General features: G+C 35.1%; 3 protein-coding genes across 13 annotated transcripts; all 3 read left to right on the top strand.

The window, feature by feature from the left end:
- Positions 1-18,493: 18,493 nt before the first annotated feature.
- Positions 18,494-19,030, top strand: LOC130050691 (sarcoplasmic calcium-binding protein-like). Its single transcript, XM_056150916.1, has one exon. It carries the CDS (start codon positions 18,494-18,496, stop codon positions 19,028-19,030), a length of 537 nt encoding a protein of 178 aa, XP_056006891.1.
- Positions 19,031-33,492: 14,462 nt separating this feature from the next.
- On the top strand, positions 33,493-43,515 carry LOC125665731 (uncharacterized). 9 transcript variants are annotated; one of them, XM_048898530.2, is made up of 9 exons: positions 33,493-33,595; positions 34,310-34,392; positions 37,809-37,991; positions 38,118-38,363; positions 38,816-38,965; positions 39,116-39,513; positions 39,882-39,999; positions 41,998-42,077; positions 42,981-43,515. In XM_048898530.2, exons 1-9 carry the CDS (start codon positions 33,576-33,578, stop codon positions 43,008-43,010), a joined length of 1,308 nt encoding a protein of 435 aa, XP_048754487.1. In that variant the 5' UTR covers positions 33,493-33,575; the 3' UTR covers positions 43,011-43,515. The 9 variants fall into 9 exon arrangements, with proteins under 9 accessions (XP_048754487.1, XP_056008406.1, XP_056008410.1 ...); XM_048898532.2 differs by lacking the exon at positions 33,493-33,595 and adding an exon at positions 33,910-34,000; XM_056152436.1 differs by lacking the exon at positions 33,493-33,595 and adding an exon at positions 33,981-34,222 and having other exon boundaries at positions 34,290-34,392.
- A 6,328-nt stretch (positions 43,516-49,843) lies between these two features.
- On the top strand, positions 49,844-71,514 carry LOC125665730 (uncharacterized). Of its 3 annotated transcripts, XM_048898527.2 has the most exons (18): positions 49,844-50,023; positions 50,180-50,245; positions 53,286-53,591; positions 54,187-54,252; positions 56,252-56,320; positions 57,430-57,705; positions 58,878-59,183; positions 59,967-60,032; positions 62,155-62,223; positions 63,149-63,370; positions 65,091-65,246; positions 65,447-65,641; positions 66,472-66,705; positions 67,032-67,196; positions 67,789-68,204; positions 70,153-70,270; positions 71,149-71,228; positions 71,343-71,514. In XM_048898527.2, the coding sequence occupies exons 1-18, from the start codon at positions 50,002-50,004 to the stop codon at positions 71,367-71,369; spliced, it is 2,859 nt and encodes a 952-aa protein (XP_048754484.2). In that variant the 5' UTR covers positions 49,844-50,001; the 3' UTR covers positions 71,370-71,514. The 3 variants fall into 3 exon arrangements, with proteins under 3 accessions (XP_048754484.2, XP_048754485.2, XP_048754486.2); XM_048898528.2 differs by lacking the exon at positions 53,286-53,591 and having other exon boundaries at positions 49,875-50,023; XM_048898529.2 differs by lacking the exons at positions 53,286-53,591; positions 54,187-54,252 and having other exon boundaries at positions 49,875-50,023.
- Positions 71,515-72,089: the final 575 nt, after the last annotated feature.

Below are 72,089 nucleotides of genomic sequence, written 5' to 3'. Positions count from 1 at the left end.
GTGGTTTTCTGATTCCGTATCAGTATCCTCTGAAACTGATAACGTCATAATGCATCAACGCAACGTTTTTTGTGGAAAATATTGGCCGCGTCACAAACAAAACTGCGTACACAAAATATAATTTCACTGTATATCTGTATTTTTGATAATTTGGATTACATTTAGTTTCTTATAAATGTAGATTTAAAATGCATAAGAGGGTATATAATAAATTTATCATTACTACAGTAACTTGATCCGAAGAATTGGATTACGTCTCATTGGCAGGCGCGGATCATCAGATCAAACTCGTATGATCTGATGATCCGCGCCTGCCAACTCGACGTGATCCGACTCTTCGGATCAAGTTACTGTAGTAATAATATATATTTATCATTATTAAGTTTGATATTCAGATAAAGGATAGAATATTTCTGTTATGTTTTATTTCTGTCCGGAAAAGAGGGGTGTTTGATGCATTCTAAAAAAAGAGATATTTTAGAGGCGAATTTCAATAATGGATAAAAATTCCCACATTCACTTGAAATACACGAATGCATGCTTGTTCAACATTCCTTAGACTTAGTAGTATCAAATAATGATGAGCCATGTTTGGAAGTCCAGGGGAATAACATGATGCATTTTGTCATGATATGACATTAGAGGTGCATTTTCAATGCAATTTAAAATACATTGTCTTCTGTGTTCAAAGAATTCATCTAGAAAACTGACTGTAATTGATGTTAGACTTTAAATTTTAACAAATTTGATATGATAATTAATGTTGGTTGCCATGGAAAAGAAAATTCTTTTCAAATTCGACTCCCTGCAGAATGAGTAACTTTAGGGAAGAAAACAGTTTTTATTGAAAGATTCAACAAAAGTCAATGTTATAGTGGGAAAATATTGGTACTGATAGATAATTCATAGCACATGATTGCTATGGTAACAAAATATTACAAGACAGCAAACTTGAATATCACATTCCTTTCAAGTAAATTTCGCTGAACACTGTACATTTATCACAAATTACATTATATATCTTAATGTAAAACTTATAGGGTACCAATTTTGATGCACCAGATGCGCATTTCGACAAATAATGTCTCTTCAGTGATGCTCAACCGAAATGTTTGAAATCCGAAATAACTATGAAGTGTTAGAGCTAAATATAGCCAAAAACAGCGTGCCAAAAAAGTGGAGCCAAATTCGTCCAAGGATAAGAGCTATTGCATGAGGGAGAAGAGTTGTATCAAAATTCATAAAGAATACTACCATTCTCAGAATTCTCGAGCGAGACGTTAAGCAAGATACAATCACTCAATCATTCAAACTATCTTGCAATGCACTTTTTTTTTTCACCTTGCCACTCGAATTAAGTGTGGTATTGAAATTGAATCTTTTATCTTAAAAATATTATTCGAGTTAAATAAACTAAATAGGATGCATTAAGTTGATTCATGAGACATTACACTATCTCCCCTCCCGCTACAGTTCAGTATTAGATCTGCTGACTATATATGCCAGTAACTAATATGCCAATACTTTGAAACTTATATTTTGCTTTTTAAACATAAACCAAGAATTCTCAATTCAAATTTCTTTTTCCATCTCTAAAAAGGGTATTGACATCCCAATCTTCATTCTAAGTAACAACCTGAAAGTCGCAGCCTTTCACTGAAGAGGAACTGTACAGTTGGTATGACTCCTGAGGTTAAATCCATATACATTTGTTTAACGATCAAATAAATCCAGATAATACATCCACAAATGGAATCATGGAGTTATGGCACACTGATATGTGTTTCTACCATTTTACTGTATATCGTGCATTGCAAATAACATATATACTTCAGAGAAAAAAGATTGAATAAAATGTGCACTTTTTGAAACTTCTTTGGTCATGGAATACCATGACAAACTTTATACAACAATGTTCCCTGTCACATTTCTAACAAAATTATATGGCATATGCCTACCCCAGATTGGGGTACATACAGATTTAAATGCATTTAAAAAACATACTGTCATTTAGTCTTTAACACCTTCCAAAATGTGCCGGTAGAAAAAGGGTTAAATTGACATTTCTTAATACATGACTTGACAATCTGGTTACTTAAGAGTAAGCATTTCGATCTTGACTTTTGACCTTGGCATTTGACTTCAAAACAATGGAGATCCTCCATTTTCAACAGTATGGACGTCCAAAATAGTTACTATTTCCAGAAAATGTGTTTTACATATATTTAAACATACATGTAGCTATGTGAATTGTATTTCAACACCGTAAATTCTGACTTGTAACTGTAACATGCCAATAATGGTCATATTGAAGTCTTTTGGTATGCTTCATCTTTAATATCTGATGGGTATTTCATAAGTGTATCCTATCATCATAATTATAAATGACATACCCTATTTCAGAATTATATATTATAAAATGGACAACGTTAACCCTTCTAAATCGATGAGCACACACAATCTTTCTCATGTTCTAATTTTGCGCGTACATAGTCATTATCAATTGCATACATAAGATTAAGATATAATGTGATCTGCTGTCCTGATAAAAAACAATCTAACTTGTAAAATAAACAACATCCTTTCATGTCCTTTGCAGCAACATAAGGATCGGATATACAGTAAAGCTTTCAACTTGGCTCACACCAAAATGATAGCATGATACTTCCAGCAAAATCAATAAATAGTATTCATTATAAGATAGATACCAAGATAAATATTATATATATATATATATATATATATATATATATATATATATATATATGCCCCATGTATTACTCTATTGTGACGATTTGTTTTTAAATAATCAAGCTCTCTAAACTAATCTATATCATGATTTCAGAAAATTAAGCTATGGTGTGTAATTTCTATTAAATATTAGGGCCATTATTCTTTGAGACACCACGGAAAATTAAGATTTTTTGGAATTTGTATGGAGTGAGCAGGATCTCAGCGAAATTATCTGATTGATGAAGACTAGACCATTGGAAGAGATGGAAAGAATGCCCATGGGCCAAATACAGTCATCAGCATACTTCATCACCATTTTAAAAATTATAGCATGGGAGAAAAATATGCTGTTCTTCACTGTGATAACTGTCCAGGTATGCAGATTTCATCTTCATTTTTCATTTACACTTAGTTCTATTCATTTTGTTCACATGTATACCCTGTTTCTAATATTCTAATGCTCACTTCATATTTAGGTCAAAACAAAAACCGGTATATGATTGGATATTTGCTATGGTGGGTCATGATTGGGCTACATCGAGCAATTGAACTTCACATTCAGATACCAGGGCATACAAAATGTCAGGTGGATGCAGGCTTTGCTCAGATCAAAAAGAAGTACAGGAGGTGATATTGTGTTAATATCAATTAATATTTAAAAAATAAGATTATATCTAGCATAATCGAGAATTTCTATAATAGTGCATATTTGTACAAAACCTTTACGCGGCGATGCATTTTTTTTTTCAGATCAGATTGTGACACCCTAAAGCATGTTGCTGACGTAGTCTCCAAAAGTAATGAGGCTGTGATAATAGAGGATGGAAATGTGAAATACTATGAATGGAAAGAGTATATAAAAACCACTTTTCAGCCCTTGAAAGGGATACGCACGTTTCATCACTTCACTTTTTCAGCACTGCTGCCTGGAGTTGTATTATGTAGCGTTGATGCAGATGGCGACAAGGTTCCAGTGATCCTCAGCAATCACGACCAAATCAGCGTGAATCTACCATCAGAGATAAGGCCCGGCAGACTCAGTAGAGAACGACAGGAATATTTATACAAACATATCGGACCTCATGTCCGGGAATGTTTCAGGGCCACAACATGTCCAGAATTTCACAAAGAATAAGTGAAATTTTCAATTGTTTCCGAGAACGATTAACGTCATTTTTGTAACGTCATTGAAATATTATCGTAACCTTTGACAGCCTATATCTCAGTAAATATGCTGAATATTTGACCCAAACTTCACATGTGTCTTTTTAATGTTGATTTCTATCATATTCCATTAAAAAGTTAATTTTGATAATTTTTACCATAAGGGACGGGTTGCATGGGACGGCTCATTTAATTTTGAGTAAAAAAGATTGGCTGTTATCGAATTACAAAACCACAAATTTAGGTTATGATTATATTCATTTTTATCAGCTTGACGAATATATCATTGTATTGTATACTAATACATCATATTTGCAAATTACACGTCTTGTCTCTATTTGGTTTCCCCATATGTCATCTGCATCTACAGGAACGACATGTAGCTGCAATATGCATTCCCTAAATTACATGTTTGAATGAAATCTTATTCAAACCCTTTTCCTACAGTAAGTAATGACTTACTTAAAGCAATACAAACTGTAACTGGTGGTATTTTTTTCAACTATACAATTATGCACCAAATACATGTAACACCTATCGGTATAGCTAAATTTAATCCCCAAGATCTGAAGAAAACTTCAGCAAAGTAAGCAAGGGAATATTGTTTGAGAGCATGCCTACAATAAGCGTTTCGTATAAACCGCCATTGCGTCGTATACACGAATATGAGAACGATGACTGCCGAACACAATCGGGTTGCTGAGACAGAGGTCATGTACAAAGACGAAAACTGACCCGCTCCCTTTGTTTTAAAATGTTACCTCGTTTCATGAGTGACACGAAGTACTGTAAGTGTAAGGAAGTATCAATTACGCAAATGTGACTCTAAAATGTAATTTTGATAATGAATTTTCGATAAAATTGGCATGTTGAATTGTTTACAAATTTGACACGTGCTCGTGCAGGGCCTCTCTTTCACTTTTTCCGAATTGCTGACCTCCGAGGTCAATGCACATCGGAGATTACGAACAGGAACTACTGACAGGATGACAATAATTCATAAATCGACATTTTCTGCTGATTTGGCAGGTTTGTTGCTTCAGATTCACTCTGATTCTATAAAGTTATATATAGCCCAGTAGCTAAGTACAATGTACTTCATTACTAGCTTGAAAATACGGATGTATATTTAATTGCTGTGATAAAATTTAGAAATTCGTTTTAAAATTAAGGATTATCTCCCTCATGCATAGCTCTTATCCTTAGACGAATTTGACTCCAGTTTTTTGTTTTTTGTTTTTTTTGTTTTGGCACTCTGTTTCCCCCTAAAATATCTCTTACAAATTTTATTGTTATTTCGGTTGAGCATCACTGAAGAGACATTATTTGTCGAAATGCGCATCTGGTGCATCAAAATTGGTACCGTATAAGTTTTACATAGATTCAATCACAAATATGTTAAATGTACATTCTTTTATTTATCAATTTATTTTCCGTCAGTTACAGCTTGTATTTTTTTAATTAAATATTTGTATTCTGATCTCGGTTCACTTTTATCTAAACTCCAAGGCGTTTATATCACCTGAATTAGTTAGCACATATGTTAATTAGAATATCAAAAATAGTGATAATTGTTTTATGACGTTTTCTCATTTGAGTATGCGATGTTTCTCAATAAGATATAATTTTCATGACATTTAATGTGCAATTCACTTGCATTCTATCGCGTTTCTACAAAAAAGCTTAGCATATTCATTATGAATAAATATCTATGATTTTTATGATTATATGATACTTTATCTTATCGCATAAAAATAATTTTAAAAAAATAATGATAACGAACTTATCTCAATTTCATCCTAGTCATATGATCCCCTATAGAATGAAATGCGCTGCTATAGACCTACTGTAGAATAACGAATAGTGTAATATCGATCAAGACTGATGTGTGACCCGCACAGTCTACATTTTGACGTCATAATACAAGATTGATTGATTGTATCTTGCTTATCTATTGTTATTGATTCGCGGATCAAATAATTTTGACGGTGTAGACCTAAACGTGAATTTGTACCTTTAATAGGTATTAGTCTCTTTATCCGATGAAATGTGATATACACACAAGGATTCAGCCATTTTCTCTACATGTCAAACGATTATATACCGATGCAAAATCATTAATTTCTAGCGACATTCATGACATTTTCAATCCATCTACCAGAAAATGAAAGTAGAACAAAAAACATGGCGGACTACATAACATTAACAAAACCGACTGCAAGCAAATCATAGATATGAGAGAGGTGTGGTTTGCCAGTTTACGAAAGGGTAAACGGCGTAAGAAATGTCGATGTGACAAAGGTTATCTGCAATTTGTGCCCACATAAAATATAATGGGAACACTACGAACAGGAAGACCCCGACAGGTATCATCTGTCCGTTTTGTCGTCCCCTCGTGAGACGACTTGCACTAGTGACACTGACAGTGAAACCCATTCCTCGGTCAGAGCGAGGCACGGTACATCTTTGACTGGGTCTTTTACAAACGATCTTACCTGGCGGTACATGTATCTTTGTCTTATGAATTATTGTCTTATGAAGTTCATTGGTTAAATCAAACTTGTATAAAATCGCATATATAGTTGAATAACCTTTTAGCCAAAACCCAAGGCGGTCTCCTGCACAATATATCAACAATTGAGTTACGACACAATGTAATGAGCTTTTCGTCGTCAACATACGTCTCTCTGACAAAGGAAATGAAGATTGTGGTACGGTACTTCGAAATACTCGCCAGATGACAAAACTTCTCAGATATAAAACATTAAAACTATTGATGTTGAGAGAGATTGATAAGTGTACGAGACTCCAGTCTCTGCTAGACTTTTTATGTGGTAAGGCAGATGGAATCTCTAAAATGCGGTACGGCATCAAAAGTAAGGCATAATGTAACAATGTTTATTCTGAGCTAAGAAAAGAAGAAACATTGGTGCAGGCACCAAATTTATGCGCCGGGAATTTTTGGAAAGTGCAAAAACTAATTAATATTATCAGAAAAGGTGTTCAAAAGAATTCCCTTTGTATAAAAGCGCGAGAAAATTACACCGCGAAGACTGATAAAATTTAGAGAAATTGTGATCAAATCCGGCGATGAACAAATCAAGGGGGGTCGTTAAAGGCGGTATGGACACGATTTGAGATGAAAATATTCAAATTCTATTTTTCCATTTTTATTTTGAATATCAGTTGTTGAGTTACAAGCTAGATAAAATTTAAAACTTCATTTCCAAATCAAGGATTATCTCCCTCATGCATAGCTCTTATCCTTAGACGAATTTGACTCCACTTTTTGGCACTCTGTTTTCCCCTAAAATAGCTCTTACAAGTTTATTGTTATTTCGGATTTCAAACATTTCGGTTGAGCATCACTGAAGAAACATTATTTGTCGAAATGCGCATCTGGTGCATCAAAATTGGTACCGTATAAATTTTACACAGAGCACTCACAATTTTTTTGTTATGTACACAAAACCCCTTCAATGTTTTTGTTTACACATAAATTGCTTGATAGAAAATAGCATGTTTAAAACAAAATAAGATTTGCCAAACACTAGAAACTATTTAATTGTGTAAAGAATTGACTTGAACATTGAAAAAATCTGCTCTAAACGAAACTTTTGCTAGTATATTTAACCTACATGTAAACAAAATCATGGCACGAACCTTGTTTACATAACAATGAATTGTGAGCTCTGTATCACCCATGTACTTCGACAGCTGACATTCAATATTTTGCTGACCATTAGAAATACCTTAGTTAAGCAATCTAAATATTGAAAATGGAAAAATTAAAATCTGAACATTTTCAGCTTCAATCGTGTCAATGCTGCACATTATTCTGCGACAAAAAACAAAAAATAGAAGGAAAATTGCGTCAGTGAGAGAAAGATAAGAGAAAAGAGAGTGTGTGGAACTGCAACAATTTCAAATTAATTATTTTAAAAGCACGGCGTACACGGTGGGTTAATGTAAATTAAAGATAAACTTACAGATGCTGAGGGGTGGTTATATGATGATAACTGTGATACATTCTACAATTTAATTTACATTACGCCGTCGCATGACGTGCTATGTTGAGATTGGGCACGGGATGCATTTTTGAAAGTCATGTCTCTTCAGTGCCCCCTGACACCCACCCACCTCTCTCCAGTACTCTGCCCTGGATGCCCTCAGACCCCTCGCCTGTATGGGCTTAAATTGCACTTCCAAACAGGGCTAGCTACGCGCCTGATTAGTAGCTCAATAAGGCAACTAGTCGTATAAGATTTTAACTTAATTCACAATACCAAAGTCAACAGCAGGCTGCGTTCAAGATCGTAGCGGCTAGTCTAGGGGTTAGGTATGGTGGTTGATTTCTGTCATTAGTAGCGGCTAGTCTAGGGTTGGGTATGGTGGTTGATTTCTGCCATTATAGTAGCGGCTAGTCTAGGGGTTAGGTATGGTGGTTGATTTCTGCCATTAGTAGCCGCTAGTCTAGGGTTGATTTCTGCCATTAGTAGCGACTAGTCTAGGATTAGTCTAGGGGTTTTCATTATTTTCAACTTTCATCTTTAGTTTGAAAGTGGTGGGGCGTTGATAAAAATTATGTGAATTTAGCATTTATTGATCAGACATTGAACTTTTGATGATATCTCTATGTAAATTCGTTTGTAATTTTAAATTCTTTTTAAAGAGTGTGTTTATGTGGTAGCTAACCTATAAAACCTAATAATGCAAACGATACCAAAAAATACACAAAATATATATATCATGATATCAAAAACTTAATCATCAGGTTCAACCCCCCCCCCCCCCCCCCCATTAAAATTTTCTAGATTCGCGCCTGGACAATGTTAATTACATATACATGTATACATGTATATTGAATACGTATCTTATGTAATCTTTCCGTTGAAATCTGCTTTATTATTTGTTTTTCCATGTGTGATTCAATATTTTGAAAACATTTTTTTAAATTTAAATCAACGTTTGATACATTGAACGTCTCCACGTATATATATATTGAGTTACGTAGCATTAGGGGATGGAGGTGGGGAATAGCCCCACACGTTGACGATCTATAGGCTGGTTCGTGAGTTTTTGTTTTGTGGAAATATAATCAAATTAGACGAGGAATTGAAATAAAGGATCAACCCCTCTTACCCCATAAATTTTGGATTTAATTAGAGCTTTGATTTCATTTTTGAATTTTGTGAGATAAGAATTTTCAGATGTGTAAGCTGCCCCTCCCTCTTTCCAGGTGTCTCTTGTTTATTACAGATTACTTCTAAAATTCTCGGGATTCGTATTGTATTACAACTTGGGACAGAAATAAACATTAAATACGGCTGTGCAACCACCACCCTTTCCCCAAACCCTATTCTTGACAAATTTTACCATAATTATGTAATGCTCCAGTTTGATATGCTATAACCGTGTTCAATTGAGACAATCTATAATTAGAAGACAGAAAATCATTTGTGTTTGACAAGCGGTGTGTGCTTTAGACGTCACGCCGCAAAGTTGTACGTACACGGACTGCACGAGAATGTATAGTGCAAAGGTCATGCCATTTAAAAGTTATGGTCGGAAGTTTTATACCACGAATTATTTTTTTCATGGTAAAAAAATTATAATATATAAATCCTTGTTTAAAAATATAATAATAGACACCATTCTTTATTAGAACACTTCCGTAGTAACAGACACCAGTCCCGCAGAAAAATGCAGGCGACTTCTCCAAAATGAGCCGACTCGTGCTGGCCCATAATCAATCTTGATACAAAAGAGCGACCGTCAATACGGTAGTGATTGTACTGGTTTACTGTTCCTTCCTTGCATGTTCTGGGGGGAGGGGGGGTAAACACATGAACTAGAGAGGTCTTCTTGTGTAGAATGTTGGTATATATGAATTTTGGGAAGAAATTCAAAGGCGTAATGAACCCTAGACAGTTGGTTTGAGCACGAGGGACAGTCCTTCGGACGGCGTAAGTATACGTGCTGTTCTCTCTAGCGAGGTTTACACATTCACTGTAAATTGCGTGTTCAGCTGTTGATGTACAGAAACATTTATATCTAAAACTTCATATCCATACGATTATATTTTAAATTGGAAAATAAATTATTCCGTAAATAAGAAAAAACATTCGGATAGAAATGCAGCAAAGTCACATATGATATGGTAATTTGAATGTCTTTTAAAGCGTTTGAAGAAGTTTTTACTTAGCTTTATGAATATATATACCTTCAGAAATTTCCATTAGACGTTTATAGTAAGTTTTTCCTCCTCTGAGACAGCGGCCACCACATGGTATCGAATAGATTATGTGAATAAAAACATTCGAGCTGAAATACAGCAAAGTCACATGTGGTGTGGTAATCTGAATGTCTTTTGAAGCTTTTGAAGAAGTTTTTACTTTGCTTTGCTTATATATGCCTTCCGAAATTTCCATTAGATGTTTATAGTCAGTTTTTTCCTCCTCTGAGACAGCAGTCACCACGCAACATCGAATAGATTCACATTTAAGACAAACATCAGCTCTGAGGAAGGCGCTTTTAAGAGCTCTGAGGAAGGCGCTTTTAAGGTAAGGAAGACATAAGTTGTTGATAGTCCCATCCTTCTATCGTATTTTGCTCTATGGGGATAATTACAGTTTTACAATATAACAACCTACCTACCAGTCATGCTGTAGTACAAAGAAATACATGTAGCGGTTGTGTATGATTCTGCTGTCCTTGTTTTATATTTTAATTCAGTTTGTGAGTAAAATGATAAAAGTTTACATATACATATACATGTACCTTTATACATCTTTTTAAAGAGATTGTTTATCAGGTAATCACTAGAAGGTTACCAATTCAATATGAGCATTTAAGAAAACATGACTTATGACAGATCTAACCCTCACAGACAAAAATGTATCTCGTGAAAAATTCAAGAGTGTTATACAATTATAAGAGACACATGGGCAACATCGCTCAACTGATCCACCTTGGTCCTGCCGTTGTCCAATATCAACACCAATTATGACAACGTCTTACATGTACTATAAAAATCTTTGTACAAAATATGAAAGCCCTACTTTAAGGTATTCAATTTATAACGGCCATATTTCATATCCAATTTATTTACTGATTGATTGTATCTTGTTTAACGTCTCTCTCGTGAATTTTTCACTCATGTGAAGACGGCACCAAGATCGGTGAAGGGCTTCAAATTTAGTCTTTACTCGACGCTTACGGCCATTGAACAGGGAGGGTTCTTTAGTGTGCCACACCTACTGTGACACGGGTCGTCCGTTTTTAAGGATGTCTCTGAGGACCCGTAACATTCACACCTGATGCCGAGCGGTTGGCGATGGAACTGTCACTACCTGTTTTAACGACAGGATTTGAACCCCGGCCTTCCGCATGCGGGACGAACGCTCTAACCTCTAGGCCACCGCAGCGATATCTAACTTATGAATGAATGGTGTGATTTTTGTAATCATTGGATCATCAAATAAAAATTTCCCTTGGGGATACGGGTTAGAATAGGTCCTCAGTACCCCCTTGCTTGTCGTAAGAGGCAACTTAATGGGGCGGTCCTTCGGATGAGACCGTAAAAACCGAGGTCCTGTGTCGCAGGAGGTGTGGCACGATAAATATCCCTCCCTGCTCAATGGCCATAAGCGCTGAGCATAGGCCTAAATTTTACAGCCCTTCACCGGTAGTGGTGACGTCTCCATATGAGTGAAATATTCTCGAGAGGGACGTAAAACAATATTCAATCAATCAATCAAATAAAAATAGTCCACCATTGGAATTTTCAAACTTTGGTTTACTGCTTGATTTATTTCACCTAGAATTTGTCAGTGAAGTTTATGGAAAGAGCATGCTTTATTACAATATTTTAACAAGAAATTATATTTTCATACAAATCTCTTGGTAGAATGTTTTTTAATATAAAACTATGACGAGTAAATTTAATTTTGCGTGTGTTTTCTGTGTGTGTTTTTGTTTGTTTTTAAATTTTTTTTAAAAACTCAATGAGTATTGCCTCGGAAATATCAGTGTTTTTTCTCAGGCAATTATTTGAGATATACATGTGTGTGCTAATTAGGGCTTTATTGGTCTACATATCGATTCAGTTGTAATAATTCGTATATCCTGGTATTACCTGAGGTCCTTCTTTGCCCACTCTCTATTTTGTATTGCCTATATGACTTCTGAGATTGATCACTGTTCGTTATCTTCGCCTTTCATTCGATTGAATGCTTTCTTCCCACAAGACAATAAACATGAGATAGGAAAATACATAAATATTCACAATAAATTGGTATAAACATGTGTGTTGAGGTACATATATGTAAAACTTATCCGGTACCAATTTTGATGCACCAGATGCGTATTTCGACAAATAATGTCTCTTCAGTGATGCTCAACTGAAATGTTTGAAATCCGAAATAACGATAAACTTGCTGGAGCTATTTTAGGGAAAAACAGTGTGCCAAAAAGTGGAGTCAAATTCGTCTAAGGATAAGAGATATGCATGAGGGAGATAATCCTTAATTTTGAAATGAATTTCTAAATTTTATCACAGCAATTAAATATACATTCGTATTTTCAAGCTAGTAACGAAGTAATTAGCTCGGTTGGACTGTAGAGACCCTCGGGGACTAACAGTCCACCAGCAGAGGCCTCGACCCAGGGGTTATAATGTAAACGTTTGATGCACCAGATGCACATTTCGACAAATAATGTCTCTTCAGTGATATGACAAAACACAAGGACATGTGTTAGCGAACTGTGTTACCTCTCGCCATCCCAGGGGCGGATCCAGGAATTGCGTTTACGGGGGCGCCACTTTACGAGGCAGGGGGTCTGGGTTTTACAGATTCTATATGTTTGAAATATGTCTTCTATTTAGTAATTTGTACTATTTTCAATAATTTTTTATAAGGTGAAATTAATAAAATGACGTAATTTTTAAAGGTTTTTGGAAAAAATTAAGTTCTCCCAATAAAGTAAGAATTCAAGAAATCAAAAGATTTTGTAATTTATTTCTCCGGGAGTGGAAGAAATTATTGCTTCTTTTATCGTTTAGTACATTTTTCTAAACAAGATACCACGATTTACCTTAAATTTGAAAATTTTAGGGGAGGGGGGATGCTGGCTGCGTCACCCCCCCCCCCCCTTTAAATCCGCCACTGCATCCCAATTATCTATGATAGATGGGAAAAGGCTTGTTATAATATCAACATGTTGTAATAAACAGTTGTTATGATAATATCAGTAATGTAAACACGCAATAGAGTGACATTTTAAAAGCGTGTTCATAGTTCGTGATGTTTTCAAAATTTCAAGGTTTGTCCAAAAAAAAAATTGTCCAAACGTTGCGCTCCAATAACCACAACAGTATTGAGTTTTTGAAGGTGCATGCAGATACCGATCAACAGAAAGTTCTGATACTGTGCATTATGAATACAATAATACGCAACACCTAGCATTTATAAACCAAAACGGTTCTTTTGACAAATAAATGGAACATTAAATCTACGCTTTGTGTCTTAAATCTGAATATTTTTTTTTAAATGTTGCACTATATTCAGAATCGAAGTAAAGTAGTGTACCTCTTAGTATGAAAAGTGGTGATTGGCGGTCATTCTGCCTTAGCAATTGGAGCCCCTCGTCCTTTTCCTCCGTAAAAAAGAAAACGGAGAGGGTGACCTATTGGTGTCATAAGTGACGCTTTAGTTTGATTACCAATAGGCCTGTGCTGCATTTCTTTACATTTAATCACTTTAACTGTCTATATCATTTGAATTTAGTAGAAATATTATTTTTTTTTCCAGATGGCATTTGCTTTCGTCGCCATGAAAATTATTATCTTATTCTTCCCGATTTGCTTATCGTTGCTAGGTGAGTGGTTTTCCTTTCTTTATCAATGTCACCAATGTGTTAATAGTAAATAAAATGCTGTTTAAACCATACTAACAGTTATCAATACCTTCATTTGAAAATGTAATTAATTAAAATACAATTATTTTGCTAAAGTATTGAATTACATTACAGATTACATTGAAAATAAATTATATAATTAAGCTATAATAAGAACAATAAAAATCCTTGCATACCCTTGAATGTACATGTACAGTGTATATGTATATCTAAATCGATGGCAATGAGCAACAAATCACTCACAGAATGTTATGCATTATGCAATATTTTCACCAGAACATTACAACAAATTATTGTTAATCTGTCAGATACTTTTAGAATATAACATTGATTACAGAGGATTGTACTACATGGAAAGTACTCTAACTGTACGGCAATTACCAGATCTTGTATAATGGCGTTTTAAATTGGCCAGTTGATTTTTTCTTTATTTATCCAAAACGCCCATTGTTTGATTGAATATTTCACTCATATGGAGACGTCACCACTTCCGGTGAAGGGCTGCAAAACATAGGCCTATGCTCAGCGCTTACGGCCTTTGAGCAGGGAGGGATCTTTATCGTGCCACACCTGCTGTGACACGGGGCCTCGGTTTTTGCGGTCTCGTCCGAAGGACCGCCCCATTTTGTCGCCTCTTACGACAAACAAGGGGTACTGAAGACCTATTCTAACCCGGATCCTCACGGGCTGTTGTTTGAAGTTGAAGTACAGAGGATATGTGAGTTCCACATATCATTAGTTGCAAGCTGTATGCGGTGACCGATATTTCCATTTTATCATGTTAAAATGTACTTAAGTATTATTGAAACCTTTTCTCCCAATTTATACAAATGACAATATGTTAGGAAGTTTATCTAGTAAAATTCCCCCTAACATATTCTGAATTGTATTACTTACTTCCTTTGATACATCAGGTTATGTATGTTATTGTACTCCGTAATACTGATTCTATAGGGGTATCTCATTCGTTTGTTTGGTCATTGCACGATGATTGATTGATTGTATCTTGTTTAACGTCTCTCGAGAGAATTTTTCACACATGTGGAGACGTCACCAAGACTGGTGAAGGGCTTCAAATCTAGGCCTTTGCTCGGCGCTTACGGCCATTGAATAGAACGAGTTCTTTAGCGTGCCACACCTACTGTGACCTGTTTTAACGACTTGGGTCTGTCGCGGCTGGCACGATGAAGAAGTTTAGAACCCTCATTGCAACTGGCTTAAGGAACCGTATGAAACAAATGCACATGTAGGCCTATATTACAAAATGTATAAAATGACAGTGTGTCTGTTATAATCCATACAATACTGAATTAATTAATATAGTCAATCCCCACGTGCACACATGGAATATGTAGCGAACAATGATGCATCGCGGGTATCTACTGAAAATAGTAAAATGACTGCATTGTCTCTAGATAAAAGTCCATACAATGTTTGAATTGACTGTACATAGAAAGACATTCAAAGCCTGCATTGAATCTAGAAAAAAAATCGTCTCATACCTGCATTGGTGTAACACATAACATCATTCAAGCCCTGCATTGACTCTACAAAATTGCTTCAATTGACTCCGGAAAACGGCCATCTAGTCTGCATCATCTCTACATAATACGTTTAGTCAAGACATGCAATGGCTCTGTATAATTACATATGGTTCCTGAGATAGCTACTTCGCATTCCTCAGTACATATCTGGATAATGCAGTGGTCTGATTAATTTATAGCATAGTAGTCCAATGCCTGCATTTGCTCTTGACAGAGTGGTCCAACGTCTGCATTTGCTCGTCCAATGCCTGCATTGGCTCTTGACAGAGTGGTCCAATACCTGCATTGGCTCTTGACAGAGTGGCCCATGCCTGCTTTGGATCTTGAGTCGTCCAATGCCTGTATTGACTCTTGACAGAGTGGTTCAATGCCTGCATTGGCTCTTGACAGAGTGGCCAAAGCCTGCATTGGCTCTTGCGTGAGTGATCCAATGCCTGTATTGGCTCTTGACAGAGTGACCCAATGCCTGCATTGGCTCTAGACAAAGTGGTCCAATGCCTGCATTGGCTCTTGACAGAGTGGTCCATTGCCTGCGTTGGCTCTTGACAGAGTGGTCCAATACCTGTATTGGCTCTTGACAGAGTGGTCCGATGCCTGCATTGGCTCTTGACAGTGTGGTCCAATACCTGCATAGGCTCTTGACAGAGTGGTCCGATGCCTGCATTGGCTCTTGACAGAGTGGTCCAATGCCTGCATCGGCTCTTGACAGAGTGGCACAATGCCTGTATTGGCTCTTGAGTGAGTGATCCAATGCGCATTGGCTCTTGACAGAGTGGCCCAATGCCTGCATTAGCTCTTGAGAAACTGGTTCAATGCCTCCATTAGCTCATGACTGAGAAATTAGTTCAATGCCTGCATTGGCCATTGAAAAAGAAGCCAATTGCCTGCATTGGCCTTTGAGTGGTCCAATTCTTGCACTGACCATTGATAGTCGGCATTGGTTCTTTCGAGATATGACCAATGCTAGAGCCACACAATGATGGTATTTGCTCTATGGATAGTCATGGAATTCCTGCACTGGCTTTAAAATGAAAATATTCTTGTACATTGCAATCATTTGCGAGAAATACCCATGCAAAGTTTCGTTTCGTAATATTGGTTGTTGCATTGTAAACTAATTCAATTTTCTCATGTTTATTCATATTATGTGTTAATAATGATCAGATCCAAATACGCAATGACATAGATACCCATTTCGAGCGCATTTATAATTCCCGTAAAAACAAATTACGAAATGGAGAAAAGTTGCAACAAATATAATTGATAGTATGTTGATGTTTCCATACAACCTTTCGCTGGTCCTTTTAGTGAATGGATAGTTTAAACCATACCCTTTGAATCTCGTTACCAATGTGATTATAAACAACTTTTAAAATAAATTAACTCAAATTCATTGATTTTGATATTAAAAGCCACCATTTCTTTTCAAATCACTCCAAACATTGATCTCATATTAAAGATAAATAGTTTGGACAAAAAATTTAGTTCAGAGTCCGTTATATGCACAAAACTTGAAAACAACACACATATTTACTCAGCGCACGTTATTTCGGAATAAATTTACCATCTGTTGTTCCGCCTGTATCACGATCCCGAGGTAAACACTGCTAATCGCAGGTTAATAATATATGAATCGTTTACCAAAGATTCTTTTCTGCAGTAAGATTCTTGAATAACATTTTCCTTTTCACTAGAAATTTTGTATGAAGTTGAAATATAATTCCATATTTTTCAAACTTTCTATATATCGGTTTTGTTTTTGAAAATTAGTGATTAATTGGTGTTTGTATCTAATATGATTCGCAATGAGCAAGCATATATCAGGCAAAATTTGAATTGTATATCATATTAAAGCACTTTCAATATAGATGAATTTTACTGCTTTGGAAATTACCTTGATGCATATGTTTTTGTTGCATTACATTCACCTGCATAATTTCCTATCACTGCATGAAAATTATGGTTTCCATGGTGCGGAAACTTAAGAAAACAAATGGTGTACGCAAGGTTTCAGTTTGGAAACTTCAAGTTTACATGAGGTTTATGGAGTGCGGAACCTTGGCCGTCCTATGTTAACGTATTTTTTTTTTTTTCTAATATAGATTCATAAATCGAATATTTTTAGTTTCCATTAATATAATTTATGTGTTACAACTTGGCTGAATTCAAATAATTTACACAGATGTATATGCATTTCTAACACAACGTACATTTTTGCATGTACAACTGTATATGGAATGCAAGGTAAAGAAATTAGATAAACACCAACTCAATGCTTCTGGAGAGAATTCGGATTCTCCTTAGAACTGGAATTCATGTAAATTGAACGTGTTCGGTGCAATTATCCTGAATAAACATGAAATGCAATGCCGTGTTGGTAATTCCTCTCTTTGCACACTGATTTTGACTGCGGATAACTCCGTTTACCTGATCAAGATATAGGGCTCACGGCGGGTGTGACCGGTCAACAGGGGATGCTTACTCCTCCTAGGCACCTGATCCCACCTCTGGTGTGTCCAGGGGTCCGTGTTTGCCCAACTATCTATTTTGTATTGCTTATAGGAGTTATGAGATTGATCACTGTTCGTTATCTTCACCTTGCATACTAACCTGATGCGACCTTGCGAAGGAAAATTTCTATCTAAAATACCTGTATAATACCATATTGAAGCACAACTGCACACACACACACACACACACACACACACACACACACACACACATCTGAAAAACAAATTACAAGCACACATTTAAATTGCAGTATATAACTCATTCAGGGGCTATTTTAAAAAGGTAGCGATACTTTATATTCAACTCTGATAACAGATACGATGTGGCCCAACGAAATACATTATACTCATGTATTTAAAAGAATGGTGTATAACATCTTTGATTGACCAGGAGAGGTCCTTCCTGACATTTATTCAACAAGTGCAATGCTTTCTATCCACAGTTAAATACCGTAGTTTATTTCCATTAATCAACATTAGTATGGAAGAATATACATGTAAAGTTAAAATTGACCACTTACATGATTGCACACGTACATGTGCGAATCTTTTAAATTCAACAGCACGTTGTCGGACTTCATTTTCTTTATATATGTATCTTTATTTTCAGACGATCAAACAAAAATGGACTACTTGACAATGAAATGGAAAATGTGGTACAAATTTCTTGACGTCAATAATGACGGCAAAATGTCAACGGCAGATACCGAGGAGTCACGAAATAAATTCACCGGTCTTCATCATCTCGTTGATGACAAGGCTGATTCCCTGGGGTCGTATATGGATAAATGGTGGAACACGTACGTCCTTCCCGCCTCTGGTGGCGAGGTCTCTAAAGATGAATTCCTCTCCCGTCTATCTGCCTCTTATAACAAAGACAAAACAGCCTTCAAGATGAAAATGGAGAAATGTTTTCAAGTCATGTCTAACATCATAGACACAAACAAAGATCGCTCCATCGACTTCAAAGAATTTCAAATTGCTTTCTATGCATTCGGATTCAATAAACCCAAGGTGATTAGAAAAGCATTTAAAGAGTTTAATGATGGAAATATGGTGATGCGATATCGTGATATTGTATCTGCGTGGGTCCAGTTCGTGACCGATGAAGACCGCTCCAAACCTGACTACGTGCAGGAAGCCTTGAAATCCGGAGTTTAAAACTTACAATTGACGTAATAGATATACACTGTACTTCCTACTTCTTGTACTTCAAAATATTGTCAGGTCCTAAAAACTACAATACCAGTCATTTGTCGATCGATAATAATGTTTCCTAATATATTTCTTTTTAAGGTGGCTCACTACACCCAGAAATAATTTCTCAAATCAGTACGAATTGATTTAATTATAAAAACTATGATATACAATAAGTATATAAGCCAAAGAGGCAAACAAATATACAAATTTGGATAAAAACATGATTTCAAAAAAATATTTCAACACATATGAACTCGAGATCTGCGGTTCACCAGCCCAATGCATTAACCACTAAACTAAGATGATAGACAAACACATTGATCGATACAAATAATTTCACAAAACATTTAAATCGCCATCTTGTGACGTGGTGTCATACAAAGTATAAGCTTTAGTGTAGTGAGCTACATTTATGTACCTTAAGTCTCATTTTGAGTCAATTGAGTTGAAGTGTGCAGTTTTGATGTCATAAAGAAATAATTACGAGGTTGACCAATCTTTACGTTAACATTGTTTTAAATTGCAACTTCGCCCCTTATTTTTTGTTTTGCCTCCTGAATTATGAAATAAATCTATGGTTTCAAAATGTATGTGTTTCTTCTTTATGTAAATCGTAATGGCTAAGATGTTGGCGATCATATACAGTAACTACCACAGGTTATTCGCCAACACACCCTTATCGATTTTTCCACAACAGTCCTAAATGCTATCACCACTAATCAACGCTGACGTTTGTGAAAGTTTGAATGAAATCCAAATCAATATACCCTAATGTATTTTAGAAGTTGAAGTTTATTTCTTATACTTACATCTTACTTTTGTTTCGTTCAAAATTCCAGCAGTTAAAATATTTCAACAGCTAGGATTTCTGACAGAAATGAAAGTAGAATGTAAATATAAGAAATAGGCTTCATCTTTTCGGTAATATATGAGGGCATGATCTGTAACACCGACATACTGTCCTTTTCACGAATCGATAATGCCTCCACGAGGTAAGTCGGCGAAAAGCGTCGCAGTTATTGCTTTCATATATTTTCAATAATGACGTTGATTGCTAAAATGTTACCAAAGGTTGTAGGAGTATCACGTGGGTTGCCTGAGAGTGGCATCACTTTTCAGACATCCTCATCATGGGGTAAAATTATGGCAAAGAATTCTCGAAGAGAGAGACAACAATGTATACAAACTCACAGAATGCTAAACATGGGCCACATCGCTCACCTGAGTCACCTTGGCTCATTCTAAAGATTTTTCCTATATATTCGCATGTAAAACTCTGATCCTTATTTTGATCCCAACCTACTCCCGGGGGCCATGATTTTTTCAAAATTGAATCTGGACTAGGACTAGGTCAGGAAGCTTTTATTTGAATGTAAACTTTTCTGGCCCAGTGATTTTTCAGTAGAAGATTTATAATGATATTCCCTAACTATCTGTATTTAAATATTGATCCCCTATTGTCGCCCCATCCTACCCCCGGGGGCCATGATTTTTACTAACTTGAATCTGCAGTATGTCAGGAAGATTTCATTGTAAATTTCCACTTTCCTGGTCCAGTAGTTTTTGAGAAGAATACCTTTAAAGATTTTCCCTATATATTTGTATGCAAAACTTTTATCCCCCATTGTGCCCCCATCCTAACCCCGGGGGGCATGAATTTAACAAACATAAATCAGGAAGCTTTCATGTAAATCCCAAGCTTTTTTGTCTCAGTGGTTCTTGAGAAGATTTTTAAACATTTTCCCTATATATTTGTATGTAAAACTTTGATCCCCTATTGTGGCCCCATCATACCCCCGGGGGCCATGATTTGCACAAACTTGAATCTACACTATATCAGGAAGCTTTCATGTAAATCTCAGTTTTTCTGGCTCAGTGGTTCTTGAGAAGAAGATTTTTAAAGATTTGTTCCTATATATTTGTAGGTAAACTTTGATCCCCTATTGTGGCTCCATCCACCCCACCCCCACCCCCCCCCCACCCCACCCCCAAGGGCCATGATTTGAACAAACTTTAATCTGCACTATGTCAGAGAGCTTTCATGTAAATTTCAGCTTTTCTGGCTCAGTGATTCTTGAGAAAATGATTTTCAAACATTTCCCTATATACTTGTATGTAAAACTTTGATCCCCTATCATGGCCCCATCATACCCCGAGGGGCCATAATTTTAACAAACTTGAATCTTCATTATGTCAGGAAGCTTTCATGCAGCTAACTTTTCTGGCTTAGTGGTTCTTGAGAAGAAGATTTTTAAAGATTTCTCCTTATATTTGTATGTAAAACTTTTATACCCTATTGTGGCTCCATCACACCCCGGGGGCCATGATTTGAACAAATTTGAATCTGCACTATGTCGGAAAGCTTTCATGTAAATATCAGTTTTTCTGGCCAAGTGGTTCTTGAGAAAGATTTTTAAAGATTTTTCCTATAGACTTGTATGTAAAACTTTGATCCCCTATTGTGGCCCCATCATACCCCTGGGGGTCATAATTTGACCAAACTTCAATCTGCACTATGTCAGGAAGCTTTCATGTAAATCTCAGATTTTCTGGCTTAGTGGTTCTTGAGAGGAAGGTTTTTAAATGACCCCACCCTATTTTTGCATTTTTGTGATTAACTCCCCTTTGAAAGGGACATGGCCCTTCATTTGAACAAACCTGAAAGCCCTTCACCCAAGGATGCTTTTGGTCGAGTTTGGTTGAAATTGGTCCAGTGGTTCTGGAGAAGAAGTTGAAAATGTAAAAAGTTTACAGACAGACGGATAGACGACCGACAACAGTCGATCAGAATAGCTCTGGAGCTTTCAGCTCAGGTGAGCTAAAACAAATTGGTCACGACGGCTTTTCGCGGCAATAAAGCTTACTTGAAAGTTCTTTATTTTAATAAAAGAAAATTATATTTTTCTTTTATTAGAAAAGAAAAATAATTGTAAAGCTTTGTAAAATAAAAATACATTTTATTGGTCCTGGCTATTTTATTAAGGTTTAATGGCACAACATCTAAATTAGGTAAATAGTTGTATAAAATACAAACTGCTGTGAAATAGAATATTGCAGTCACAAAAAGTTTTAATTAAGTAGACTGTAGCATTTCTTCTTTAAAAGAAACAAATTTAATTCTGTGTCAGATTTTGAGCCTGTTCAGTCCAGTGATGAAGATGAATCAGTCTGATGTAGATGAAGATGTGTATGATGACTTTTAAGACTATGTACACAGCAAAAGTATGTGGAAGGGATGTGTATTATTGAACTTGACATTTTGGCAGAAGAACTAGCTAAAGGTTTGTTTACATAGAATTAAAATTTTATCTTAAAATATTTCATTGGATTTACAAGAATAATTACGTTTAAGTATAACTGAAATATACATTTATGTATATGGAAAATATACATGAGATATTTAATAATCCATTAAAGGTATGATTTTCTGTTGTATTGGAGAGAGTTCATTGTAAATGGTATACTAGCTACTTCCTAGCGTATGCCATTTTACATTATATATCCTGCTTTAAAGAGAAGGGAGGGAAAAAGAAACATACGAGTTGCATTTGAAGCAGTTGCCAATGAAACTTACAGTAGTGATGTAGTCTGCAGATGAAAATAGCAGGTAAACATAATGATTACAACCATTTAATATAACATGAAAATACGTGTAACGAAAACGAAATCAATTGTAGTTTGTATTTTATGCCTGTGTGTATCGCTGTGTGTAGTACTTATTTGTATGTTAACACTCATCCATTTTAATTCAATATGTTGTTGAAATTCACAGATTTAAAAAGAAAATGTTTGTTGCCTGCATATATTAGTCTATTTGTTCAAATTCTTTTAAAATACCCATCCTACTGTTGTAGCCTGTTATGTCGACAATATCATATTCCATATCAGCACATGGATATTATTTTACTGTTCTGCTCATATGCAAATATATACATAACAAGAGGCCCATGGGCCACATCGCTCACCTGAGTCACCTTGGCCCATATCTGAAGACTTTCCATATATATTTGCATGTAAAACCTTAGTCCTTATTATGGCCCAAACTACCCTTTGCAAACTTGAATCTACACTATGTCAGAAAGCTTTCATGTAAATGTCAACTTCTTTGGCCCAATGGTCCTTGAGAAGAAGATTTTTAAAGCTTTTTCCTATATTTGTATGTAAAACTTTGAACCCCCCCCCCACTTATGGCCCCATCCTACCCCCCGGGGGCCATGATTTGAACAAACTTGAATCTGCACTATGTCAGAAAGTTTTCTTGTAAATATCAGCTTTTCTGACTCAATGGTTATTGAGAAAAAGATTTTAACTATATATTTGTATGTAAAACTTTGATCCCCCCTTGTGGCCCCATCCTACCACCGGGGGCCATGATTTGAACAAACTTGAATCTGCAATATGTCAGAAAACTCTCAGGTAAATTTCAGCTCTTCTGGCCCAGTGGTTCTTGAGAAGATTTTTAAATGACCCCACCCTATTTTTGCATTTTTGTAATTATCTCCCCTTTGAAAGAGACATGGCGCTTCATTTCAACAAACTTGAAAGCCCTTCACCCAAGGATGCTTTTGGTCATGTTTGGCCAAGTGGTTCATGAGAAGAAGATGAAAATGTGAAAAGTTTACAGACAGACGGACGCCGGACAAAATGTGAGCAGAAAAGCTCACTTGAACCTTCGGTTCAGGTGAGCTAAAAACCAATAAAGATGTGCACTAAAATTCTGTACAAAAGAGTACGTGTTGGACACATTGATTTTGACTACGGATAAATCCGTTTACCTTATCAAGATGTAGGGCTCACGGCGGGTGTGACCGGTCGACAGGGGATGCTTACTCCTCCTAGGAACCTGATCTCACCTCTGGTGTATCCAGGGGTTCGTGTTTACCCAACTCTATATTTTGTATTGCTTATAGGAGTTATGGGATTGATCACTGTTCGTTATACAAAATAGATAGTTGGGCAAACACGGAGCCCTGGACAGGATCAGGTGCCTAGGAGGAGTAAACATTCCCTGTCGAACGGTCACACCCACCGTGAGCCCTATATCCTAGGTCAGGTAAACGGAGTTATCCGTAGTCAAAATCAGTGTGCCAATAATGGCCTAACAATCGGTATGAAACACGTCAGACAGCATTTGACCCAATGATGGGTTGTATTGACGAACTAGATCGTTATAACGACCATAGAATTTGCGAAATGCTTACTTCAATCGAGACTGTTGAAACCATCAACTTATTTATCAGTAGTTTGTCTCGATTTAAAAACTGACTATACGCAGAACAAGCTCTTGCGTATCGAATCAGTTGAGAGATATAAACACCATATGCAGGTGATAATGGAATATTGCTACATAGATATGGGAAGTTGACGATGGAGAAGCTGAAATCATCCCGTTTGTAATACAACTGAGTTGTCAGTTTGTCCTCAATGTCTACTTTTAATAAAATATTTAAGTATAAACAGAAGTGGACGACTCTCTTCATGTCATCGTCATTTTCACCTTTTGATATGCATGTGCATTTTCTATTTACAGAAGTTCGTACACATTTAACCGCCCGTTCTCAATAGATGTAAGTTTAATATTTAAAACAAAATATTTTTTCAGAAATAATAAAAAATATATTGTTAAAAATATTGTTTTGTTATATTTTAATTCAGATATTGTAAACAGGAATATCTCAAACGACAAAAATCAGGAATTCTAGACGATGCAATAGAAAATTGATGAAATTCAATTTTCATTAAAAAAATTATTGAAAATGGTGAAAAATGAACGACAAATACTTATGCCTTAGGTTATTACATATGTTTCTATAGATGTATGAAGAACTGATACAAGAAAAATCACAAGGATTATTTCACCTTAATTTGCATATGAAAATAATTGATTCCCCCAGCTCTCGGTGTGTAACTCCACCTTCAACTCCGAATTTTGTTTTATAACAAGGTCAGAATTTCGTTTTTAATTTATTTTCTTCAGAGTTTGTTCATGCAGCTTTACTAGTATACCAAGTAAATATAATAATCATACGCGGCTACTTAACATTGAATAAAAATAATGATAAACAATAAAATTTGCGACATTAGGGCCTGTATTAAGGATGATTTATTATCACTTTACATAACAACATTTTACTTTGTTTAAGGTCGTTGTTTTTGGAAGCACCTTGTATAATTCAAACGTTTACGCGATACAGTTTCAAAGCACTTGGATCAAGTAAATAACACAGACGACACCAATGGAGCGTCTGAGACAGTGATGAAACGAGAGTCCAAGTGAGGGTTACATTTGAAAAAAACACACGAGAGTGTTTTTGAAATTATCATTCGAGATCATAATTAGGCATGGATATCGTCCGATATGAACATTTGCTGTGCTGCTGAATGTGTTACTGAATATATTGATATTGGAAATGACGTGGAGATAATAGGACATTAATTTCATCGTGTTTTAGAGATTTATAGATACCCAAATATGTTCATAGTTTTAGAAGAAATAGACAGAATGTTTGAGATTTTATGCAATATACGAAATAATAAACGAACTCAATGAATTGAATTTTATGAAATGCACATGATAATAATAATAATGATACGTGTGTCATTAAAGAAACTTTTAAATGAAATACATATATGTCATGATTTTGTACATTGATATTCATTTTCCTAGTATATACATCCAAAGCATATCTATGATTGATTGTTGGTTAAAGTTATAGCTAACAAATCTGCACCACAAATCCAGTTTTGCATAGGCTATCCACTGAATTTGATGTTCTCCCCAATGTTGGAAGACCTGATCACCAAAGACTACCAAGAATTGTCAACGAGGAACTCCAGCATCTTTTTTTTTATTTCAACTTCAGAGTATTTGTGCGTGGAATCAGAGTGGTGTTTAACAAAGTATTTTTTGGATGACTGATCACTACTAGATGAAAGGTGAAAAGAAGAAAAAGTGCTAAAATGTCTGATATTTCTGCAAATATATTAATCAAAACAAAAACACTCACGATGTGTATTGGATTTCAGACTGCTTACCTCTTACGCAGCAACTTTGATATGCAATTTCTTGACTATGTTGTCAATTTCATAGAAACAATTCGCATCATGTTGATTGTGTGTTGCACTTATTCGGCGTTGCACGGGATTTGCCATTATTTTCAATAAAGGCGACAAAACACCTGTTTATGGTAATGTTTACTCTCTCGCTAAAGAGGGATAATCGCGTTTTAGCGAGGATATCTCGCTACAGTGGAAGTGTTCCCAACCTGTTAAATGTGTCTAAAATTGAAGCATGGTTTTCACGATTTTTCATCTTTCATCTTTTGAAAGGGCAGTTCGGGTTTAAGTACGGTTACCGAAAGTGGAATTGATACCAAGTTTGTTTAAAATGCAGTTGTCTTAATAAGCTTTACAAAGTGAATGTTGTTATAGGTTTTCTCAGCGGAAACCAAAACACGTTCCTCAATTAACCTATCTAAATCTTTTATCACTTCTGGTTTACTAGAAGGGTAGATGGTATATGCACTTTTGTTTTGATGTATCTAATGCGGGATTTTAATATTCTTCTTATACTTTTAATCCGTTCTTGACAATATATCAAGTTCTTCGTCATAGTTAGCCAATTGTCTGGCATAATCATCGACATAATTCATAATAGAGATGAAGTTCTGTCGCCAATTGAAAGACGAGGCTCTTTGTATTTAGGACTTTTTAATTAAGTGATTTGAGTTCCTCATTTTCAAGTATATCCACTTTCAACTATTTGGTTGCCTTTGACTAAATCAATCAATATCAACATCACCAGGAATGGCATGTCTAGCTGGACTTAGTGGACTATAGTTGAAAGATTGATTGATTGAATATTGTTTTACGTCCCTCTCGAGAATATTTCACTCATATGAAGACGTTGCAGGGTGAAGGGTTGCAAAATTTAGGCCTATGCTCGGCGCTTATGGCCATTGAGCAGGGAGGGATCTTTATCGTGCTACACCTCCTGTGACACGGGACCTCGATTTTAGCGGTCTCATCCGAAGGACCGCCCCATTTAGTCGCCTCTTACGACAAGCAAGGGGATGCTGAGAACCTATTCTAACCCGGATTCCCACGGGATTATAGTTGAAAGAAGACGACGAGCAAAAAACACGTAGGTGGATTGAGTTTAAGTTGGTCTATATCTAGGCAAGATTGTTTATAATTATAAAGTCTGGATGCAAAAGTATATTTGTAGGAAATACAGGGAATATACCTTAACCTGAAATGTGTTGGAATACAAAACTGAACTTTTTATGAGGAACATACAATTAGGATCACATCATGTTCGCACAAAACTTTACTCTGTTGCTATTGAGTTTTACATACGTTATTTCAAGAAGTCACAACTAGTCTATACTTGGATTTTTCAACGCGTGAATATAGACTGAACTCTGTGATTGTGTATGTTGCCAATCACAGGCTCTTTAAACCACCGCGGGTCATGGACGATATTCCCTCCGAATCATGCCGGCAGTTCCTTAAAGGAATGGAGATGCCGTCAACATAAGCAACATTCTTGATCAAATTAAAGATTTCGGTTTTGATGAATATATAGCATTATATAGAAATAAATTTTTGTACGGGAAGACATTAATGAAAGGTGAAGATAACGAACAGTGATCGATCTCATAAGCAATTAATTTTGCTTCATTCAGAGCCTCTGGATAGGTTTTCTACACAAATATTAATATCAAAATTTTATAAACCTTATTTTTTCCTGTCATTCCATTGAAATAGTAAATGACAGGTTGTATTGTTTTGATAACAAAACTTCACTAAAATAGTACCCGAATCTACAGCTAACTCTACATTAATGAAAAGGTGACGATAACGAGCATTGATATTATATCTCATAACTCAATTCGTTATCTTCATCTTTCATAGAGCCGATTTTGATGCTTACCGTAACCAGCTCATTATATCTGTTGAGATGTATGAATTGTGTTTTTCAATAAATACTACGCATTTGTAGGGAATGTTTACACGATATCAAAATTATTTTTTTTTAAATACCTAGTTTTGGTGCATAGTCTTCTAAAAATGATTTCTCTAAATAACTTATCCTATAAGATGTTGAAAATAATTATTTTGAAATTGGTGTCAATTTGCCACTTACTGTCTAAGAGAAAAAAAGTTAATTATGTATCACAAATCACTCTGTCGAATCTGAACAATTTATATCATTACGAGTTATCGTCCTTTCATCGCACAATATATACGTCCATCGCTTGTATAATTGCACAATATCATGATTTACAGTAAGCCATGCATAAGTTAAACATAATTCATTTACGTAAAACAAAGAATAGTAGGTTGATTGGTGGTATATTGTTTAACGTCCAGCTCGAGAATGTTTCAATCATATGGGGACGTCTCTATCGGAAATACCACCCCATTTTGTCGCCTCTTACGAAAAGTAAAGGGTACTGAGGAAGTATTCTAACCCAGATCTCTACGAGTCAAAAACAGTAGGAAGTCTCAAATCAACACTATTGACCGGCAAGTGTTTCGTAAGTCAGTAATGAATTGAATGCTAAGCAAATTGACATTAGAGCCATAGAAAATGCAGGGTTTTTTTATTGATGGAAGAAAGAACGCAGATACAATGTACCTGGGAAGAGACCAACGACCTTCCAAAAGTAAATTGGGAAACTTTCTCACTTACCGGCGCGAGCGGGATTCGAACCCGCGCTCACCTCTGATCGCCACCAGATAACTGAAATTGTTGAGTGTGGCGGGAAAAAGTAAAACAACAACAACACACGTACTTTTAAAACACTCTAAAGTCATTGTTGTTTTTGACACGACATAAAGCCATTGGACCCAAACTAAGTTTTTACAAACGGGAATGTTAAACATGCCATTTTGTTTTTGTTAATTTCTTAGTTGTTTAAAAATTAGTTACAGAGCTTGTATTGATTTTTTGAATGAGTAAAATGAAATTTACTTATTATTTGCAAAGTAGGGTGGGTACTTAATTATGGGACAAGTAATTTGTTGCCGTGAATTTGTGCATTGATAATTCTCCAGTAGTTCCGATGAGATTTGTCTCTACCGTAACAATTAACCCCAGACATTTTCGCTTTTTGAAATAAAACAGAAAACACCATGCTGTCAGACGTGCTTCATACCGAATGTTGGGTCGTTCTTGGCACACTGATTTGACTACGGATTACTCCGTTTACGTGATCAAAATATAGGGCCCACTGTGGGTGTGACTGGTCCACAGGGGATGATTACTCCTCCTAGGCACCTGATCCCACCTCTGGTGTGTCCAGGGGTCCGTGTTTACCCAACTATCTATTTTGTATTCCTTAATGGATTTATGAGATTGATCACTGTTTGTTATCTTCACCTTGGATGTGAGATTGAAATGTTACATTGAAACAACACCTTCTGCAACCACTTGTGCGTGTATTAGATGTGGATATCATAACGAAGATTATAATATGTCCTGAATTATTTATTCAGAGATCTGTACTAATATGTAACCTTGCTCATCTAATTCACATTCTAAATTGCATATACTGTAAAAATGTTGACTCTGTACAACTATAAATCAAGTCAACAAAACGCTTTCTAATATAATAGTTAAAATAATTCTATCGATTTTGTATCATTTGACAAACATTGCATTTAACCATTTTCATCAACCTACTCGTTTATTTCTTGAATTATCCATTCAATGAGCTGATCTCTCTCTCTCTCTCTCTCTCTCTCTCTCTCTCTCTCTCTCTCTCTCTCTCTCTCATCAATCAGTAGTAAATAACTTAATTTACTTTCTTGTTATTCTTTTTCTTTCTTTCGTTCTTTCTTATTTTTAAGCAATATGTTTTCAAACAATTCTTAACTATTTTTTTACTAATAAATGTACTAGAATATCATACTTTATAGTATTATCATTTCTACATAATATTTATAACACCGTCTTGACAATGTAAGGAGATGGTTTTTATAGGATATGTCTGTTGCCTAATCCTATTCAATTATTTATTGACTAAAAGTGTTTAAACTAAATGCTACATGTTTAACTTACGACAGGCAATTAAAAATCACAACCGGAATTACATCATAAATGCAAATGCTGTGAACTGCACTGGATTTAATCTGCTGATAGATGACCAATCGGGTGACCAATGACCACTGGTTCCGTTAACTCCCTTCTGTGTACATATGCGAGTAGATGAAATACCGCGTGAGGGGTAAAATATTTGGAAGGAAGTCGACACAATAAAGGCAATACGAGCTTATTTCTATTAGGTATATTCTAAATTTCTATTACGTATATTGTAAATGTCTATTAAGTATATTGTAAGTTTCTATTACGCATATTGTAAGATTATATTACGCATATTGTAAAATTCTATTACGCATATTGTAAGATTATATTACGTATATTGTAAGTTTCTATTAAGTGTATTGTAAATTTCTATTACACATATTGTAAATTTTTATTACGCATATTGTAAGTTTCTATTACGCATATTGCAAATTTCTATTACGCATATTGTAGGATTCTATTACATATATTGTAAATATGGGGACTCCGTGGCCGAGTGGTTATAACATCGCGCTCAAAAACACATGGCCTCTCACCTCTGTCGGCGCGTGTTCGAATCCCGCTCGCGCCGATAAGTGAGAAAGTTTCCCAGTTTACTTTCGAAAGGTCGGTGGTCTCTTCCAATGTACAAATGTATCTGGGTTCTCTCTTCCACCAATAAAAACTGGGCGCCACCAGATAACTGAAAAATTGTTGAGTGTGGCGGAAAACATCAATCAATATAATTGTAAATGTCTATTCCGCATATTGTAAGTTTCTATTACGCATATTGTAGGATTCTATCAAGTATATTATAAAGTTCTATTATGCATATTGTAAGTTTCTATTACGCATATTGTAGGATTCTATCAAGTATATTATAAGGTTCTATTATGCATATTGTAAGTTTCTATTACGCATATTGTAGGATTCTATCAAGTATATTATAAGGTTCTATTATGCATATTGTAAGTTTCTATTACGCATATTGTAAATTTCTATTACGTATATTGTACGTTTCTTTTACGCATATTGTAAATTTCTATTACGCATATTGTACGTTTCTATTACGCATATTGTAAATTTTAATTTCGCATATTGTAAGTTTCTATTAAGTATATTGTAAGTTTTATTACGTATATTGTAAGTTTTTATTAGGTACAGTACCTGCGCAACGTTATTCTTGACATGATAAACGATAGAACACGAAATACGCACGATAGGATAGGATACACGCACGATACGATAGGATACACGATAAACTTGATAAACGCAAAATCAGATAAACGATCTTCACGATAAACGGAAACCTGATCGAAATGTTGTAAATTTAGAAGCAATTTAGACAACGAAATTTTGATACCTACATCATAATTACATTATGTTGATAATAATACTGAAGGATTTTAATATTCATTATATACCGAAAACGTATAATTTCTTTAATACACGGTCTTACTTTTTTTTAAAAATATTTTTAATTAATTTTTTTTTACGCTATCACAGCTAAAATCAGAAAACTAACGTATATACGGTTTTTAATTCATTATTTGATATCTATATGAATTTTCTCAGCCAATGATTCTAAAACTAAGATAGTATCACCTAATGGTTAATGTAGGACTCCATAGATTCCCAGTATCTACCCGTACAACTATTGAACAACTATTGTAACATAGGACAAGCGTACATGCAAAAGTAAAAAAACAAAACAACAATGATGACAGCTGAGTCGTACTCAGTTGAGCGGCCGTTTGTCTTATTTGTACATGTATATATTTGTAAATATTTTGTATTTATAACCGATGAGCTGTATAGTTTAAGGAAATAAAGAATCTGAATCTGGGAGATGCAACACCATTGCACCCTTTTAAAACTTTTAATCTCCTAATTGTGTGAAATACAATGTCCCTGAGAATGTTTGCTGTCAAAACACGGGTGCTACACAGACGCGCACAAGTTCAGTAGTTGGTAGATGAATAAAATACAGGTGGAAAAAATCGGAAGAAAAAGAGCTTTTATTAAAATATGTGTAATAAACAATGTAATTTACTGATTTTTCCTTTCAATCAGAACTTCTTATTTCTCTGTTAGTGTTAATTACAAATAATTGTTTCTAGACAAGCAAGTGTTTATGAACTTCAGATGAAGGAGCTTTCAGATTTACTGTCCTCGGTTTGCTCGGCAAACCACTGCCTTCTTTCCAGACTACTTAGAATGAAATTGTAATAAATGTTCACCCTCTCTGGACAGACAAATAGTTCTTCTTCTGCCTTAAAATCGACAGCTTTATGTTCTCCTTCAAATATACTGTCTTTTCTCGATTCCTAAAAATAGCTTATTTAACAAAACGAATAAAGCTTTCGAAAAGTATCGTACTTTTCATTAGATTTAATATACAATCCCGCTAATTTCTGAAGCTACATGATAAACGATTTTCACGATAAACGGAAAACCTTACACACGCTAAACACGATACACGATAGACCTGATAAACGCAAAACACGATACGATAGGATACACGCAGGATACGATAGGATACACACACGATACGATGGGATACACGCACGATACGATAGGATACACGCACGATACGATAGGATACACACACGATACGATAGGATACACACACGATACGATAGGATACACGCACGATACGATAGGATACACGCACGATACGATAGGATACACACACGATAGAACACGATAGGAATGTAAAGAATAATGTTGCAAGTACTGCATACTGTGAGATTCTATTAGGTATATTGAACATGTACATATCTATTACGTACATTGTAAGATTCTATTAGGTATATCGTAAGTTTCGATTAGGTATATCGTAAGTTTCGATTAGGCATATCGTAAGTTTCGATTAGGCATATTGCAAGTTTCGATTAGGCATATTGTAAGTTTCGATTAGGCATATTGTAAGTTTCGATTAGGCATATTGTAAATATTTACTAGGTATTAGGTATACTGTAAACGTCTATTAGTTGCATTGTAAACAGTATTTTGATACTTGGAGGGGACTTTGTCGTCAGTGTGACTTTGACGTTACTCTTCGTAAGCGCTACCTGTAATCAGGAAGACAAAAAAACACCTGCTACATTCCTTTTAACCTGACGGTTGATAAATCGCTTCCATCTATTTTTTATCTTAAAACAAAGAAGTTGAATTTTATACATTGATAAATGATCCCTTGAGTTCATGGAAGTTCTTTTGCATATATTTTAACGGCGATCGGTGAGGAAAGTAACTTAAAATAGGCCTTTGTATGTCTTGTTTAAATCTACATATATGCGCAGCAGTGAAAAACACTAAGTACTACTAAGGCTTGACAAACATTAAATATACACATTTAAGATTCATTTCATGATGGGCGGAACAACCAAATTCTGGTTATTTTGATCAAAACCACTTATTCCTTGATTAGATATGTCGCTCATAAATAGCAGGTGCGCGTCTTCAGATTAATTCACAAAAGGTTTTTTCTCTCTCGACGAATTCAAAGTAATATAGAACAAATCCGGCAAAACTCTGCGTGTACTGGCTTCTGTTCATACATGACTTGTGTCACTGTTAGAAAACTCCATACATAATTTGATAGGTAATAATTAAACCACAGAAATGATTACATTAAGATTCTGTGATGTAACAAAATTCACTTCTAAAATTTAATTGCTGACAATACAGGTGAGCCTACTACAGGTAAATGTATGAAATAAGATTTGATATTACGTCTTGTTTTCTTTATCCTGTTTTATAAATTAAAAATTACAAGGTGTACTTGCACCTTTCGCCGCAATCTTTTTCACACCATACGTCGAAATTGGTCATTACCATGCCTATGTTTTCAAACCGTACGTATGAAGTCAATTTAGTATTGTCGTGAAAAAAAAACAATAAAGTCGTTTGTCTTTTTTTTTTTCCTTTTATTTCAGTGCTAATTATTCATGATGTTCAATTACGTAATTAATCTTAAGACGAAAAATAAAATTATTTCGCTTCGCTAACGGTATTAAATCTGACACCAAGGTACACGCCTCAACAGTACTGAATTACAGAGGCACTACAACTTGGAAGTTAGTATTTATTATATGCATAATGTCCAAAGGAGAAAAATACCCACACAAATAAATACATTTTCAGGTTTTCTTTCTGTTTTTCAGGTTTAACATGAATATTTCCGGATTTAACATTTTATTAGTTTTGGGGATTTTGGTGGCAAGCACAAGCCTAGTCAGGGCACAAGGTAAGAAAGACTACTATTTTACATTCACTTTCTGTAACAAAAACTGATGATTGTCGTAGATTATATTGTTTAGAATGTGGGTATTTTTTCTTAGTTCCTAAACATTTGACGTGTAAAAGCTATGTATTTACTGAAAAAAATGTTATTAATAAAAAAGCCTTACGCATTATTGAAGTGTTTTAAAGATTAAATAATTACTTGCTGTTGAATAGTTACCTGAATTGTATCATATTGTATGACAATTCAACAAAAAATACGAAACAAAAATATACAATATTCTCCATTTTCCTTTCTTCATTATCCACAATTATACGATCTTAATGAATTTCATTGTCATAGGTGTGGTCACTTAATATAAAATATGTCTACCAGAAAAGTGAATTTGCAAATAAGATAGCAGTGAGACGAACATTAAATCATGGTGCTTCGTTTAGTTGACACTATTCATTTTCCAGAATAGTCAAATCACGATTTGTTGGCTAGAGAACGTAATATTTACATTTTAATGGGTTTCCACATATTTCTTAATTACGTAAAATAATATTAATGTAAAAGCTTATGTACGTCTTTTGTTTGTATTTCATCTTAACGACACTGACTACTCGAAACTAACATGATATTTATACATGTTTTAATTATTGCCAAAAAACACGTATTTATGGTTAATATTTCTACATTGAGCCATCCCCACCCATTCATAACCTAAGGTGAATCTTCGTTTTTCTGTTCAAAATGTGTTAAATTTTTAAAAAAAAACCAAAACTCCCATTTTATTGTTCTTATATTTGTATTGTAAATTTGTTTTTAAGAAATAAATTATGATATATCGTTCCATGATGACAATGGTCTTTAATGAGTTCACTGCACTAACATATATCTAAAATGAAATCCTGAGTAGTGCAGCTTTCAACACTCCTCGGTCTACAACTAAGCGGCTATTTATCAAATTGACAATTGAAAATTGTGTACATCAGACTGACGCCATGAATGATTTCAGTGTGCACTAATTTGAAAACAAAATGCAATGTCGTCAGTGACACCTGACATTTTGAAATATATTTTCAAATGGGTATGTATGACTATACACAAGGGGTATAGAGCAACTATTAGCTGCTCATGGACGATAATATTTACCCATACGTTTAGTGTACTGTATGAAGTCATTATCATTTATCTTTTCTGGTGTCACTATGTGAAATAGTTTGTTTTTTCTTGGTTAAAATCCGGCTCTCAAGTTTTACAATACTGTATCATTTCTCTTACAATTTCCTTGTTGACCCCAGTCTTCATGACACCAACCAAATTAGACAAATTTCATAGTAAAGATGGGGAGGGGTCCTTCAAAAACAATGGTGAACCTTGTCACTTCCGGGTCTTGTGAGGGACGGGGGGAGGGGGTAAGTGTCGGGTCGTGGCTGTATGGATCATACAGTCAGAAAACGTTGATCCCTTGACAAAAATCATATTTACACGTCTAAACATCCAGCACGACTCCTACCTTTCACATCACATATATATATGATCGTCCAATTAACCTGTGTAGTTTGTTTGCTGCCATGTAGATCTTTAAGAAAAACTTATTCAAAGACTTCTCAAGATTTAAGGAATCCGACCCACAAAACCCTCAATTTTATCAGTATTTCATTGTTATGTAATACAAATCTTTTTCTTTTGTACAAATGGAAGATAATTAACATACACTGTGATTCACTAAAAATTTCTAAGTTGATAAGACATGAGAAATATCTGGTATAGAAATTAACATTAATCTCTATGAAAAGGCACATTTGTAACGTATAAAGTCATTTAGAATATAATTTCTAAAGAAAGTCCACGGGGAAAAGGTTTGTACTGCAATGGTCTTTCAAGATATGCAAAGAAAAGTAAAGGTCACCATACAAATTATGAAAATATGTTATTTTTTCTGAATTTCTACAAGGGTTAATAACTCTGATAAAGATTTTTCGCTATAAATAGATCTGATATAATATATTGCCTGGAGGTTATAAAACTTTTTTGAGCACGTTTTCATTAACAAAGTTGAACTCCGTGCTTTAAATCGTACTCATATTCAAAAGCGAAGGATCTAAAACTTTTATAGAGTTATTCTCATATTCAAATGGAGTACATGCTCAAGATTTTTCGATTATCCTTGGATCTTTCTCAGAGTTGTACTCAAAACAAACATGGCTGAGTTTGAGTCTGAGTACGGTAAAAGTTTTATAACCTCCAGGCCAGGGGATCATCGACCCACTCTGCCATCTTTATCTCACTAAAAATTAGGTGTTCTATGTTCACAAAAGGTTTAGATTTATTAATCTTTTGTGAAAATAGATGTTCTTATGGACCGGATACCTTTATTCATTTTCAATATATGATCCATTAATTATATCCTTGGGCTTGACCAATGACCCAAAGACTAGAAATTTTACACATTTTTGTAGAGACAATTTTCAGAAATCACCATGTCTGTGTGTCTGTATCCCTGCACATCTGTAATACAGAGACATTAAAAACTTATGCTTGACTCAAAGATTGCTTCTGGTTAAGAAAATGTTATTGACCTTGACCCAGGGTCAAAGCTATCAGTTAAGTGAATGTAGAATCACTTGCCATGACCATGATATTATGGAGTAAAGTAACATTATCCTATTTGTCGGTGGTGAAATATCAGCAGAAATTAAAAGGACACCACTTCTGATGACAAAATCTAAGGTCATTCATTTCCTTAAAGCTATTTAAAGTAAACAAATTAAAAGATTCATTCAGCAATCACGCGACATTTTCCGTCAAATCGAACAACATTTTAGCCCGTGGCAGAATTCATGGTTAACAGCCTGTCCTGCATAACTATGGTACGCCACGATTTCCCCGGTTCCGTATATGAAAAAATAATTTATACAAAACTAGACCTCAAAATCAGATTGAGTTTGTGCAAATTATAAACCCACGTTTCTTGTTTTGTTTTCGTCCCACTTCTAGATTTGGTGTCATAAATTGACAGTAACTTCCATCCGCATGGGGATTTATTTTTAATATAACCGGACAATAACGATAGTATATTCTTATCATAGTGAAACACCATTCCAGTATAGAACACGATCAACATAAATATCGTATCTACCACACAGTAATGAGACTAGGTGCATTAATAGTCGATTTAGATGAAATTGCTTTAATATCAATTAGTAAATGAACAAACCTAGTTCCTGTACTATCATCACCAATTTACACATCATCACATTTCGGACACTTCGACAGATTTAAAATCCGATTTGTAACAGATAAATGCCTATCTAATGTTTAACAGCAATTGCTTCAACTTTCTTAAGACATGTAACTGGTACCATAGAGTAATGTCTGTCAGCACGATGACCAGTGAAGCAATGCACCCTCTTTCTGTGTTTATTTTGTAGGTTGTTCTGTCGAATGTGATGGAGCTTCGTCCTGTTTTAGAACCTACAACTGTACACACTTTGATCAGTGTTATCCACTCGACAGTGGGTGCTCATGCACTCGTCTCATGTGTTCCTTTGGAACATTTTACAGCCCAGCTTCCGGTGTGTGTGACACCGTCTCCAAAGGACTCTGTGATGCTGGTAAGTCATAAAACATACTATATATGTACAGTGAAAATATATCTATATTTCCTATTACAAACACACATTGCACGTCCAAATTATTACAGAGGCTTATCAACAAGGTAACGCAATGTATGTTTACAGATCCTTGTTTGAGCAGAACAGTCGGAGAAGATTACAGTTACCCGAGTAACTTTAACTGTCGCAGCTTCTATCAGTGTAGCAAGAGCGGACGTTCTGTCCCTATGTGCTGTCGAGACAATTACCGATATGATTATGACACACAACAATGCAGGCCAGATAAAAGTTGCAACATCTCGTGCAGTCAACGGGAAGGTCAGGAATATTACAACGATTATAACGACCAGATGCAGAAAACAGATCCATACGGTAAATACGTAATATAGTGTTAACACAAGTCGACATTTGTGAGCCGCCATTCACTTTTCAAAGGCTCTCATAGTCTTGATAAATACATTAGGGCTCACGGCGGGTGTGGTCGATCAACAGGGATTGATTACTCCTCCTTTCGACCCTATCCCATCTCTAGTATGTCTTGGGTTTCATTTTTGCCCTACTCTTAATTTTGTATTCTTTACAAAAGTTATGAGATTGATCACTTTTCGTTAACTTCACTTTTTCACTAGAAAATATGCATGTATATACGTGATATGTAACCGAAGGCTAAACTATGTACACCTGTGGATATGCATGGACTAACGTTGATATTACTTAGATAGACGATCTAGAATGACATTTCCTTATATGAAAGGTCTTGACAACAAAGTTCCACCAGTATATTTTCCGATACAATGATGTTGTACTACCTGTTGTGTTCTTAGATTGCTTTTTGAGGCCTGTTGTTGGAAAACCCAGCAAATATTACAACGAAGTGGCAAAGATGGAGCAAGATTGCGCAGAGTCAACCTACTATGTTCCAGAAAAATGTGGTTGTGATAATTTAGCAGTAGATATTGGAGTACGCCGACCAAGTGAGTCGTCTGTTTTGTTATACATAGGGTTACTTTCCGAACATACAATAGTGCATGTAACACATAATGCATATCAAAAGTGTTTAATATAAAAACGTATTACATATATGTAGTATTGTTATGTACGAGAACTATTTATTTCTTTTTCAGTTTGCCGAGCGTTGTTTAGCATAGACTTTCTAAATGAAACGGTATCCAATTATCGTGACGATGTTTATATGGAATCAGATAGGGTAAAAATACATAAATCGGAAGTCAAGGGGATTCAATATGGACAGTTTAATGGACGAGATTCTCACATCAAATTACCTTATCTCAGGAGCAAGTCCTTGGGTAAAGCTTTCGTTCGAATTCGTTTCTATACCGCAGTCGGAAGTGGAGTTCAGGACCAGGTTTTATTTTCTAACTGTGACGCCATAGATGGGAAAGATATGGATCTGTATTCAAAGCCTTCTTTTGCCATTATTATCAACAAGCCCTCCAAGTTATTATCCTTCATCGCCCAAACGGATAATCAAAACAAAACTATTATTCGACTTCCTTACTTGGTAAGAAAGTGTTCGAAATCTAATTTACAAATATGACAATAATTAGACACAAATTATCTATCAATTACATATGATACTTTCAAGAAATCAAAACGGGCAAAAATGCAAAGTATATGTACTGCGTTTCATTGAAAACACTAATCATCGTGGATGCTTAATACCCATTATTTTCGTGGTTTAGACAAGCTATGCATGCGCAAAATAAGAGAATTGGTCAATATTTGCTCTTTAGACCCTGTTAACAATTACATAAAACTTCACAAGATGTACCTCCACGAAAGTAAGTGATTTTGCATTATATAGTTATGATTTATTTACGGGAGCATGTACACTTCTGCATTGTATTTTTCTCTTCTTTCATTACTAAGGACGATGCGTGGAACAATGTAGAGATGATGTATGACGGCAAAGTACTAACGGCCCGTGTCAGAGCTTTAAAATCAAAAGGAGAAAGGGTAGAAGAAATGGACAGTAAACCTTTAACAGGTATAATATATCCTTTAGACTTTAAGGTTTTTCTTGCACTGTTAATTCTATACATGATGTATTTAAACTATCTAGTCATTAAGTGGTATTCATTTCAGATATACTTTAGATCCTGTTGTTGTAATATACACAGCTAGTATTCACTGGCCTACATTGTTCTCATCACGATTAAACGAAAACTTCTGCTTTTAAGATTGTTTTGGCATTGTGGTTCTTGAGAAAACGACTTTTTTCTTTTATGTAATTTTTTTAACTTCCAATTTGGACCTGCTTCACCTTCAGTTTTATTGAAATTGGTCCAATTGTTTTTGTGAAAAATTCAAAAATAATATGTTAACTTCGCCTTCGTCGCCGACAGACAAACATACCACGAACAAATTGTGTTCTTATGGACCGGTTCAGTTAAATGACGTAATATCATGAAATGAAATACTCATTTGTTTTACATTTTTTGCCAAAACATTAAACCGCTGACCTAGCCAAACACCGAACCAACATATTCCTGACATGGCCAAAACCCCAAACCACCGAACCCTTGACGTAGCTAAACTCAAAACCACCGAACCCCTGACGTAGCCAAACTCAAAACCACCGAACCCCTGACGTTGCCAAAACCCCAAACCACCGAACTCCTGACGTAGCTAAACTCAAAACCACCGAACCCCTGACGTAGCCAAAACCCCAAACCACCGAACTCCTGACGTAGCCAAACCCAAAACCACCGAACCCCTGACGTAGCCAAACCCAAAATCACCGAACCCCTGACGTAGCCAAACCCAAAATCACCGAACTCCTGACGTAGCTAAACTCAAAACCACCGAACCCCTGACGTAGCTAAACTCAAAACCACCGAACTCCTGACGTAGCTAAACTCAAAACCACAAAAACTCCTGACGTAGCCAAACTCAAAATCACCGAACTCCTGACGTAGCTAAACTCAAAACCACCGAACCCCCGACGTAGCCAAACTCAAAATCACCGAACTCCTGACGTAGCCAAACCCAAAATCACCGAACCCCTGACGTAGCCAAACCCAAAATCACCGAACCCCTGACGTAGCCAAACCCAAAATCACCGAACTCCTGACGTAGCCAAACCCAAAATCACCGAACCCCTGACGTAGCCAAACCCAAAATCACCGAACTCCTGACGTAGCTAAACTCAAAACCACCGAACCCCTGACGTAGCCAAACTCAAAATCATCGAACTCCTGACGTAGCCAAACCCAAAATCACCGAACCCCTGACGTAGCCAAACCCAAAACAACCGATCCCCTGACAAAGCCAAATTCAAAACTACCAAACCTCTGACATATCCAAACTCAAAAACCTCCAAACCGCTTACAAAGCTAAACCCAAAACTACCAACCGCTGACATGGCCAACCTCAAAACCACCAAATCTCTGACAGAGCTAAACCTAAATCTACCAACACCTGACACAGCCAAACTCAAAACCACCACACCTCTGACATAGTTAAAGCCAAAATCTATAAACCCCTGACATAGCCAAACCTAAAATTACCAAACCTATGACATAGCCAAATCTAAAACTACCAAACCTCTGACATAGCCAAATCTAAAACTACCAAACCTCTGACATAGCCAAATCTAAAACTACCAAACCTCTGACATAGCCAAATCTAAAACTACCAAACCTCTGACATATCCAAATCTAAAACTACCAAACCTATGACATAGCCAAACCTAAAACTACTAAACCCTGATATAGCCATTCGGTTTACTACATTTTAGAAATCCCATACAGATATCATGAACATGTAAGCATATGATAGCTAAGATTTTACATAGGAATCAATGTGAAAAGCTTTTGCAGCACCTTCTTTAGAACCCTAAGGGTGCACTATGTGAATTTGATGTGTTTGCAAATACCGGTTACATTAACAGTAATTCTAATCTGATAGCTAATTGCAATTACTACACACCTGAATTTGCATTTCTGACAGAAAGTAATTAATATTGATTTTTTCTGTTCAAAAGGAAGGGTGATCGCTCCAAAACAGAATCCGAAATTAGGACGATGTACTGCTGCAGATGCATTTTTAGGATATATGGATATGGTTTGTATTCAATTTTATCACGTCTTTATTTTGTCCCACAGAGTGACTATTTTTTGGTAAAGCCCAACGTTTTTAAGTCTATTTAGAAGGCTATTAGCTGTGTTTAACTGTTTTATAATGCATGTTTTGTTAATTGGTGACTTGGTTGCCTATTGTTTAACGTCCATCTCGAGAACATTTCACTCATATGGAAACATCATCATTGACGATTTAATCTCTCAAGTGATAATTCATTGTTCGTAATTCTATATCTAATATCTATTTGATGGATCCTTCCGAGCATATAAACTGGAATGTAGGCATGTTGCTGTATTCAATGAAAGTTCAATAAAACCATTCATAGTGGCGGGGATTTTGAAAATTCAAATACAAGAAGCGCGAAAAATATAGCCCTACGTCAAAATGAAGACGTTAAAGATAAGTAGTGAATGCTCCTTCACCAACCGCCCAGCATAAAAGTGAAAGGCGTGGTTCTTTCGGACATGACCTTCAAATTGGAGGTCAAGGTGGATTTTGGCATGAAGGCATGAGTCGTTCAGACATGGCCTTCAAAATGGAAATTAAAGAACTTTCAATGTTAAGGCGTGGGCGCCATGCATATATCAACCTTTGTGGAAGTTCTCCTTAGGTTAATGACGTATCTACCTGAAAACGCAAAACAACATAAACCATTTTTCACATATTGAACACTAACAATTTGCTTATCATCTCTAATGATTCAAAAATATGTTCGATTATATTGAATATCAAAAATGCATGGACTTTAAAAGAACGCCTATTTCGCAATGTATTGTTTTGTGTACATATTAAAATCACACATTTCATGCTCTTACATATTTAAAACCGGTATGATAGTATTGATATTTGAATTTTAATAATATTCCATGTTTTTTAACATTTCAGGTGAAGGTTTTCGACTGTGTACCAGTTTAAGATTTGGTAACTCAGTAAAACTGTATCAAAATCACCAATATATATGAACTATAGACATCGCTGTATGTAAATCAAAGTTGTATCATTCATACCTGATGAAAATCGGATATTACACAATTGTTCATGTACATACGATAATCAATACCTCTAAATATTGAATGAATGAGATGACGATGTAATGTTTGATGTCGAATACTGATTTGTATATACATGTGTATTTAACGATGGTTGATGCTATATACAGTGGCAATGGAGTGTATGAGATAGACATGCATATCCAGATGATAGAATGCGATGTCAAATATTAGTGACGTGAATATAAATCTTTAGATAAGGCGTCCTAGGACGATTGTCAAAGGGAAACCAATCTAAGGTTCATTTGATCTTCATATGCCGTATTTATTGTATGTTTTAACACACATATATATATATATGAGTTTGTGCTGCATCAGAAAGCTCATGTTTGTAAATTCATTCAAATGTTGTAATAAATATATAAAACTATTGTATTGAGGAACATAAAGTACATATCATTTGTAGCATTACTGGACAATCCCAGTGCGTAACTTTATTGATACTTCTGATGTATATCAATAATAAAAGAAATCTTCAAAGATAGATTCTACCCATATTCAACAAGGCATGTCACACCCAGGTGCACCCAAATTCATCAGATATGGTGAAAAATTAGTGAATTGTTATTATTACCGTTGTTAGGAGAGTGTGCTCTTTTCAAAGAACAAAACTGGTATCATTGGGTAAAAATGACATATATCTTAAGAAGCAGAGCTTATTCAGAAACTTCTATATGAGAAGAATAAATCTCCTGATGTGACCTTCAAATCGACATTTAGATATATCGACGACGTTTTATCTATTAACAATAATAATTTTCATTCATTTGTCGATTCAATATATCCCAGCGAATTCGAGTTAAAGATACCACGGAGTCCTTCACATCTCCATCGTACTTAGATATTTTACTGAAAATTAATACTGACGGCAAACTAACAACTTAATTTTATGACAAATGGGATGATATCAGCTTCTCCATCGTCAACTTTCCATAATTATGTAGCAATATTCCATTATCACCCGCACATGGTATTTATATCCCTCAACTGATTCGATACGCAAGAGCTTCTTCTGTGTATAGTCAGTTTTTAAATCAAGGCAGGCTACTGACAAACAAATGGATGGTGCAGGGGATACAAGCATTTTGTTTAAAGTCAGCATTTCGCAAACTCAATGGTCATTATACCAATCTAGGTTGACAATATAACCTATCATTGAGTAAAATGCTGTCTGACTCGTTTCATACCGATTGTTTCATATTAAATCGACATATGAATGAAAATTGTTATTGTTCATAGAATCAAATGTCGTCGATATAATTAAATCGCAAAACAATTCTCAAATCAACAACATCAAAACGTATGACTTCAACACTTTACACGACCATTCATCACGATAAATTAAAGACTAGATTTTTTCACATCATATACAGTTACTTCTTCAACAAAAATGGAAAATGGAAATGTTCATATCTAGTGATCAGTCATCCAAAAATTATTTGTTCAACACAACTCTGATTCCACGCACAAGTACTCTGAAGGTGAAATAAGAAATATGCTAGAGTTCCTTATTGAGAATATCTACGTGACCCTTGGCGATCCGGTCTTCCAACAGTCTTTTGGAATTCCCATATCACGAATTGTGTTCCTTTCTTAGCTGACTTGTTTTTATATTCACATGAAGCAGAATTTATTCAAAAACTTCTACGTGAGAAGAAAAAATATGTCGCTGTGGCCTTCAATTCGACATCTAAATATATCAACGTTTTTTTTTAATCTAATAACAATAAACATTTTCATTCGTATGTCGATTCGATATATCCCTATGAACTCGAAATAAAAGACACCACAGAGTCGTCCACTTCTGTGTCATACTTAGATGTATTATTGAAAGTATATATTAACGGCAAACTAACAACCCAACTTTATGACAAACGGGATGATTTCAGCTTCTCCATCGTCAGCTTCCCATATTTACGAGTATGTGGCAACATTCCATTATCACCTACATATAGTATTTATATCTCTCAACTGATTTGATATGCAAGAGCTTGTTCTGCATATGGTCAGCTTTTAAATCGAGACAAGCTACTGACAAACAAGTTGATGTTACAGGGGTTCCAACAGTCTCGTTTAAAGTCAGCATTTCGCAAATTCTATGGTCTTTATAACGATCTAGTTTGCCAATACAACCTATCATTGGGTCAAATGCTGTCTGACGTGTTTCATACCGATTGTAAGGCCGTTCTTGGTACACTGATTTTAACGACGGATAACTCTGTTTACCTGATCAAGATATAGGACCCACGGCGGGTGTGACCTGTCGACAGGGGAGGCTTATGAAATCACAAAGTTGAGTTGTTAGTTTGCTTTTGATATCATCTTTCCCTACGATTGGTATGGATAAGCTCATCGTAATGTAAAACTTATACGGTAATCCAATCATGTCTCTTCAGTAAAGAGTTTGATAATTAAGTAAATTCTAAATGATAGACAACTCATGCAAAACTGAACAAAAAGGAAACTGACTGTATGTGTTCTAACCACTCGCACGTGTAAGACTGGATTTATAACAAAACTTGAACACTTTTACAATTAAACTTACCTTACCTCTCACGAGGTGAAATGGTAGGTGCATATGAATAATATGTCTCCTACTTTATTGTAATTAAAATATGTCTTTAATACAGAGAAATAATTTACAACATCATTGAATATTTACTCTTAAGGAGGTACTCTGCACAGACTTTCTTTAAATCATAGATGAAAACATTAATATCAGCAATATCAGTTAATTCCTTTTGGATTTGAATACTTAAATGAGTAGAGCATTAGGTTAGCATATTGACTACTGAACTGTAGATCGCGGGTTTGAGTCCAGCAGGGGTTTTAGATTTTTTTCAGATTACTTTCTAATAAAACTGTACTTTCTGACAAATTAAAGAAAATTTCAAAATATTATTGTACATAACCTCCACTTTTCATCTACATCAAATTTCTCTGGTATAGCATTCCACCTTAAGAATTTATACATTTTAAACTTTATAGATGCAATGTATTAATTCTCTCTTCAAAAACTTAAAACGCATTCATTTGAATGTAAAACTTATGAGGTACCAATTTTGATGCACCAGATTCGCATTTCGACAAATAATGTCTCTTCAGTGATGCTCAAGCCGAAATATTGGAAATCCGAAATAACAATAAACTTGTCAGAACTAAAATGAAAAACAGAGTGCCAAAGACTGGAGTCGAATTCGTCTAAGGATCAGAGCTATGCATGAGGGAGATAATCCTTGATTTTGAAATGAATTTCTAAATTTTATCACAGCAATTCAATATACATCTGTATTTTCAAGCTAGTAATGAAGTACTTAGCTACTTGGCTGTAGAGACCCCCGGGGACTAACAGTACACCAGCAGAGGCCTCTTATTTAATTATCTAATAATATTATGCTATATATCATTTATTTATATCATTCGTGCAAACTTACAAAGACCATTCTCTTTCATTGTCAATCCAGAAGTCACTCAGACAAGATGAAGTAGAGAAAATAAAGAAATATTGTGTCCTACGTTTTAACACTAAACTGACAATAAAATGAAAATTCATCCAGAAAATCAACAATCTGAGGACAAACTACTCTGACAAATTTTCACAGAACCCCTTCAATACCGCTTGGGCATGAAAATAAGAAAACTTGTCCTCAATAGAAATTTTCCCTCCTTAACATCATGTGACCAGACTAAAGTGATCAAGCTATGAATAGTAACATAATTATTTTAAAGAAATATCTGTCTTGGATGCTAAGCAATAAAATCTAATACCTTTCTTTGCTCCTCACGAAAATATATTGTGGATTCTAAAACAAAAAATTCTGAAGAACTGTTGACAAATTTGAAATTGCAAAACTTTTCTCAAATCAACCACATAAAAAACGTATGACTTTTCAACACTATACATGACCATTCTTCACGATAAATTAAAGACTAGACATTTTGACATCATAGACATATGCTTCTTCAGTAAAATATCTATATCTAGTTATAAGTCATTCAAAAAATTACTTTGTTGAACACCACTCTGATTCTATGCACTAGTACTTTGAGGTTGATATTAAAAGGAGGCTTGGTTCCAACGCTTTCAACGGAATTTCCGTGGGTACAAGTTATACTCCTTTGCTGCCTGACCTGTTCTAATATTCTTACGAGGCATAATTTATTTAAAAGAGTTTGTTCATAAGCTTCTACATGAAAATAAGGAATATCTTCCTGTTATCCTCAGCTCGGCATTTGGATGTGTCGGTGACGTTTTGTTCGTGTGTCGGTTCAATGTGTTCCGGTGGACTCAAGATAGGAGCACCACGTGATCTTCCGCGTCTGCTTCGTACTTAAATATTTTATTAAATATATATATATCAACGGCGAATTAGCAGATCAGCTTTGTGACAGGCGGGATGGGTTTGGCTTCTCGATTGTTCCTGCGTTCATGCAGCAATATTCCATTATCAACTGCACGTGTTTATGTCTCTCAACTGATTCGTTTCGCAAGACCTAGTTCTACGTATGATCAGCTTTTAAATCGAGGCAGGCTACTGACAAACAAGTTGATGTTACAGGGGTATCAACAGTCGCGTTTAAGGTCAGCATTTCGCAAATGTTATGGGTATTATAACGATCAAGTTTGTCAATATAACCTATCATTGGGTCAAATGCTGTCTGACGTGTTTGATACCAGTTGTTAGGACTTCTTTACACACTGATTTTGACTGGGAATAACTCTGTTTACCAGATCGAGATATACGGCTCACGGTGAATGGTACCGGTCAACAGGGAATGCTTACTCTTCCTAGACACCTGCTCGTACCTCTGGTATATCCAGGAGTTTGTATCTGTGCAACTCTAAAGTTCGTTTTCCTTACAACATTTATCAAATTAATCACTGTTCGTTATCTTCATCTTTTCATCTTGGATACATGAGGTCAAATAGAATCTGCACAGTGATGACGTATGATTCAATACAAACATACTGCAAATTGATATCGCTGGGTAATAATTTCATTGCAGAAATATTTTGTCTATTTTTTTATAAGATTCGATTGATTTTTCAATCTCAGATTTATATTTCTTTATTCTATAACACATTCCAGCATTCAAAAGGGACTGGTTCATGTTTTTCTTAAATGCATATTTTTCAATTTTGATATTCAACATTAAAAATATAATTCATTTAGAATTGCCAACCAGAATTTGAACTTTCCTAATGCAAGGATAAGAACAATATTCAAGCATTAAATCTGTGTTATCTAAACAAGACTCGAGCCTAGTTTATGTTTACAAGCACACTAGTGAAATGTTAATTTTGTAATCCTAAGCATCCTAATTTTCCACAGACACAACTTTTAACTTTTAAATGGCATATTTTACCTAACGATTTGATATATATTATAAACTTATATCGATAACCATATATTTTAAACTTTATGAACAATGACATACCTCAATCTTTGTTTACACAACAAATAATAAACTCTATAATGACTTCTGTCATGATGAATAACCTTAATTATTTTCTGAAACATTTTAAACACATTACACCGTAGATTTTGATAATTAAAAATGAAAAACAAAATTGGGGGGGGGGGATCATGAATCAGTCCCTATTAATTGCGTTTCAGAATTTGGGGGGAGGGGGTTTACGCCTCAGTTGACAGCTAATATTCCCTTAAAATTGTGTTTTTGGTGAAAAAATTGCATTAATTGTAAAATAGCAGTATTCAGAGGGATGGGTTCACCGAGGGTCATGTAAATTTCCCAAAATCATTGATTATGGGTTACGAACTCGAAAATCATCAGATGGATTGAATGTTCACTATATGTCCCTCATTATGACGTCATATGTCTTTGTGTTATGACACTATAATCTGTGTCAATGTCCTTAAATTCTTCAAACTAAGTATTATATGCCAATTTGTTTTTACGATTTTGTCCAATTATTTTATCTAATCAAAGGTAGAAAAACATTAGCAATTTTTCGATACTCACTAAACCCAAATCTTTGGCTGGAGTGACGTGGGTATTTGTTGTCGGAAAATCCGTAAATTGCTAGTTTCCATCAACAGTTCATATGCCCTTTACGTAGAACGTCTCAACTCAGACCAACCGTGATAATTCAAATATTACTTTTTGTTCTTTTAATTGCACTAATTAACAAAGAAATTACATAGGCATCAAACTAACCTGTATGATATGACATTTGTCAACGTGTGCTACTGGCATTTGGTCCGTTTTCCTAATTAAAATAATAAAATATAGAATCTTTCTGATTGATTTACTTAATATTTAAATTTTCTTTCATGAAAAAATTCCGTTCAATATGATTTTATTATGCAGGCCAAGCGTGGCAATCTTCTCAGTAACCCTAATAGTATGCTAGGAGTGGCCCATGCATTGATCTAAAAAGCATGTTTTGAGTCGGAAGGTGACACGTATGGTAAATTTGAGACAGTATAACACCCTTTAATTATCTAAATTATTCACACCAGAAAACATGTCACCAGTATCTCAGAGCGTCGGTGCCACACCCATAATATTTTGTAAAAAACAAAACAAACTGAAACACGTCATTTTGACTGTCAGCTAACAGATTTGCGAAAAACACAATTTGTCCTGTTTTTAGAATAACAAAACACAGATTGGAAATGGAGATTAATCATCGTTTTATGAGCCACGATGAAAACTTTACTGAATTGTCATTGAAAATTACAAATCTGACAAACGATTGCTTGCGGCCAAATGACAGGGAAATTATATATTAATTACGCACATCCCTACATTTAATAATTCAAGTAGCACAGAAATAAACGACTAAACGGTAGTAAATTCCAGGAACCTTTTTTACAAAGCCATAGAAAAAAATGGACAAACATTCATTGAAAGGTAAGTTCCAGGTGATTTATACGACATTGTATCATTTTTGAATTTCGTACACATGTTCCTTAAAATGGGTCGTCGTTTAAACACTATGAAATTTTGACCACAGAGGTATTTGAAAGTTCTTAGCATTCTATCTCTATGTTTTAAATTTTTTTTCAGGGACTTTGATTCATATGCTCCAATGTCTCATTTATATCAGCAGTATATTTCTGCTGAACGCACAAGGTAAGGTACTATAACTTCTTAATGGTTCAAACTAAAGTCCTTGTTTTAAACTAAGATAGGAGCCCGTGAAACATCTACATTTTTATGTAGACTTTTAAAGCAACCCAGTGGTAATTCTGTTGACAAGCGATCAAACTGACATGTCGTCCACTAGGTACTATCAACGCAGACATGCGTACAAGTCAAATACGACCAGTTTCCAATCCCGCGAAATATCCAAACTTCTAAATTGTTAGCATTTTGACTATCTTAAACACATTGTGTTTCAGCTCACCAGAGTCAAAGACTCGTGAGTTTTTCTTATCAAAATGTATACGTTATCTGTCGGTATCGATGTCGTCCTTGGTGTTGTAGACTTTGAAAACTATTCACGATTTCATCTTCTCCAGAAGCATTGGGCCAATTGCAACCAACTTTGGCACATAATATTCTTGAATTAGGGGTATTCATGTTTGCGTCAATGAAAGGCTATCTCCCCTTTCAAAGCGAGATATTGTGAGAATTAATAAATGGCGAAGATGAGACCATTTAAAGAACAAGTGAAGATAACGAACAGTGATTAACCTCATAAATCTTATAAAGAATACTTAAGACAATGACAAACACGGACCCAGGGCATACCAAAGGTGGGATCAGATGCCTAGGAGAAATAAATATCTAAGCTTTTCCTTGAAAGATTAGAATATCCATATAAAATTTTGATCCCCTACCGTCATTCCACCAGATCTCCAGGGCCATGATTTGAATAAACTAGAATCTGTTCTACATTACCAGAGGACTACCAGCGTCAATGTGACTCAAATAAGCATTGTGATGCATGAATCCCATGTTTTGAACTTCTTTTTTAAAATCTTGTTGAAAATTGGGTCAAGGAAACGAAAAATACATTCGAAAGTACTATACAATACTTAGCGTGCGAATTCTGGCATTTACATGAAATATATATATAACTTTACTTTCGCATTATGAACAAATTGTAATACTAGTATATTTATTCTAGCAGTTCTGAATGTACATTGCATTACAAATAAAAGGAGAAATATTGGGGGGGGGGGGGTCATGCAAACCAACTAACTGCATTTTTTCCACCAGTTGCGATGTCTACCCGAAACAATACAATAACGCATGTAGGAAAAGCAACAGACCCACGCAAACGGCTAAATAAATACCAGTCCTCTGTCAAAACCAAGAAAGACACTTCTGCCCTATACATGATAATTAAAATAAACTATTTTAGAATCACAGAATATTGAGTTTTGATGTCCTCTACACCTAATCCCATTGCTGGTGTAACCAGGATACGTGTTTGTCTAGCTCTTAATCTTGTATTCGTTATAGGAGTTATGAGATTGATCACCTATTCGCTATTTTCACCTACGTATGGAATATACCGGTATTTCCTGGACAAAGACTTGTAAATACATAAGCAATTAAAGCTTTACATCTCATTGAATCAAACAAATAACTTCAAGCTTTTCAAGCTTGTTTAGTAAGCCAATAAATCAGAAATGAAGTAAATGAAATGAAATAAATATGTGTTTTGGTTGTTATGTACATAGTGACGACCCCGTTTCAAAATGGTTATGTTGTTAGAATATACATTAGTATTTTGCCAATATCGATGCGAATATTACAGGTACAACTACAATTGTCGTACACCGTAGACAAAAACAAATATAACACCCAAAACCTCGATTTTAATAACATACTTACTAAAATGGCATGAATATGAAAGGCGAAGATAACGAACAGTGTTCAATCTCATAACTCCTATAAGCAAAACAAAATAGATAGTTGGGCAAACACGGATCCCCGGACACACCAGAGGTGGGATCAGGCGCCTAGGAGGAGTAAGCATCCCCTGTCGACCGGTCACATATGATATAAATGCATCAAATAAAATCAAATATATCCTTTTCCTTTCTAGGCCTCTTGATATTGTCCAATACGTTTGCCAAAATACACGTGTTTTGAAAGCTGCTTATTGTAATATTTCTTTAGTGAATTTGCTCAGCTCTAACATTTAAATCAAATAACGATATATATCTTTGTGAGCACACAAACGGTAAAGATTTAGTTTTGAAAATTCTACTGCAAAATGCACATAGGTTTATAATGTTGAGTTTGAAATTTCGTATAATCTTTTTGTGCATTTCGATGATGAGAACTAGAACAATATCTGCATAACTGACAACTCATGAGAGGGTGTCAACTTCACATGTCAATTTAAAATCTTGATATTCTCGCGTATGTATCCCTTTATACGGAATGTATAGTTTCTAATATGAAATGCCTCATCCATTTTGGTTTGCAGTTAGGTATCCGATGTCATTTGTATACTGCATTACAAGCTTGTACCACATGGCAAACTTACAGCATGTATATTCCAAAACATGCCTCTGAGAACGAACTAATGATTTTCATATCTACTTGGTAATTTTTGTAACGCGTGAATAATTTCAAGAATAACAGATTATTGCAACTCATTGATAACAAAAGTTATTGAAATGTCATACAGTCCTAATCATCACTGTTTCATATTTTGATTGATTGATACCGTACATATAAACACCCTTTGTGCGCATTATTTGGTTGATTTACAAATCATTATTACTGGTTACAAAAGTCAATGGTTACTCTATGTGTATTTACTATAATATTGAATTTAAGCATCATGTAACATTTTTAGTCATGATATATTTCATCTATTACTTCATTTTTATATATATTGTAAAACTTATACGGTACCAATTTTGATGCACCAGATGCGCATTTCCACAAATAATGTCTCTTCAGTGATGCTCAACCGAAATGTTTGAAATCCGAAATAACTATGAAGTTTTAGAGCTAAATATAGCCAAAACCAGCGTGCCAAAAAAAGTGGGAGTCAAATTCGTCCAAGGATAAGAGCTATGCATGAGGGAGATAATCCTTAATTTATATATTGTCTGATTTTCATTTCATCATTTATAAAATAATATATCCGGTGGTTTTTTTTACCTTTTGGACACTCCTTTATCACGTTTTGTTTTTAATGCAGAGTACGATCTACCTCTGATAAGTTTTTCCCAAAATCCATACAATGTAAATCCAGGACATGAAGTCACAATTCTATGTTTTGTGGATTCCCCAAACTCGCCAATTCAGGAAGTCACTTGGATGAAAAATGGTGAACCATTAACAGCTGATGAACGATATCAAATGACTACTGGTCCCGGGTCCAGGTTCAGTGAGCTTGTGATAAAGACCACAGATATCCGTGATGAAGGAATTTATACATGCAAAGCTAGTAATGAATTCGGTATTGGATCAGCAGAAACTGTTGTTGCAGTAACGACTGTCACAGGTATTGAATATGCCTCGTATCCATCTTCTTTGTTGCGTGAAAGTATATTTGTAAATCAATTTAAATGTATCTGAAACCTTTGAATATATTTTAATAGATATAAAATAATTCTCTTTATAGCCACCGAACATTTTCAAATGATCATAAAACGAAATAACTGTATGTATCACATATTCAAATACGCATATGCGGTATCAAAATATAATCGTCTTTCTGTTCCATACATTAGGCATTCAATCAATTTTCTAATAGAATATAGATTATTTTCAGCCATTATGATATTTTAAAATCATTTTGATTCTTTGGATTAAATGATATCGTGTTCGTGGCACATTGACTTTTGACTACGGATAACTCAGTTTACCTGGTCAAGATAGAGGGCTCATGACGGGTGTGACCGGTCGACAGGGGATGCTTACTCCTCCTAGGTACCTGATCCCACCTCTGGTGTGTCCTGGGGTCCGTGTTTGTCCAACTATCAATTTTGTATGGCTTATGGGATTTATGAGATTGATCACTGTTGGCTATCTTCACCTTTCATGACAAAGTAATGATGACCATTATGTTATTGGTAATCATTATTTCTCTGTTTCAGAGAGTGTTGATTCATTCGGAAATGGTCAGTTTGATGTGTTTAGTGGAATCCAAGGACAGAGAATCGGTAAAGTAAAAATACGATACTGGTCATATTTGCAAAGTGGTGAAACAAATTTTACAACTTTTACCACAGTAGCTAAGCATACCATTTACATAAGCAACATTTTGGTTAAATAAAATTCAGTTATTCATTACAATTGTATTTCAAGCTCAAATCTACACCCTACAATATATACTTCTACTATTGCATCCAAAGTTTTTAAATTCCAAATAATCTTTACAGTGTTTAGATATATACCATCTTACAAAAGAGCATCCCACGTGTTCTTGTTCTTTTATCTATAGCCAAAGTGAGCATGCTATTATAGCTGATATCGATTTAGTTTTTTTTTAAAAAAAAACATCACTTATTCTAAATAGTCTAAAATTGATAGAGTCAAGCGATGGAACTGTTGCATGTGCAGATCTTGGTGGTAGTGGCAAATAATCAAACGAGAACTTTGAAGACTGAAATGAAGGGTTCCATGTGAACAGCAGTTGGACATGGGTCAGTCGGTCCTAAGAGATAGGATAACTACATTCTGAAACGGAACACTGTTTAAAAAAGCAAACATTTCTATTATGAATTCTGTCAAAGATTAGACCAGATTATGGGATAACTTAACCGTCTTTTTGAATAAGTACAAAAAGATTCTTAAAATCTCGTATCAGTCACGTTAGAATAAAAATGCATGCCATCTATCTTTCTGTGTTTGATAAAGCATACGTTATGAATGAATTAGATAGGCTACATATAGAACATCTATTTTTCCAGCTGACAAAGCTTTTAAAACGTTGTTTTTGTTTATAAGGTTCATTATTACAACAGTATTTTGAACGGCCTTTGCTTTAATTACACATATGATTATTCAAATTATACCTCAAGTTCCCATTTCAAAGACGAAATTCTTCAACATCTAGTTTCAGTTTTAAACTCAATTAATGGGAACAATGATTGTGAATTACCTACCGATACTGGATTCAAAACTTCACAAAATCCTTTGCAGAGATTTTTTGCAGGATGCAGTAAATATTCTGTCAAACACCTTCCTTTACTCATTGCGGAAATATTCACTGCTGTGAAATAGAAATTTCAAACGCACTGTGCTACAACATATGCGAGAAGTTTTAAGAATGAAATGTGGAATGTAGATTCTAAATTTTAGTACATTTGGATCTTTCACCACCATTCTTCACGATTGGGGCTTTTTAGCATCATAAATAACTCATAAATATTGAAATTTTGTGATCACTGATCCAAAAGATCACTTTGTTAAACAGTACTCTAGTTCTACCTACAAGTACTCCGAAGTTGATATTGATAAGATGCTAAAGTTCCTCAATGAAAATCTGTAAATATAAGACGCGTCAGTGTCTTCCACATCTGTTTCATATTTGTATATTTTATTGAGCAAAGACGTTATAGGTAAACTAATAAATTAACTTTATGACAGAATCACTTCAGGATCTATATCGTCAACTTCCCATATTTATTTAGCAATATTCTATTATCACCTACATATGGTGTTTATGTATCTCACGTGATTCAATACTCAGGAGCATGTTCTCCGTATGATCAGTTTTTAAATTGAGACATGATACTGACAAGTTGATGTTTCAGGGGTTTCAATAATTTCTTTTAAAACAAATATTTTACAAATTGTATGGCCATTCTCATGATCTAATTTGCAAATAAAGCCTGTCATTAGGTTTAATGCTTTCTGATGTGTTTCATACCAATTGTTGGGCTGTTCATTTACATTTTGATTTGACCAAGAATAATTTCATTTTCCTGTTAAAAATATATGAATCACGGTAGTTGTTACTGGTCAACAGAGGATAATTACTCCTCCTGGGCACAGTTTCCACTATGGTCTGTGTTTGCCCTACTAGTAATTTGGTATTCTTTATAGGATTTGATATTCATCACTCGTTAATTTCAGCTTTTTACATCGTAAGTACATTTATAATGTTTGCAGTATTATATTGTAACATTTGTTGATACATGCATATCAATATTGTAGAATCCGGGTCTAATGTATTTGATGAAAGAAACATCAACGTGTTCGGTGATGCACAAGGAGGCATGACAGGTAAGCCACATCTTCAAAGATGAAAACAAATATGCACAATATTTCCCCTTTCCCTGATAATTTTTTTTGAAGGATACTTATCTCAAAAGATGCTTACACAGGACTGAACAATATATATTAATCAAAGAAATGAGTCTTATTTTATCAGACATGACCATGTTTGACCATCTCAAATCATTTTTGATCATGCTAACATGTACGCGGGTAAAGACAGGAAGCTACTAATCCTTTAAATCTATTTCGGATTTTTACATGAGAATATTTTCATCATAATAACGTGACAAATATGCGCTTCCGTATGACTTCATCACAGGACTGATGTAAACAGACCAAGTATGCATCTGAAGTTTATCACCTTGTGTATAAAAAGCTATGCAAGTATGCAGCGTAGTGTTATACTTTTACACCTTTGTTTTGGTGTATGACACAGGAAAATCGGACCGACATGCTAAATGGAATCTTCTTTTTTTTTTCGTTGAACAAATTTCTCAATGATTAAAATGATCATATAATTCATAATACATGTATATCGATAATTTCACAGTGTTCCACATATATATTCCATGGCATATACCTGAAACACCTTTACATGTGTCATCATCACTCGATGTATAATTATGACGTCATCAGTTTACTTTTATATTAATCCGACACAAATTACAAGACGGTATAACATTTCGTATTTCTTTCGATCTTAGTAGCTATATGGTTTATTTTATGTATGAATGAAACTCTCAAGAACATCAAATGATAATCAGATATCTATAATTAGTGATGTGCTTATTTCAAACCTGACATCACATTGTTTCGCAGATCTTATCCTGGCAATGGTTTTTATGACCTGTCTTAGCATGCCCGCGTATAAATCTTGGTTGCTCATGTCAATACCTCAACAGCGTTAAGTGAAGTGTCACGAAGTTTGACCTATGTATAAAAAACATGACACCATTTGAACTTAGTATTGCTAATATCGTTGTTTATTGTTATAACGCCTATCGCGACACTGGAGCTCCGTGTTGTCCGAAAGCCTTGAAAGGAGTTGAGATTGATCACCGTTCGTTTTCTCCATCTTTCGTACTAATCTTACCAAATATTATTTTGTGTCCAAGGAAGCCTGTCCTCTCCCGATCTGCTCACACCTGTCGATAATTTGGCCTCTGGGGGATTGGTTAACACACCCCTCATTGATGAATCGGTGGTTGGTATCGGTTCTCTAGATGAGGGTAAGTCACCAAATATAGATGTCGCCACTGGAAAGAAATCTCCTGTCATTGAAGAAACAGCTGGAAAAACATTAACTGGAAATGCTGCTGAAAATCCCCCTGTAAAGGAAACAGCAGCAGGAGATACCGGAAATAACACCCCTGTAGCAGACACAACAGCAGGTAATACCACAATTCATACCAATGTAGTATAGGCAGTAAGTGGAGATAAAAAAGTGAACTAAAACCAAAGAAGTGAAACAGTCACTGAAAACAGAAAACGGCCATCTGATACAGACATCCTGAATTCTTCCAAACCAAGTGATGAAAATATTTGCGTACTGTAAATAGTTATCTTTGAAATAAATGCACACTCTGAGTTTCATTTTGAACAATTATTCTTGAAAATATTTCCATAGGATCGAAATCGATACTTTCCTATCATTGTTTCCATACCGCTATTTTTGCCCAACATTTATTTTCACTCTGGTTGTAATATTTTTCTTTTTCACCGTAATTCATTTAGTATATGCCTTCTTCAAACATTATTGGGCTGATGTGCTAGTTAATTCACTGGTTACGAGAAATGATAGATACGCGATGGTAATTTACTGTCATGTACAATCTTAGAATCCCGTATCAGCCTTGTTTATTATATATTTTACTTAAATTCCAATTATGTTATACATTGTAGAGGGCGAAGCCCTCTAACGGCCCGAAGAGCCGCGAGAGCGGAGCTCTCCCTATAGGTAACATGCATATACATGTTTAAAAGAAAAACATAGAAAACTAATGAAAAATTAAACCATACCTATGGAACTTGAAAATTTCGGTCCCAATGGCGTCGATTCGAATACTAGCGCGTGGACGTGTATTTCTCCACTTTGAATCTCGTGTACCCAAGTTCACATCCTTCTGAGATGTTGCATAAAATCCGTAAAGGCATGTAAATCTTATTTTCTTAATCATATATAATCACTCCTTGATTAACCCGATTGTAAAATGTCTCCTATGTTTGTGTATTTGCTAAACACCGATGCTGAATATGACGTCACAATGTACTATTTACATCAGTTGCATAGAGTTCCCTGCGTTCAATGAATAGGCGTATCAAAAATGTCTAAAGTTAGAATGATTTGATTGAACTCTGTCCTCACACGTTAGGTGCTAATATTTCGAAATATTTGTTTGTCCTGTTATGGATTTAGATACTAATGCCAATATTGTTTGTTTCGTCCTCAAAGACGGTCACACTGTAAGACATATTATCTATTGTCTGGTATTTGTCATCATTTATAAACCATTGTATCCGTACAGATTGAATAGTCATTCATCACGTTTTGTTTTTAATGCAGAGTACGATCTACCTGTGATCAGTTTTTCCCAAAATCCATACAATGTAAATCCAGGACAGGAAGTCACAATTCTATGTTTTGTGGATTCCCCAAACTCGCCAATTCAGGCAGTCACTTGGATGAAAAATGGTGAACCATTACCAGCAGATGAACGATATCAAAAAACTACTGGTCCCGGGTCCAGGTTCAGTGAGCTTGTGATAAAGACCACAGATATCCGTGATGAAGGAATTTACTCATGCAAAGCTAGCAATGGATTCGGTACTGGATCAGCAGAAACTGTTGTTGCAGTAAACACTGTTACAGGTATTGAAATCAACATGCCTTCATATCAAAACATTCTCAGCGTTTCACTTATATATCCCATATATCCTATGTCATATATTTCAAGTACTTCACATTTGGTCGATATTTACACAGCACACTTTAACAAATTCTTTACTTGTGTCAACGTTACTCAATGTATAGTTGGGGCCTCTGTAGCCGAGTGGTTAGAGCATCACGCTCAAAATCACACGGCCTCTCACCTTTGTCGGCGCGGGTTCGAATCCCTCTCGCGCCGGTAAGTGAGAAAGTTTCCCAGTTTACTTTCGGAAGGTCGGTGGTCTCTTCCCAGGTACATTTAATTGTATTTGGGTTCTCTCTTCCACCAATAAAAACTGGGCGCCACCAGATAACTGAAAAATTGTTGAGTGTGGCGGAAAACATCAATCAATCAATGTATAGTTATGACGTCATCAGTTTACTTTCATATTGATCATACAGAAATTACACGACAGCAGAATAACATTCCACATTTCTTTGGATCTTAATAAATACATGGTTTATTTTATGCAAAATTAAAACTTGCATAAAAATAAAATCGGAATTTGATATATACTTAGTGATATACTTGCGTCTCTATTTTGCATTGCTTATAGGAGTTCCATGTAAAAAAAAAAATTGATCACTGTTCGTTATCTTCACCTTTCATAAGCATTTTCTGTCATCATTATATTATTCATTTTGAACATTTGCTTTGATTAATGTCACAAAGTAATGATCACCATGAATAAGATATTTGTAAACATCTTTAGGTCTCTGTTTTAGAGGGCGTTGATCCATCGGGAAATGGACAATTGGATGTATTCAGTGGAATCCAGGGACAGAGAGTTGGTAAAGTATACAATACAATACTTGTTATCTTTGGCAGAGTGGAGAAAGAAATCTTACTATGTATGATTGTACTTGGACATTTTCCTGATAAGAAAGACAAAAGAGTAGTCATGGACATTATTCACACCAACAAAAACAAATATAGCATACACGTATCCTTTCATATGCGAGAAAACTGGCGTGCGATTCGGAAGTATTACCATCCATAAAATGTGATGATTTAAATAACCTGCGATAGAAAATATTCTTAATAACAAATTTCAGTCTTATAGGGATGAAGAAAAATAAAAGCATGGACTTGCTTTGTAACGATGTAGGCTTGATTGTCTGTTGTCTGTCTGTTGATGTAATATTTATGAAGATACGAACATATGCCATCTATATAAGCAATATTCTTGAGAATGAAATGGTTCAGTCTTGTCTTCCATTGTTTAAGCTCAAGTCTACACCCTACAAATATACTTTCTCTATTGCATCCAAAGTTTTTAATTATAAACATTTTTCAGTACCTAGATATAGACCATTCTATACAAAATCATCATACATGTTCTTCCAACTATACTCCAATAGGACATGTCATTACTGTTAATGTCCATATAGCTGAAAATAATTATTATAAAAGCTCCGATGTTCAAAGATCTTGACATTTCAATTGCCGTCAGAACTTGATCTTTATTGAACTTCACACTTCATCAAAAAATTATTAAAACATCGTGTTGGAATAAAACTGCGCATCATCTAGTATTCTTTGTTTATTAATCCAGAGTGGATGATATAATTAGATAGACCTGTTTTTTATATTCTTAAGAAGGCAAAATTTATTCAACACCTTTAACATGAAAAGAAAACATATCTTGCTGTTGCCATCTAATCAACATTTCGATATTTTGACGACGTTTCAGCTATTAACAATGATTATTTTTATGCCGATTCGATTTATCCCATTGAACTCGAAACAAAAGACAAAGTATTATACATCTGTTTCGTACTTAGATATTTTAATAAAAATAAATATTATGGCAAATTAACAACTCAACTTTATGATAAAGAGGATAATTTTAGCTTCTCCATCGTCAACTTCCCATATTCATGTAGCAATATTCTATTATCACTTGCATTTGGTGTTTACATATCTCAACTGATTCGATACGCAAGAGCTTGTTCTGCGTATGATCAAATTTTGAATCGAGGCAGACTACTGACAAACAAGTTGATGTTACAGAAGTTTTAGCAGTATCGTTGCAAGTCCGCCTTTTGCAAATTATATGGTCGTTATAACGATTCAGTTTGTCAATACAACCTATTAATTGGTCAATTGCTGGCTTACATGTTTCTGACGTGTTGCAAACCAAGTAAGTCTGTTCTTTACACAGATTTAGACCACAGATCACTCCGCTTAATCGATCGAGATATAAGGCTCACAGCGATTTTGACAGGTCAACAGGAGATGCATACTCCCCCTAGGCATCTAATCCTACCTCTGATATATCCAGGGCTCCATGTTTGCCCTTACGATCGATTTTGTATTCTTTATAGAAGTTATGAGATTGATCACTGTTAGATATCTTCACCTTTTCATCTTGAAGAATTTTGTCTTTTGAAATGGAACTTAGAGTATAACGTGTATTGCGAAATGTGGAGTTTTAATCATATTAGTTTAATATAGAGTTGTAGCAACGATTTCATTTCCACATGCAACCTGTCATTAGGTGTAATGCTGTCTGACATGTTTCATGGCAATTGTTAGCCCGTTCTTTACATACTGATTTCAAATATGGATTACTTCATTTACCTGATCAAACTATTTGGCATAGGGCAGGTATAATCAATCAACAGACTTACTCCTCTTAGGCACCTGATCGCACTTCTGTTGTATCCAGCGGTCCGTGTTTACCTTCATCTGAATTACCCCGTTTACTTTATCAAGAAACAGGCCGCATGGTGAATATGACCGGTCATCAGGGAATGCTTAAACCACATCTGGTTTATCCAGGGGTCCATGAATGTCCTATTTTCTTGTTCTTATTTTGCATAGAATTTGATAACTGTTATTAGAACTTTTTTCACTTATATAAGTATGTGTATAATGTTTGCTGTTTATACATGCATTTCCATTTTGTAGAATCTGGGTCTAATGTATTTGGTGGAAACAATACCGACGTATTTGGTGATGCGCAAAGAAACATGACAGGTGAGCTACATCTTCGTAGATAAAAACACGTATATAGTAATTCAAAATATTTTTGCTAATTATTGCTTTGAAGAATTTGGCATATACATCTAACTGCCTCGTTAGCTTTAACTGAAGTACCACAAATTTGGATTTATACATCTTAGCAGTGAAGATCCTTGATCGCGTAAACGTCTACCCTGACACTCTGTTTTAAAATTTATATCTGAAAGACTATTGACCTTCACTTCTAATGTCGGGCACAAATCACAGAAACAATCACTACGTATGTTAGATTCTTAGGTTTGACGCGTCGCCGGGATTAAAATCGGGACCTCTCGGGAATTATCGGAAATCACCCTGAGCTACTGGTTACCAGTTGTAGTTATAAAAGGTACATAACAGCACATATTCATCAGTAGACATGTCTTCTCATGCTCTGGGACGCATTGTTACTGTTGATTAATTGTTTGATTTGGAGAAAAGAAGCTAAATATGACATCACAATCACTGTTTCCATCAACTGCGTAATATTTCCCTCGTTAAATTAATAGGCGGATTAAATGTCTAAAGTCCTATTGCAAGATGTTAAGGACTGTCGCTCATCTCAAAGGTCGCACCATAAACATTTTAATGTTAAAGTAACATGTATAACACCATGTGAAACTTAATTAAACGTTATCATACAACAAAAAAACTGGTCACAATCTATTGATGAAACCATGAGAACCTGAAACACAGGCAGTACTCGAAGATTTCTTTTGCACCACAAGTCTCGTGAGAGATGTTTATCTCACCAAATATTATCTTTTGTTTTAAGGAAGCACATCTCCAAATCAGATCACACTTATAGACAATGTGTCATCTGGGGAAATGGGTAAAAACCCGTTCATCGATCAATCGGTAGTTGTCATTTCTATAGATCAGAGTAACTCATCAATTGTAGATGTCGCCACCGGAAACAAATCTCTTGCACAGGAAGAAACAACAGGGAAAACATTAAAGGAAACAGCAGCAGGAGATACCGGAAATAACCTTCCTGTGGGAGAGACAGTAACTGGAAATACAAAACTTGATGTCCCTGTTGAGAAAGAGAATACAGGAAAAACAACGACTGAAAATGCCAAACTCTCATCCATTACAGACGTCCTGAATCCTTCAAAACCAAGTAATGCGAAATATTCAAGTGCTATAAATAGCTATCTATACATCTATCTCTAACATCCATTCTCGCTGATTTTCATTACGATAGAGATCTTTTTTCAAACAATTGCCATCTGATTAATGTTCATAGTTTCTTATCACTGATTCGATATATCACTCTCAATTCTGAATGATTGTATCATATATATTTTTTTCCACAGAACTAGAAATTACTCCGTTTTTCTTAGCGAATTATCTTAATATTTCTAAGGACGCTGTATCCCTCCCTCAGTTGCTAGGGAGCAATTTGAAGACACTACAACCTGCACAATTTTCAAGATTTCGATTACGGAAATAAAACCATATGTTGTATCTTCCATCCGCAGCAATTTTCAATTGGTGTGACCGGTTGACAGGGGATGTTTACTCCTCCTAGACACCTAATTCCACCTTTGGTGTGTCCAAGAGTCCGTGTTTGCCCATCTTTGTATTTTATATTGCTTATAGGAGTTATGAGATTGATCACTGTTCGTTATATCCCCTGTAAGCATACTCAAACTAAACATGATATAATTTAACAGCATATCAATTGTCATTAGCGAATTACCGGAGTTGTCCACATTCCTATAGATACCATACCGTTGAAATACAAGCCAGAAATTGCTCCCTGCACTTTTCAAACGCATAAAGATAAAGATATCTAGATTATATCTCAGGAAAATTCATATTGCTGATTATATAGCTGCTGCACCTGAGGTTTGCCACCATTTATGTACAATGAGATTATTTATGCACATAAGTGAAATATTGAACGCATCAGTCATTCAAATTAGTGGCGATTTCCACGTCACAATGTAATACGAATATCACCTTCGTGTATACTATATATTAAAAATGGAGAGTGATTTGTTATAGAGGAATACAATGTAATTATTTAGCAAGCATTTGACAAGAAAATTGTACACGTATACAGGTTATCACTTGATAACAGTAATTAATAACGACAAAATAATTTGACAGCTATAAGAACCTGTACGTTGTGACGTAGTTTTTAATGTGACGTTATATGGTGCGAAGTGCAGAGTGGTACATTTATTACAGCCCTGTTGGTGTTCTCGGATAGCCTTAAATGAGCTGCGGATTGTATATTTTCTTTTCGTAACATAAACTTTCTCAAAGTAAAGTTTAATAATGAAATATTTAAACATAAAACTAAAAGTAACGTATAATAATGCAATATTTGAACAATTCAGATTCTGGCAGCAATCCAAAAACGATTCCTATTGTTCAGAAGAAAACTAATAAAAATGTTTTCTAAGCTAAATACCAAAATGGTTCCGGCAGGTAAAAGAGATTGACTTATTGGCAGTATCAGAGAAGGGTGTTTTTTGCAGGGACAAAGCATAATATATAGTCAAGTTGCAGTGCTTAACTGAAAGAATAAATTCAGTAATTTGGCAAATGCACCTGATAGCTGAAATCTTTCTAAATTCTTAATGTACTCTCCATTGCTCAATGATTGGTCAGTGATTGAGGGAAAAGACTAAAAAAAAAAAAATGACAAGAATTGCTCTATGGTTGATAGATATTTTTTCAGAGGGGACCTGTGCGGCCGGATGCTGTACGTTCGCTGATTCCTGTTACATGTACATGCTGTGAACCAGATATATACTTTGAGCTTACTATATATCAAATTAAATTCCTGATATTGAAATCCAATAATGACTGCTTTTTTAACAATTCAGATTCTGGCAACAATCCAAAAACTTCTGCCAATGTTCTGGAAAAACCTATTGGAAAAAAGCTTTCTAAACCAGAGACCAAAGAAGCACCGGCTCCTCAAAGAGATAGAATTATTGGCGGTATCGGAGGAGGAGGTTTTATCAGCGGCAAAGAACAAGGTGGGACAATATTGATTAGTCAACTCAAGGAATGGATTTAGTAATGTGCTCAATGGACTTGACGATCGAAATATTTCTAAACTTTAAGTATTCAGCATTGTCTAATGACCGAGGGGAAGAGGATTCTTTCCACCTAAATTTAAGTATGTCTCAAAAACTTCACAACTCTTATAAAGGATAGATAATCTATGTGTTTTCAGATTTAACCTGTGCAGCCGAGTGTCGGACGAATACCGACTCCTGTTACCGCCCTGTGAATTGCACTCACTATGAAACATGCTTTGCACAAGCAGGCAGCCTTTGTGAATGTACAAAAATTCGATGTGCGTTTGGAACTTTCTGGAACACGATGATTAACAACTGTGATTCGGTGACAAGTGTCCAATGTGAATCAGGTACTCGTTATATTCTTGTATAAGACTCTCTGATATCTGTAAACAATCATTATTAATAATTATGTATTTCATACATTTACTTTGGTGTGTAATCAATGTTTATCGAAAGGTATTTTAATCAATCGTGCTTCATGAGGTGTTATTTCTTCACAAAATAGAAAAATACATGTAGGATTTAGCAAACACAATTCTTATAACTAACTAATACAATAACTTTTTAGATAAATCAAAATATCAATATTTTACTACATTTGATAACAGAATCAGGGTATCTATTATTGTAAATCAAAGTGTTTAAGATTTTGATTTATTTTCTTTGTTTGCATATATAACCAAAGATTTTACTAGTAGATGAAAATCGATTTTGTTTCGTCTCATTTTCACATAAGATTGATTATTTCAAAAATCACAAAGCGTCTTTAAACCAATTCAAAACTCTACAAAATCATTGCACCTGCGCATAAATTCATAAATTGAAAAAATCCCTTTATCGATATTGATAGATTTTTATAATAAATGAAAATATCAAAGTTTTGACTATAGTAATTGTTAAAATAGAAATCCTCGGGTATGACCAATCGACAGGGGATGCCTACATTTCTTAGGCACCTGATCCAACATCTGATATATCCTGGGCTCCGTGTTTGTCCTATTCATGGTTTTGTAATCCTTATAGGAGTTGTGAGATTAATCACTGTTTGCTATCTTCCCCTTCATGAGATTGATCACTGTTCTTTATCTTCACCTTTCCATATCAAAGTGTTTCATTTTACTACATTGTTTTTGTCCTTCTATAAAGTGTCTAATGTATGCGATCCGTCGTTTGTTAGATCCATGCCGAAAGATGAAGCCCCTTGAGACGTACCCGAGTGGTATTAATTGTAGAAGTTACTATAAATGCTCGTGGCAGAATACCTCTTTACCGCACTGCTGTGACGAGGGGTTTGCGTACGATGATACGTATGGGAAATGTGTGTCTGACGAAACATGCGTCATTCCCTGTTCTGTAGATTCCTCTACGTTCAAGAACCCAGGCCTAGCTACAACAAAGGCTCCAAAATACGGTTTGTTTGGTTTGACTGTTTGTTTTACGTCCCGTTGAGACTTTGTCGCTTATGTTGAGATGTCACCAATTACGGGTAGTAGTTAATTTAATTTAAACAATATTTTATTATGTATGAAACATAAATGGATTAGGCAGCAGCCTTGCAGCCTATATAAGCCTTCTCCAAACTACAGGTAGTAGTTAAATCCTATTTTGAAACATGTCATCGTGATACATATAATAAAGACTTCATAGATTAAGTCATTGATAGATAACTTGTACAATAATGTACAATGGAGTTATGAATACATTTAATTCTTTGACGTCGATTTTTATCGCCCTCAGAATGCTTCTTGCGTCCAATAAAAGGCAAACCTACCAAATATTGGAATGAAAGAGCCAACCAGGAACAGGACTGTGCTCCTCCCCTGGTCTATAGACAGGACATATGTGTGTGTGGAAATCCATTGAAATCTAAGAAAGCCCCAGTGGTTGTCAAACCTAAGAAAAGTAAGGTTCTCTAACGTATTCATGATATTCATACTATAATAATCTAATTTTACTTATACGCAATTTGATTGGTTCATTTTACATTCTTTATATAGTATAAACAAAGTCGCGCTTTAGTCCCGCTATATGACGTCAAAGGAATGACGTCACAATACGTATGACTGTTCAGTTTCCATTTTCTTGCTATTGCAATATTGATCCGTGTCATATGAAATTCATATTTTCTTTAGAACTATTCATCAAATAATATCAAACGCAGTTTACTAAATAAAATTATAAGTAATGAAAGCAATGTTTATTTGTTTCATATGATATAAAGTAAGTTGAGACAATTTACGCAATTTTTAAAGCGCTTTGCGGTTTATAATGTGTAAACTGTCCCAACTTACTTTATATCGTATAAAACAAATAAAAATTACGTTCATTCCTTAAATAGAAATTCATGCAGTCAAAAATTCTCTATTACAATGTGGCTTCCAAATGCAGAAATATGCAAGTGGTTAATGTAAAAATCAAATACAAGGATTCGTTTTCCATACTAAATCGTGTGCATGAACCTTTAAATACGAAATATATTGAATTCTCTTTTCAGAATGCGACCCCGTGATTTTCGTTGATTTCACTGGAAATACCATTGTCAACAAATCTCCTCGTAGACTCTGGATAGACTCAACACACACACAGATAACGAAATCAAGAAAGGGAGCTCAGTATGGACGCTTCAATGGACTAACATCGCGAATATCTAGTCCATATTTATCAGGAAAATCACTTCAAACTTTACTTGCCCGCTTCAGATTTTTTTCCACTGGTAGTAGAGGACCGGAATCACAGGTGTTGTTTTCTAACTGTGAAACTGACTCAGTCAGGTGGAATTCTCCGGAAATTAACAAAGACTTGTCTCCATCCGTGGCAATTATTCTTAATCGGAAAATGAACAAGCTCATATTTTTAGCTTCAACGGAAGACGGGGCAGCGGATCAAGTGATGATGCAATTACCTTATAAGGTAGACTTCGATAGATATTTGAATGTACTTTTTAAGGTACATTTTGATAAATTTTGCAGCTAATTTGACTTATGCTATGCGATAGATTTTGAACGTATATTCACTATTTTATAAGGTATATTTATCTTCCAAGGTAGATTTTGATACAATAAGTAATCAATTTACCTTATAAGGTACATTTCAATGGGTATACTATGAAAACCCAAGTAATGTAGGGCAACAGCTTCGACCCATTAACAACAAGAGTACTGCCAACGGTACATAATACGTCCGTGAAAAGCTAATATAAGGTGTTTTTCTTACACCATGATTTGTAGTATCAGCAATCATCAGGGTGTGACACATTTTCTTTGCATCAAAAAACAAGACCTATCATGTACTCTCATGTACTCTCTATGTAACATTTACACTTGGCATAAGATGTATGTGTACCAATTTTAATTGTCCTTGCCCCCAACGAATCGCTATGTATCCTGCTAATATGACCTTGACCTTAAGAAACAATAGGCATCCTCCACTTGGCATAAAGTGTATGTGCACAAAGTTTGATGGTCGTAGCCCCAACAGTTCAGTTTGTATTCTGCCTACTAGGTTTTCCTACTAAGTGATACTGTGACCTTGATCTTTGACCTTGAAAAACAATAGACATCTTCCTCTCATCATGGTGATCGAATGTACCAAGTTTCAATATCCTGGAGCTTACGGAGCGGTTTGTATCCTGCCTACAAGGTTTTCCTACGAAGTAATACTACGACCTTGACATTTGACTTCTGACCTTGTCAAACAATAGGCATCTTCCTGTCATCATAATGATCAAATGTACCAAGTTGTAAAATCCTGGAGCAGACAGACGGGGACAGACAGACAGACAGACGGACGGACGGACGACGCCATACCATAATACGGGACGCATAAAAACTATATTTAACAAGTATGTTTTAAGAACGGATGTGTCATTGCTTTTAAAGGTCAAATACACAGAAAATGGATTTACTTTTAAAAGATATTGCATCAAATAGTGTTTAATGGGAAACCAACATGTGTGTGTAAATTTCAATCCTCGTGTATTCCTTGTTTAAAAATCGCCTAAATTGATGAGAATCGACAGAATCAGTTCTCCAACTACTCAATCAACATCAGAAAACGTTTTTCAAAGCAAGAATTCCCTTGTCGGCTTCCGTAAAATGAAACATTCTAGCGACAGAGTTGTGATATACCAGACATTAACTTTTCAATAAAGATACAACCCTACATATTTGAGCCAGTTAAGCAAAGTCTACGCCTAATATTTTCGAATCACCAGAAGGATAAGCAAATATGGTTACTGTTCCCGTGGAAACATCGAGTTATTTTTTGTAAATGCTATGCTGTGAACATCCCCTGTTTTAAAGAAAAAAGATTATATATACCTGCTTTATATTTATTTCTCTGTAAATACATCGAATAGAATATTTTTCATCCATATCAATAGGCACTTTCTGATTGATATTAATAGCAAACGTTTTTTTAACAAAATGTCAGTCATAGAATTTACTCTTCTTCTCTTTTCAATGTCCTTCACATTTTTCTAAACTTTGGGTCTTTTGAAAATAGACACATTTAATCACTGATTCGTTGTACTATTATCAAAGATAAACAAACTCGTGTGCGCTTTACCTTCGTCTGTGTCTCTATGAGTGTTTCTGATGACGTCAAATTACCAAAGGGAAGTAACTTGCGTGTAAACTTATGGTGCAAGTAGAATTTTAATGCCGATCTGAAATACCTTATTGTTTGAAAATTGGTATTTTTAACCCAACATATTATTTTCATTAGGTTTGTGAAGTATCTACACCGGAAATCGCAGACTCATTAGATAATGTTCAACTTGCAATTTAGAATATATTTCAAGTTACATGTATGTATCTAGTTTCACATCACCGTTATCATACTGCATCCTTTACTTCAGAAAAACGATTGGAATAACGTTGAACTAATGTTTGATGGATCGAGATTAAAAGCCAGAGTGCGTGTGGTGGGGACCGAAAAACAAGCTATCGAGTTCAATAATTCCACAACCCTCACAGGTACAGTAGCTATGGTTTATCAAATAACTAATGAAACAGGTAGGCTACTGACAACTAAGATTCAAATTCTCTGTAAATACACCTTGTCAATATTGTCTGGTGAGTGGCATATCTTTCCTTATACAGTCTACTCTCAATACATTGAAATTCTGGGAACCAACTTGAATTGTTCATTACATCCAAAGTTCAATATATCTTGAATTATATATATAATGTTAGTGGGGGATTTATATAACAGTAGATGTGACTTCAGTTTACATGGAGTAGACTGTATACCGATTTTGACTACGTATTACTTGGTTTATGAAAGGTGAAGATAACGAATAGTGATCAATCTCATAACTCCTATAAGCAATACAATAAAGAGAGTTGGGCAAACACGACCCCTGGATATACCAGATGTGGGAAAAGGTGCCAATGAGGAGTAAACATCCCCCTTTCGACCAGTCAAACCCACCGTGAGCTCTATATCTTGATCAGGTAAACGGAGTATATCTGATCAAAATATAGAGCTGACGGCGAGTGTGACAGGTCAACAAGGAATGCTTACTAGCCCTGATCCCACCTCTGGTGTGTTCAGGGGTCAATGTTTGCTTTACGTCTACTTCTGTACTCTTTATAAGATTTCTGAGATTGATCAGTTTGTTTTCTTCACTTTTCTCATTCAAAAGCAGATGTGTGATATTGAAATGTGTACAAAGCATGACCTGATAGGTATTCTTGGATATATGCATAAAATAATGCATAGAGGATGTTCTTCTTCCAATAGAACGATTTTACTTGTTTTATGTAAAATTTCTGATTTATGGCAAACTTAAGATTGTGAACAAATATATATTTATTTCATATCAAAACGAAACCATGTTCTGTCATTTCAGGTCGACTGACGCCTGCTCAGAAGTCAATGCAGGTTGGTCGCTGCAATGATAAAGATGGATTCTATGGTTATATGGACATGGTAAACCCTTTTGTATACATTCAAACTTAACGAGCAGCATCAAGAACGTAATTAAATCATTTTATTTTATTGTAAAATTCAAAATATCCTCATACTTTTAATTCTGCATTTCAGGTCAAGATTTACGACTGCATCCCATGACAATATTCCATTTCATAGTCTCGGTTTACTGTTATAATTTATGCTTTTTTTTTTTTAAACATTAAAATGTCCCATTCTTTCTTTCCTTAGGCGTTTTATTTATAAATGGTTTGTTGTTTAGATCAATAAAAAAATGTGATCATTATGCATTTCGTTGGATTCAGTTGTCAATATTCAATAGAAATCAACCAGGTCTCTTTACGTCAGCAAAGTAGTTTTATTTGTCGTTCCAAAACTCTAAGATTCATTAAATTAATGAATTTAATGGGAGCTAAACAAGAATCCCTTATGCAAGACACGAACGTTGTGATGACAGTAAGTTGGCACGAAATTTATCATCAACGATGTGACCAAACACTGAAAGTCGTCTAGCAAGTATGTACAACAACATTGTTACGACGAAGTCATAACTTTCAAATGGCATTGAAATGAAAGTCAAGCTATCATACAATGTCAATGTGGTGCATCAAGTAAACAAAGGTTCCCACACAAACGTATCTTTGGCCAGAAGACATATCTTGTCGTCATGTGCAATACCGACTTAATATATGTTGGGATAAGAACCGAACTGGCTGAGTTGCAATTATCAAAAGACATGGGGTGTTTTCAAAGTAACACTACAACAATATACTAGTGTTGAGCTGAGTCTAGTAGTAGACCAGACAGTTTTGTATATACAGTAAACATTGTTGTCAAGTACAAAGGGGTTACACAAGAATC

This window comes from Ostrea edulis, chromosome 10 (genome assembly GCF_947568905.1).
Source record: "Ostrea edulis chromosome 10, xbOstEdul1.1, whole genome shotgun sequence".
NCBI lineage: Eukaryota > Metazoa > Mollusca > Bivalvia > Ostreida > Ostreidae > Ostrea > Ostrea edulis.
This window is presented reverse-complemented; position numbering and strand designations above follow the sequence as displayed.

What these genes read in the sequence shown, in the direction of transcription:
- LOC130050691 (XM_056150916.1), top strand. Translation starts at nt 18,494, where the DNA reads ATGGACTACTTGACAATGAAATGGAAAATGTGGTACAAATTTCTTGAC.
- LOC125665731 (XM_056152431.1), top strand. Translation starts at nt 33,576, where the DNA reads ATGTCGCTCATAAATAGCAG. An exon ending in GCAGAAAACAGATCCATACG is followed by an intron (nt 38,364 to 38,815) that starts GTAAATACGTAA and finishes TTGTGTTCTTAG; the next exon opens with ATTGCTTTTTGAGGCCTGTT. An exon ending in TTATTCGACTTCCTTACTTG is followed by an intron (nt 39,514 to 39,881) that starts GTAAGAAAGTGT and finishes TTCATTACTAAG; the next exon opens with GACGATGCGTGGAACAATGT.
- LOC125665730 (XM_048898527.2), top strand. Translation starts at nt 50,002, where the DNA reads ATGGACAAACATTCATTGAAAG. An exon ending in ATTTCTGCTGAACGCACAAG is followed by an intron (nt 50,246 to 53,285) that starts GTAAGGTACTAT and finishes TTTTTAATGCAG; the next exon opens with AGTACGATCTACCTCTGATA. An exon ending in TATCAGCGGCAAAGAACAAG is followed by an intron (nt 65,247 to 65,446) that starts GTGGGACAATAT and finishes ATGTGTTTTCAG; the next exon opens with ATTTAACCTGTGCAGCCGAG.